Source organism: Triticum aestivum, chromosome 3A, assembly GCF_018294505.1.
Source record: "Triticum aestivum cultivar Chinese Spring chromosome 3A, IWGSC CS RefSeq v2.1, whole genome shotgun sequence".
Taxonomy (NCBI): Eukaryota; Viridiplantae; Streptophyta; class Magnoliopsida; order Poales; family Poaceae; genus Triticum; species Triticum aestivum.
The window spans coordinates 490968236-491040324 of record NC_057800.1 but is presented as its reverse complement, the minus strand read 5'-3'; positions in this window follow the sequence as shown (position 1 = coordinate 491040324).

Here is a 72089-nt window from a genome sequence, read left to right as displayed (position 1 = left end):
GTAACTTCCATCAGATGTGACACAACCGCCCTACCTGTCAACCCCGTTCATACACCATGGGTGGCAAAACACCCTCTCCTTGCCCAAAATAGTTACCGGCAAATATTTGGGAGATGCGAGATTACCGTCCTATCCCCAACCAACGAGACGTCTAAATTTGAAATGGGGGGTAAGTTCATAACTTTCCCATATTTCAGATAGGCGCATCCCAAAAACATGGTTCCCCGTACCTCTCCCTCCATTTTCCCATTCATACACCGTCCGCGCTAGAACACCCATTCCCACACCAGCCTCCGTCCGCCACCCCATCCATCACCGCCGTCCTCCACCACATCCATCGCCACCGTCCTCCACCATGCCGGAGCGCCTACCAAGACCGCGTCGTCCACTGCTAGAGATGGACGTTTCTCATCCACGGCGACGGACCAATAGCCTTGCATCGCGTCCTCTTGCTTCATCGGCGCCGTCGTCCTCTTTGTCGGGGCCGCTCACATGACCTTCTCTTCCACTGCAATGGGACTTATCCCCCGATGCACCTGTCTATCGTCGCAGATCTGCTTCAACGCCACCGACAACCATCGCACCCCCGATGCCTACACTGCGCCGCAAGAGAGGTGGTACTTCATATCTCCTCAACTTTTTGATCTCAACCAGAAAATAGATCTTAACTTGGTTACTCTACTTTCTTTTCAGCTCTTAGAATTTAGTTCTTAGTTCGAAGCAAACAATGGATGCTAAATATCATTTCTCCGGTTTGCAGCTTCAAATCTGCCATGGCACAGCCATAATATGGTTTAATTGATCATGCTTAGGGTTTAATTGATCATGTTGGTTCCGTGGTGGTTTCTTTAATAGAAATCAGAGGGGAAACCCTCTTTTGCTAAAAAAATATATGCTTAGAGTTTCCCCCTTTTATGATCACTATACGATCAGAATACATGCTTCGTGTCATAATAACACTGCTCCACCCATCAAGCTAAACAAGCTTAGTTGTTCAAATACGAATCTGATATTATTAAAACAGAGTTGTTTAATTGGTCAGCTAAATGTTCCTAAATTAGTTTTGAAAATGCATGTTCGCCGCTCGGGTGTGTATCTCTGTGTGTGGTCTGGTCAGCACGGTTGGGGAGGTGAACTTTGCATATGCAGGGGTTTATAGGGAGACACTCTCCGAGTTGAAACCGCAATGCATTCCATAGATAATCTGACTACTTTTTATGTTTTCATGAATCTCAGATTCTGAACAGCATCATAATGATTATGAGCTTGCGCGCATGAAAAGAATAAAGCAGAACAATGCCATGGCTGTCAAACTTGGCATTAAGGGACTGAAATCAAGTCTGGATGCAATGCAAACACTCTCCACCTACAGATTCATGCTCAGAATATGATCCTAACAGTGATTCTGAGCTAGAGGGAGACCTAAGTCAATGTAGCTCCCTAGTGGAGGAGTCAGAGGAAGATGCCCTATCTTATTCACCCATCAAGGTACTTGCTCTAACTTTCCAAGGTTACATTGCTCGCACATATCTTGCAACTGATGCTTTGCATTGCTTCTACTTTGTTGAACTTCCATTAGCTTAGTTTACACATCGTGTATGTGAATACGCCCTGCCTATCCATTTTCAGTACATATTCCATCTGTCATCATACCATATTTATCCATTCAAATGTTGTTCTTGTGTATCAAACATTCAAAAGGAAGAGGGCGATTGCTGATCATGGAGGAGCACAAGCAAAGTATTTGGAAAAGGTAGTGGCACCTGATAAATCAAATAGCCCATTAGGTGTAGTTGCAATATCACCTGACCCACAAAATACCCCAACTCTAGCAGACTCTAGCCCTACTACACTGGTCATTTCTGATGCCCCAACTCAGCAGACCCCAACTGCAGCAAACAGTATGATTATGCCAGTTGGCATAGCACCAGCTGTACGATGCAAAACCCCCATTCCAGTAAAGAGTACACCAAATCCAGTTGCCAAATCCCTTTTCGAACCAGAGAGAGCCCCAATTGCAGCAAATAGGACCCCTGTTCCATTTCTTCCCAGTTTAGAAGACGAAGCTTATGCTGTTGTCAGGAACTTTGTGCGCATCTTTCCTTCATGGAAAGATTATACCGCAGACACAGAACAATTTCCAGTCTTCCTCCGCAACTTACGCGTAAGTAATGTACTAATGTTATTCATGGTCATTACTGCATATGTTTCTGCTGACAGAAGACACAAGATTTCATTCTTTTAAATAGGTGAGGCGCAAACTGGATTGTGATGCCGAGCAAGGGTTGGTTGCGCTTTTCAAGCACTCATTGATGAAGTATCATTCCTACCCGAGGCAAGCGCACTTTGATGGCAAGCCTCTGAAAGAAATTTCTGTAAAGTCTCCGGTGCTACATTTATTCGACGGTGACTGGAATAATCTTGTTACACATTGGTCTCGGTTGCAGAGTAAGGTACTGTCTATGATATCACATCACAATTTGAACTACATTTCTGCATTTGCCTTAATGTCTCACTTGTACGAAAACTGTTAGCAGAAGAACATTCGTTCTCAAGGGACCACAGAATCTCGCAACTATACTACACACTGCATTGCTCTTGTGAGTACCTCTTGCCCTGTATGACCATACTTACTTTCATAGTTGTTTGATTATGTAGCATCACTGCACATGTTAGCCTCATAATCGTCCATTTGGTGGACATTATAAGATCCGTATGGACTCTTACATAAATTTAGAATCAACCCAATGCTTTTGAAGAGGTTTAGCTCTGCAGTCCTCTTGTAAGGACTGAACGTGGTCTATCACTATACTTACATTAACAACTACTCCCTCCGTCCCATAATATAAGAACATTTTGTACAGTACACCAGTGTTCAAAACACTCTTGTATTATGGGAAGAGGGATTGGTTCATTTTGTAGCATTCTGCATCTTATCTCCCTCGCCCACCATTTACTAAAAAAGATCAGATCTATATTTAATCTTACCAACAAGTAGAATACACAGACAATGCCAGTGCAGAAGTGTAGCCCATTGCTCTTGTCAGTACATTTTGTCCTGTAACGCTTGTACTTCCAGGGATTGGTAGTTGATTATGTAGCATCAATCCGCATCTTATCTTCATTATCCTCTATCCCTTCCAGTATTATCATATCTATAATTACTCTCTACAAAATGTAGAGTACAGGCAATGCTTGTGAAGAAGATTCTGTGCTGAAATTCTTGAGTTATCCTTCCCTTGCCATGGAGAAGGGCATTATAAAGCCAGTGTTAACTATTAATGTAAGTCAGTCCTTCTAAAGCCTTTATCCTCAACTACTGTTTAATTTGCTCATACTCCCTATCGTTTACTGCTGTTTAGTTTGTTGTTTCTACCCAAATGCATGTTCGTAAGAACCGTAAGTTCTAAGTTTTACTTGTAAAACCAAATTCCTTATTCATACCATGCACATTACTTAATACTCCCTATATGTATGCTTGTTTTTGTGGATCTATAATCTAGTGTGCGGTGAAGCAGCCCACGTTTGCACCTTGTCATCTCCTGTTTTATCTTACTGATGTGGCTGATGATATGAACAACATGCCATGCACATTATCCAAAATAGATACAATGATTTTCTTTGCCCTTCATCTATGCTTATTATGTTGACATGGTAATCTAGTAGTGTGGTGAAGCTCCCCGCATTATGAACAATGCCAAATTATGCTATTGATATTTTGAACATACTCTTTATTTTCTAATTTGAAATTGGATAGAATTGACAGAACAGTTATCATCTTTGTTTATACACGTGCAAAACATGTCATATCTCTGCTTTGTTTCAGGGTGATATGCTTGATGGCATGCACAAGTCTGCTGAAGGCTGTGAGACAAACCCAACATATATTGCAGCAAAGAAGGAAAAACATCTTGAAGATAGCGAGACAACCCCAAAGTCTTGTCTTGATGCAGTGTTCAAGTTACTTGAGACTAACAGTCAAACAAGCTCATAGAATTCATTGTCTGAATCAGCTCGACTTCTTCAGTCCCAAGTTCTAGCAGAAAGGCATTCTGCAACTCAACTTCGACTTGAAGTCCTATCTCTAAGAAAGATTGCGGAGAACACCAATGAGAACCTCATCGCTAAACAGCTACACCTGGAAGCTATGGCTGACATGCTAGGCCGGTCTCACAGCCTTGCTCAGCAGCTTGCGCAACAGTTCCCCCGCAAGGCTAACCTTTCTTGAACTGTCTTGGAAGTGGTCTCGGTTCAGTATTATTTTGTTACGCTACAATGGTGCCCAGTTTTTGTAATCTGCTTCTTCGTTGCGCTTTATGATCATTGGTGGCAAACTTTGATGCCCAGTGGATGTAATATACCTTAAATCCTTTATTGTGTAGTATAGGTTTATTCTTAGTTACTATGTCGTAATTTCTTTATTGTATAGAGTAGGTTTGTTCTTAATTCCTACTAGTTACGCAGCAGCCCGAAATGAACCCCGGCCCATGATTGTGCGAATCAAATCACGGGCTTTTAACAGGCCAAAATTGTATGGATCCTTGTTTGGCCCAATCAGATATCGGCTGCGAGCAGGCCGGATGCAAACCGGGTCGTAGTTAGGCCCAACTATATGACGGGCTTTTAACAGGCCGAAATTAATATAGGGCCGAAATGTTAAACAGGCCCTTAACAGGCCAAAACTAATATCAGGCTGAATTACTAAGTGGGCCTTTAGCAAGTGGGCCCAAAAGCATAGTGTCCAGTTGACGGGCCGAATCTGATATGGGCCATAATTGAGCCCAGAGCCTCTTAAAGGGCCAGACCTGATCTGGGCCGTAATTTGGCCCAGAACGTGGTAGGCTTTTAATGGGTCGGATCTCATATGGGCCACTATTAGGCCCGGAGCGTGGCAGGCCATTAATGGACCGGATCAAATATGGGCCGGTATTTGGCCCAAAACATGGCAGCCAGTTAATGGGCCGGCCTACTAGGGTCCTCAAAATCTTGTGGGCCTACAGCTGGGCCGGCCCATTAATGTCGGTGAAATCTCATGGGCCTTTAGCTGGGCCGGCCCATTATGACCCGCAAGAATCTTGTGGGCCTTTACCTGGGTCGGCCCATTATGGCACACAAAAATCTTGTGGGCCTTTACCTGGGCCGGCCCATTATGGCCCGCAAAATCTTGTGGGCCTTTAGCTGGGCCAGCCCATTATGGTCCGCAAAATCTCGTGGCCCTTTAGCTGGGCCGGCCCATTATGGTCCGCAAAGTCTTGTGGGCCTTTAGTTGGGCCGGCCCATTTAAACTTGTTGGGTCGCGCCACGTGTCGACGTATCATAGGCGCCTTCTGTCCAGTGAGTGGATGACATCTGTCCCGACGATGAGCCGACACGTGTTTCCTCTAGCCAATGATGATTTTACACGTGGAAAATCCCCATTGGTCGGGGCTGTTAACGGGTTATCAGATCCAAAACCCGACCCGATAGCTTAACAGCGTTCCGTTACGGTGGATGCCACGTGTTGGTCACCCTTGACGAAAGCACTTCTGTGACGCATGATTTATCGTCATGGAAGTGGACACTTCCGTGATGATAATTTTGGTAATGTCATGGAACACTTCTACGACAGCACAGGTATGACTATCTTGATTCTGTCATAAATTTGTCATGGATGTACATGCATGACAAAAAAGCGACCTACTGTGACAAACACGTATCATCACGGAAGTGTATTTTTTGTAGTGTTTGCTGAACATTTTCATTGTCGATTCTTTTGAAGCGGTTGAAGAGATTTCGAAGAACGTCAACTCGAGAGTCACGCTGTGTTGAGACTCCCTCATTGACCTTGGACAGCATGTCCCGGATAAGCTTGGTTGTCTCCAAAGCACTCACTCTGCCATACTATCCTTTGCTCAGATGGCCACATATGATATTCTTCGCTTGAGAATCAAGTTGCTTGAATCTCTTCACATCAGCAACATTGATGGTGGGAATGACAGAGGGAACACCATTCTCCACAACGTACCAGAGATCGTTATCAATTGCCTCAAGATGCATGCGCATCTTATTCTTCCAGTAGGGGTAGTCCGTCCAATCGAAGGTAGGACACCCAGCAGAAACCTTGATCATACCTGCGGTCGACATAACTAGAACTCCAGGTGGTTAAACCAAAATCACACAGAACAAGGGAGTACCTTGCTCTGATACCAATTGAAAGTTGATACGTCTCCACCATATCTATAATTTTTGATTGCTCCATGCTATATTATCTACTGTTTTGGACATTATTGGGCTTTATTATCCACTTTTATATTATTTTTGGGACTAACCTATTAACCGGAGGCCCAACCCAGAATTGCTGTTTTTTTGCCTGTTTTAGGGTTTCGAAGAAAAGGAATATCAAACGGAGTCCAAACGGAATGTAACCTTCGGGAACGTCTAATACAACTCAGGAGACTTGGACCCTACGTCAAGGCACGTAACAGGAGGCCATGAGGTAGGGGCACGCCCTACCCTACCAGGCGTGCCCCCCACCCTCGTGGGCCCCCTGTTGCTCCACCGACGTACTTCGTCCTCCTATATATACCTACATACCCCCAAACGATCAGATACGGAGCCAAAACCCTAATTCCATCGCCGCAACTTCCTGTATCCATGAGATCCCTTCTTGAGGCCTGTTCCGGAGCTCCGCTGGAGGGGCCATCGATCACGGAGGGCTTCTACACCAACACCATAGCTTCTCCGATGAAGTGTGAGTAGTTTACTTCAGACCTACGGGTCCATAGTTAGTAGCTAGATGGCTTCTTCTCTCTTTTTGGATCTCAATACAATGTTCTCCCCCTCTCTTGTGGAGATCTATTCGATGTAATCTTCTTTTTGCGGTGTGTTTGTTGAGATCGATGAATTGTGGGTTTATGATCAAGTCTATCTATGAATAATATTTGAGTCTTCTCTGAATTATTTTATGTATGATTGGTTATCTTTGCAAGTCTCTTCGAATTATCAGTTTGGTTTGGCCTACTAGATTGATCTTTCTTGCAGTGGGAGAAATGCTTAGCTTTGGGTTCAATCTTGCGGTGTCCTTTCCCGATGACAGTAAGGGCAGCAAGGCACGTATTGTATTGTTGCCATCGAGGATAACAAGATGGGGTTTTCTTCATATTTCATGAGTCTATCCCTCTACATCATGTCATCTTGCTTAAGGCGTTACTCTATTTTTTTACTTAATACTCTGCATGCTGGATAGGGGTTGATGAGTGGAGTAATAGTAGTAGATGCAGGCAGGAGTCGGTCTACTTGTCTCGGACGTGATGCCTATATACAAGATCATACCTAGATATTCTCATAACTATGCTCAATTCTATCAATTGCTCAACAGTAATTTGTTCACCCACCGTAGAATACTTATGCTCTCGAGAGAAGCCACTAGTGTGACCTATGGCCCCCGGGTCTATCTTTATCATATCAATCACCTACTACTTAGTTATTTACTTTGCTATTTACTTTGCCTTTATTTTACTTTGCATGTTTATCATAAAAATACCAAAAATATTATCTTATCATATCTATCAAATCTCACTCTCGTAAGTGGCCCTATAGGGATTGACAACCCCTATTTGCGTTGGTTGCGAGGATTTATTTGTTTTGTGCAGGTGTGAGGGACTTGCGCGTAGGCTCCTACTGGATTGATACCTTGGTTCTCAAAAACTGAGGGAAATACTTATGCTACTTTGCTGCATCATCCCTTCCTCTTCGGGGAAAACCAACGTAGTGCTAAAATAGGTAGCAAGAAGGATTTCTGGCGCCGTTGCCGGGGAGGTCTACGCAAAAGTCAACATACCAAGTATCCATCACATACCCTTATCTCCCACATTACATTATTTTCCATTTGCCTCTCGTTTTCCTCTCCCCCCACTTCACCCTTGCCATTTTATTTGCCCTCTCTCTCTCTATCCTCCCTCTATTTGCCTCTTTTTGTCCACTTGCTTTTTGCTTGGTTGTGTGTTAGTTTGGTTGCTTGTCATGATGGCTCAAGATAATACTAAATTGTGTGACTTCACCAATACCAACAACAATGATTTTATTAGCACTCCAATTGCTCCTCTTACCGATGCTGAATCTTGTGAAATTAATGCTGCTTTGTTGAATCTTGTTATGAAAGATCCATTCTCCGGCCTTCCTAGTGAAGATGTCGCTACCCATCTAAATAGCTTCGTTGATTTATGTGACATGCAAAAGAATAAAGATGTTGATAATGATATTGTTAAGTTGAAGTTTTTTCGCTTAGAGATCGTGCTAAAGCTTGGTTTTCGTCTTTGCCTAAAAATAGTATTGATTCATGGAACAAGTGCAAAGATGCTTTTATCTCTAAGTATTTTCCTCCCACTAAGATCATCTCTCTTAGAAACGATATTATGAACTTTAAGCAACTTGATCATGAACATGTTGCACAAGCTTGGGAGAGAATGAAATTAATGATACGTAATTGCCCTACTCATGGTTTAAATTTGTGGATGATTATACAAAAAATTTATGCCGGATTGAATGTTGCTTCTAGAAATCTTTTAGATTCAGCCGCGGGAGTCACTTTTATGGAAATCACTTCAGGAGAAGCTACTAAACTCCTAGATAATATTATGGTTAATTATTCTCAATGGCATACTGAAAGATCTACTAATAAAAAGGTGCATGCGATAGAAGAAATTAGTGTTTTGAGTGGAAAGATGGATGAACTTATGAAATTATTTGCTAATAAGAGTGTTTCTTCTTATCCTAATGATATGCCCTTGTCTACTTTGATTGAGAATTATAATGAATCTATGGATGTGAATTTTGTTGGTAGGAACAATTTTGGTAATAACGCGTGTAGAGGAAATTTCAATCCTAGGCCTTATCCTAGTAATCCCTCTAATAATTATGGTAATTCCTACAATAATTCTTATGGAAATTATAATAAGATGCCCTCTAATTTTTAATCTAATATTAAAGAATTTATTACCTCGCAAAAGAATTTTAATGCTATGATTGAAGAAAAATTGCTTAAGATTGATGATTTGGCTAGAAACGTTGATAAAATTGCTCTTGATGTTGATTCTTTGAAACTTAGATCTATTCCACATAAGAATGATATCAATGAGTCTCTCAAAGCCATGAGAATTTCCATTGATGAGTGCAAAGAAAGAACCGCTAGGATGCGTGCTAAGAAAGATGCCTTAAATCTTTGTTTTGCAATATGAATCTTGATAATGATGGGACTGAATATGATCCACCTTTACCTAGAAGGCGTTCCAAGAATTCTGAATCTTTTGATCTTGATGCTAAATTTGATAAAAGTGGGATTGAAGAAATTAAAACCCTAGATGTTGCTAAACCCACTATTATGGACATCAATGAATTTAACTATGAAAATTGCTCTTTGATTGATTGTATTTCCTTGTTGCAATCCGTGCTAAATTCTCCTCATGCTTATAGTCAAAATAAAGTGTTTACTAAACATATCATTGATGCCTTGATGCAATCTTATGAAGAAAAACTTGAATTGGAAGTTTCTATCCCTAGAAAATTTATGATGAGTGGGAACCAACTATTAAAATTAAAATTAAATATCATGAATGCTATGCTTTATGTGATTTGGGTGCTAGTGTTTCCACGATTCCAAAGACTTTGTGTGATTTGTTAGGTTTCCATGATTTTGATGATTGCTCTCTAAACTTGCACCTTGCGGATTCCACTATTAAGAAACCTATGGGAAGAATTAATGATGTTCTTATTGTTGCAAATAGGAATTATGTGCCCGTAGATTTTATCGTTCTTGACATAGATTGCAATCCTTCATGTCCTATTATTCTTGGTAGACCTTTCCTTAGAACGATTGGTGCAATTATTGATATGAAGGAAGGAAATATTAGATTCCAATTTCCATTAAGGAAAGGCATGGAACACTTTACTAGAAAGAAAATTAAATTACCTTATGAATCTATTATTAGAGCCACTTATGGATTGCCTACCAAAGATGGCAATACCTATATCTATTCTTGCGTGTTATGCCTAGCTAGGGGCGTTAAACGATAGCGCTTGTTGGGAGGCAACCCAATTTTATTTTCATTCCTTGCTTTTTGCTCCTGTTTAGTAATAAATAAATTATCTAGACTCTGTTTTGGTTGTGTTTTTTGTGTTTAATTAGTGTTTGTGCCAAGTAGAACCGTTGGGAAGACTTGGGGAAAGTCTTGTTGAACTTGCTGTAAAAAATAGAAACTTTTGCGCTCACGAGAACTGCTGTCATTTTTATTTGGAAAGTTCTATTTAGTTAATTCTTTTTGCATATGATTAATAGATAAATTCCTCACGTCCAGCAATTTATTTTAGAATTTTTGGGTTCCAGATCTTGCGCTAGCTACAGATTACTACAGACTGTTCTGTTTTTGACAGATTCTGTTTTTCGTGTGTTGTTTGCTTATTTTGATGAATCTATGGCTAGTAAATTAGTTTATAAACCATAGAGAAGTTGGAATACAGTATGTAAATCACCCATATAAATAAATAATGAGTTCATTACAGTACCTTGAAGTGGTCTTTTGTTTTCTTTCGCTAACGGAGCTCACGAAATTTTCTACTTTAAGTTTTGTGTTGTGAAGTTTTCAAGTTTTGAGTAAAGATTTGATGGATTATGGAACAAGGAGTGGCAAGAGCCTAAGCTTGGGGATTCCCATGGCACCCCCAAGATAATCTAAGGACACCTAAAAGCCAAAGCTTGGGGATGCCCCGGAAGGCATCCCCTCTTTCGTCTACTTCTATCGGTAACTTTACTTGGAGCAATATTTTTATTTACCACATGATATGTGTTTTGCTTGGAGCGTCTTGTATGATTTGAGTCTTTGCTTGTTAGTTTACCACAATCATCCTTGCTGTACACACCTTTTGAGAGAGCCATACATAATTTGGAATTTGTTAGAATACTCTATGTGCTTCGCTTATATCTTTTGAGTTATATAATTTTGCTCTAGTGCTTCACTTATATCTTTTAGAGCACGTTGGTGGATTTGTTTTATAGAAACTATTGATCTCTCATGCTTCACCTAGATTATTTTGAGAGTCTTAATAGCATGGTAATTTGCTTAAAATCCTAATATGCTTGGTATGCAAGATTAATAATAAAACTTTCTTATGAGTTTGTTGAATACTATGATAAGTTTGATACTTGATAATTGTTTTGAGATATGGAGATGGTGATATTAAAGTCATGCTAGTTGAGTAGTTGTGAATTTGAGAAATACTTGTGTTGAATCTTGTGATTCCCGTAGCATGCACGTATGGTGAACCATTATGTGATGAAGTCGGAGCATGATTTATTTATTGATTGTCTTCCTTATGAGTGGCGGTCGGGGACGAGCGATGGTCTTTTCCTACCAATCTATCCCCCTAGGAGCATTCGCGTAATACTTTGCTTTGATAACTTGTATATTTTTGCAATAAGTATATGAGTTCTTTATGACTAATGTTGAGTCCATGGATTATACGCACTCTCACCCTTCCACCTTTGCTAGCCTCTCTAATACCGCACACCTTTCGCCGGTATCATACACCTACCATATACCTTCCTCAAAACAGCCACCATACCTACCTATTATGGCATTTCCATAGCCATTCCGAGATATATTGCCATGCAACTTTCCACCGTTCCATTTATTATGACACACTCCATCATTGTCATCATTGCATATCCCGGTACACCGTCGGAGGCATTCACATAGAGTCATATTTTGTTCTAAGTATCGAGTTGTGATTGTTGAGTTGTAAGAAAAATAAAAGTGTGATGATCATCATTATTAGAGCATTGTCCCAGTGAGGAAAGGATGATGGAGACTATGATTCCCCCACAAGTCGGGATGAGACTTCGGACAAAAAATAAATAAAAGAGGCCAAAGAAGCCCAAATAAAAAAAGAGAAAGAAAAGAGGCCATAAAAAAGAGAAAAGGCCCAAATAAAAAAAATAAAAAATGAGAGAAAAATAGAGAAGGGACAATGTTACTATCCTTTTACCACACTTGTGCTTCAAAGTAGCACCATGATCTTCATAGTAGAGAGTCTCTCATGTTATCACTTTCATATACTAGTGGGAATCTTTCATTATAGAACTTGGCTTGTATATTCCAATGATGGGCTTCTTCAAATTGCCCTAGGTCTTCATGAGCAAGCAAGTTGGATGCACACCCACTTAGTTTCTTTTTGAGATTTCATATACTTATAGCTCTAGTGCATCCGTTGCATGGCAATCCCTACTCACTCACATTGATATCTATTGATGGGCATCTCCATAGCCCATTGATATGCCTAGTTGATGTGAGACTATCTTCTCCTTTTTGCCTTCTCCACAACCACCATTCTATTCCACCTATAGTGTTGTATCCATGGCTCACGCTCATGTATTGCATGAAAATTGAAAAAGTTTTGAGAATGTCAAAAGTATGAAACAATTGATTGGCTTGTCATCGGGGTTGTGCATGATTTAAATATTGGTGAAGATAGAGCATAGCTAGACTATATGATTTTGTAGGGATAACTTTCTTTAGCCATGTTATTTTGAGAAGACATAATTGCTTTGTTAGTATGCTTGAAGTATTATCATTTTTATCTCAATATGAACTTTTGTCTTGAATATTTTGGATCTGAATATTCATACCACAATTAAGAAGAATTACATTAAAATTATGCCAAGTAGCACTCCGCATCAAAAATTCTGTTTTTATCATTTACCTACTCGAGGACGAGCAGGAATTAAGCTTGGGGATGCTTGATATGTCTCCAACGTATCTATAATTTTTGATTGCTCCATGCTATATTATCTACTGTTTTGGACATTATTGGGCTTTATTATCCACTTTTATATTATTTTTGGGACTAACCTATTAACCGGAGGCCCAGCCCGGAATTGTTGTTTTTTGCCTGTTTTAGGATTTCGAAGAAAAGGAATATCAAACGGAGTCCAAACGGAATGTAACCTTCGGGAACATGATTTTCTCATCGAATACAACTCAGGAGACTTGGACCCTACATCAAGGCACGTAACAGGAGGCCACGAGGTAGTGGGCGTTCCCTACCCTACCAGGCGCGCCCCCACCCTCATGGGCCCCCTGTTGCTCCATCGACGTACTTCTTCCTCCTATATATACCCACGTACCCCCAACGATCAGATACGGAGCCAAAACCCTAATTCCACCGCCGCAACTTTCTGTATCCATGAGATCCCTTCTTGAGGCCTGTTCTGGAGCTCCGCTGGAGGGGGCATCGATCACGGAGGGCTTCTACATCAACACCATAGCCTCTCTGATGAAGTGTGAGTAGTTTACTTCAGACCTACGGGTCCATAGTTAGTAGCTAGATGGCTTCTTCTCTCTTTTTGGATCTCAATACAATGTTCTCCCCCTCTCTTGTGGAGATCTATTCGATGTAATCTTCTTTTTGTGGTGTGTTTGTTGAGACCAATGAATTGTGGGTTTATGATCAAGTCTATCTATGAATAATATTTGAGTCTTCTCTGAATTCTTTTATGTATGATTGGTTATATTTGCAAGTCTCTTTGAATTATCAGTTTGGTTTGGCCTACTAGATTGATCTTTCTTGCAATGGGAGAAATGCTTAGCTTTGGGTTCAATCTTGCGGTGTCCTTTCCCGATGACAGTAAGGGCAGCAAGGCACGTATTGTATTGTTGCCATTGAGGATAACAAGATGGGGTTTTCTTCATATTTCATGAGTCTATCCCTCTACATCATGTCATCTTGCTTAAGGTGTTACTCTATTTCTTTACTAATACTCTGCATGCTGGATAGTGGTCGATGAGTGGAGTAATAGTAGTAGATGCAGGCAGGAGTCAGTCTACTTGTCTCGGACGTGATGCCTATATACAAGATCATACCTAGATATTCTCATAACTATGCTCAATTCTATCAATTGCTCAACAGTAATTTGTTCACCCACCGTAGAATACTTATGCTCTCGAGAGAAGCCACTAGTGAAACCTATGGCCCCCGGGTCTATCTTTATCATATCAATCACCTACTACTTAGTTATTTACTTTGCTATTTACTTTGCCTTTATTTTACTTTGCATCTTTATCATAAAAATACCAAAAATATTATCTTATCATATCTATCATATCTCACTCTCGTAAGTGGCCCTATAGGGATTGACAACCCCTATTTGCGTTGGTTGCGAGGATTTATTTGTTTTGTGCAGGTGCGAGGGACTTGCGTGTAGCCTCCTACTGGATTGATACCTTGGTTCTCAAAAACTGAGGGAAATACTTACGCTACTTTGCTGCATCATCCCTTCCTCTTCGGGGAAAACCAACGCAGTGCTAAAAGAGGTAGCAAAAGTGCGTTATATCGACTAGAGGGGGGGTGAATAGGCGATTTTTATGAATTCTTCACTGAGGAATTTCAGGATGAGGAAATTCCTTAGCGGAGAACTACTTGCAGCGGAATAAGTACTCAGAATAAACATAACAGAACACAAGCATGGTCATCATGATGAAATGAAGACAAGCACAGAGTACGGAAAGCGTAAACACAGGATAACACAGGATAAGACAAACAGACTGAGGAAATTGAACTGAGGAAATTGAGAAAGTCTTCAGTCAAAGTCTTCAAACAGATATGAACAAGCACTCAACACATAAATGAGGAAATGGAAGGGTTGAGGAAATGGAACCAGGTAGCTTGGTAAAGACAATGATTTGGTAGACCAGTTCCAACTGCTGTGGCAGTTGTACGTCTGGTTAGGGGGCTAGGTATTTAAACCTGAGGACACACAGTCCCGGACACCCAGTTCTGAACACGCAGTTCAGAACACTCGGTCCTCACCGTATTCCCCTTGAGCTAAGGTCACACAGACCTCACCCAATCACTCGTGGTAAGTCTTCATGTGACTTCCAAACCTTCACAGACTCGGTCACTCGGCGATCCACAATTCCTCTTGGATGCCCTAGACCATGACGCCTAACCCTCCGGAAGAAGCATAGTCTTCAAAGGTAACAAGCGTCGGATCCACGCATGATCAATCTCTTCAATGATGCTTAATCACTTTGGGTTTGTAGGTTTTGGGTTTGGGTTTGGGTTTTCCTCACTTGATGATTTTCGCTCAAAGTCCTCGGAGGATGGGATGCTCTCAAATGACAAGTGTCAGTTTCTCTCGGAGCATCCGACCAGCTAGTGGTTGTAGGGGGGCGGCTATTTATAGCCTAGGGAGCATCCCGACATGATAAGACATAAATGCCCTTCAATGATATGACCATTAGGTGGATAGATATTTTGGGACAGCTGGCGCATAGCACATCAACGTTTGAAAATTTGAGTATCAAATTCCTCAGGGCTATCATGTTCCTCACCGTGTAGGCAATCCGCACTGGCGAATTCCTAACTCCTCAGTTAGAACAAATTCCTCAGAGACCAGAAGAACTTCGTCTCTGTCGCTGAAGAATATGACTGAACTGTATGAGATTTCCAATGGCTTCACTCGAAGGAATTGGTAGGTGTAGGATTTTGAGTTGAGCATCACATGGAAATTTTTCCTTAGTATTTCCTCGACCCCTTTTAATAGTACAGTGTTTCCTATGACTCAATAAAGAGAAAATGAAACTACGAAAACAAAAGTCTTCATGCTTCATGTTCCTCGAATGAATACCAAGTCTTCAGGATTGTACCAAATTCTTCACTTTCAAAGTCTTCAGAAAGTCTTCAGAAATCCAAAGTCTTCAGTCGAAGAACTTCATTTTTAGGGGTCGACTTTCTCTGTAAATATCAAACTCCTCATAGACTTATAGACCTGTGTACACTCACAAACGCATTAGTCCCTTAATCTATAAGTCTTCAATACACCAAAATCACTAAGGGGCACTAGATGCACTTACACATCATTAGGAGAATGATGTGATTGACTTGACCCATTCCGTTAGCTTAGCACTTGATCGTTTAGTTTGTTGCTATTGCCTTCTTCATGACTTATACATGTTTCTATGACTATGAGATTATGCAACTCCCGTTTACTGGAGGAACACTTTGTGTGCTACCAAACATCACAATGTAACTAGGTGATTATAAAGGTGCTCTACAGGTGTCTCCGAAGGTAATTGTTGGGTTGGCGTATTTCGAGATTAGGATTTGTCACTCCGATTGTCGGAGAGGTATCTCTGGGCCCACTCGGTAATGCACATCACTATAAGCCTTGCAAGCATTGTAACTAATGAGTTAGTTATAGGATGTTGTATTACGGAATGAGTAAAGTGACTTGCCAGTAACGAAATTTAAATAGGTATTGAGATATCGACGATCAAATCTCGGGCAAGTAACATACCGATGACAAAGGGGACAACGTATGTTGTTATGCGGTTTGACTGATAAAGATCTTCGTAGAATATGTGGGAGCCAATATGAGCATCCAGGTTCCGCTATTGGTTATTGGCCGGAGATGTGTCTCGGTCATGTCTACATAGTTCTCGAACCCGTAGGTTCCGCACGCTTAAAGTTTCGGTGACGATTGTATTATGAGTTTATGTGATTTGATGTACCGAAGGTAGTTCAGAGTCCCGGATGAGATCGGGGACATGACGAGGAGTCTCAAAATGGTCGAGACGTAAAGATCGATATATTGGACGACTATATTCGGACATCAGAAAGGTTCCGAGTGATTCGGATATTTTTGGAGTACCGTGGAGTTATGGGAATTCACTGGGAGAAGTATTGGGCCTTATTGGGCCATACGGGAATAGAGGAGAGAGGCCAAAAGGAAAGAGGCGCCCCCCCCCCTCTGGTCCGAATTGGACAAGGGGTGCAGCCCCCTTTTCCTTTTCCCTCTCCCCCTCTTTCCTTCTCTCCTACTCCGAAAAGGAAAGGGGAATCCTACTAGGACTTGGGAGTCCTAGTAGGACTCCACACACTTGGCGCGCCCCCTCTAGGGCCGGCCTCTCCCTCCCTCCTTTATATACGGGGGCAGGCGGCACCTCTAGACACACAAGTTGATCTGTTGATCTCTCCCAGCCGTGTGCGGTGCCCCCCTCCACCATAATCCACCTCGATCATATCGTAGCGGTGCTTAGGCGAAGCCCTGCGTCAGTAGCATCATCATCGTCGTCATCACGCCGTCGTGCTGACGGAACTCTCCCTCGAAGCTCTGCTCGATCGGAGTTCGTGGGACGTTATCGAGCTGAACGTGTGCTGAACTCGGAGGTGCCGTACGTTCGGTACTTGGATCGGTCGGATCTTGAAGACGTACGACTACATCAACCGCGTTGTGCTAATGCTTCCGCTTTCGGTCTACGAGGGTACGTGGACACACTCTCCCCTCTCGTTGCTATGCATCACCATGATCTTGCATGTGCGTAGGATTTTTTTTGAAATTACTATGTTTCCCAACAATGGCATCCGAGCCTGGTTTTATGTGTTGATGTTATATGCACGAGTAGAACACAAGTGAGTTGTGGGTGATACAAGTCATACTGCTTACCAGCATGTCATACTTTGGTTCGACGGTATTGTTGGATGAAGCGGCCCAGACCGACATTACGCATACGCTTACGCAAGACTAGTTCTACCGACGTGCTTTGCACACAGGTGGCTGGCGGGTGTCAGTTTCTCCAACTTTAGTTGAACTAAGTGTGGCTACGCCCGGTCCTTGAGAAGGTTAAAACAACACTAACTTGACGAACTATCATTGTCGTTTTGATGCGTATGTAAGAACGGTTCTTGCTCAGCCCGTAGCAGCCACGTAAAACTTGCAACAACAAAGTAGAGGACGTCTAACTTGTTTTTGCAGGGCATGTTGTGATATGATATGGTCAAGACGTGATGAGATATAAGTTGTTGTATGCGATTATCATGTTTTGTTGAAATTATCGGCAATTGGCAGAAGCCTTATGGTTGTCTCTTTATTGCATAAGATGCAAGTGCCAAATAATTGATTTACTTTATCGCTATGCCATAGCAATAGTTGCAAGAGCAATAGTTGGCAAGACGACCATATGACGACACATTGATATAGATCAAGATGATGGAGATCATGGTGTCATGCCGGTGACGATGGAGATCATGATGATGCTTTGGAGATAGAGATCAAAGGCACAAGATGATGATGGCCAAATCATGTCACATATTTTGATTGCATGTGATGTTTATCATTTATACATCTTACTTTGCTTAGTTATGACGGTAGCATTATAAGATGATCTCTCACTAAATTTCAAGGTATAAGTGTTCTCCCTGAGTATGCACTGTTGCGAAAGTTCCTCATGCTGAGACACCACATGATGATCGGGTGTGATAGGCTCTACGTTCAAATACAACGGGTGCAAAACAGTTGCACACGCGGAATACTCAGGTTAAACTTGACGAGCCTAGCATATGCAGATATGGCCTCAGAACACTGAGACCGAAAGGTCGAGCGTGAATCATATAGAAGATATGATCAACATAGTGATGTTCACCATTGAAAACTACTCCATCTCACGTGATGATCGGACATGGTTTAGTTGATTTGGATCACGTGATCACCTAGATGATTAGAGGGATGTCTATCTAAGTGGGAGTTCTTAAGTAATATGACTAATTGAACTTTAATTTATCATGAACTTAGTCCTGGTAGTATTAGCATATCTATGTTGTAGATCAATAGCTCGCGATGTTGCTCCCCGTTTATTGTGTTCCTAGAGAAAAACTATGTTGAAAATGTTAGTAGCAATAATGTGGATTGGAATCGTGATCTGAGGATTATCCTCATTGTTGCACAGAAGAATTATGTCCTTGATGCACCGCTAGATGATAGACCTATTGCAGGAGCAGATGCAGACGTTATGAACGTTTGGCTAGCTCAATATGATGATTACTTGATAGTTTAGTGCACCATGCTTAACGGCTTAGAATTGGGGCTTCAAAGACGTTTTGAACGCCATGGAGCATATAAGATGTTCCAAGAGTTGAAATTGGTATTTCATACTCATGCTCGTGTCGAGAGGTATGAGACCTCTAACAGTACTTTGCCTACAAGATGGAGGAGAATAGCTCAACCAGTGAGCATGTGCTCAGATTGTTTGAGTACTACAATTGCTTGAATCAAGTGGGAGTTAATCTTCTAGATAAGAGAGTAATTGACAAAGTTCTCTAGTCACTATCACCGAGTTACTAGAACTTAGTGATGAACTATAATATGCAAGGGATGACAAAAGTAATTCCCAAGCTCTTCGTGATGCTGAAATTGACGAAGGTAGAAATCAAGAAAAGCATCAAGTGTTGATGGTTGACAAAGACCACTAGTTTCAAGAAAAGGGCAAAGGGAAGAAGGGGAACTTCAAGAATAACGGCAAGCAAGTTGCTGCTCAAGTGAAGAAGCCCAAGTCTGGACCGAAGCCTGAGATTGAGTGCTTCTACTGCAAAGGGAATGGTCACTGGAAGCAGAACTGCCCCAAGTATTTGGCGGATAAGAAGGATGGCAAAGTGAACAATGCTATATTTTGATATACATGTTATTGATGTGTACTTTACTAGTGTTTATAGCAACCCCTCGGTATTTGATGCTAGTTCAGTTGCTAAGAGTAGTAACTTGAAACAGGAGTTGCAGAATGAACAGAGACTAGTTAAGGGTGAAGTGACGATGTGTGTTGGAAGTAGTTCCAAGAATGATATGATCATCATCGCACAATCCCTATACTTTTGGGATTAGTGTTGAACCTAAATAAATGTTATTTGGTGTTTGTGTTGAGCAAGAATATGATTTGACCATGTTTATTGCAATACGGTTATTCATTTAAGTTAGAGAATAATTGTTATTCTGTTTACATGAATAAAACCTTCTATGTTCATACACCCAACAAAATGGTTTGTTGGATCTCGATCGTAGTGATACACATATTCGTAATATTGAAGCCAAAAGATGCAAAGTTAATAATGATAGTGCAACTTATTTGTGGCACTGCCATTTAGGTCATATTGGTGTAAAGCGCATGAAGAAAATCCATGCTGGTGGGCTTTTGGAATCACTTGATTAATGAATCAGTAGATGCTTGCGAACCATGCCTCATGGGCAAAGATGACTAAGACTCCGTTCTCCAGAACAATAGAGCGAGCAACTGACTTATTGGATATAATACATACTGATGTATGAGGTCCGATGAGTGTTGAGGCTCGCGGCGGGTATCATTATTTTCTGACCTTCACAGATGATTTGAGCAGATATGGGTATGTCTACTTGAAGAAACATAAGTCTGAAACATTTGAAAAGATCAAAGAATTTCAGAGTGAAGTGGAAAATCATCATAACAAGAAAATAAAGTTTCTATGATCTGATCGTGGAGGAGAATATTTGAGTTGCGAGTTTGGTCTTCATTTGAAACAATGCGGAATAGTTTCGCAACTCACGCCACCCGGAACACCACAGCGTAATGGTGTGTCCGAACATCGTAACCGCACTTTATTAGATATGGTGTAATCTATGATGTCTCTTACCAATTTACCACTATCGTTTTGGGGTTATGCATTAGAGACAGCTGCATTCACGTTAAATAGGGCACCATCTAAATCCGTTGAGATGACACCATATGAACTGTGGTTTGGCAAGAAACCAAAGTTGTCGTTTCTTAAAGTTTGGGGTTGCGATGCTTATGTGAAAAAGTTTCATCCTGATAAGCTCAAACCCAAACCGGAAAAGTGCATCTTCATAGGATACCCAAAAGTTATTGTTGGGTACACCTTCTATCATAGATCCGAAGGCAAGATATTCGTTGCTAAAAATGGATCCTTTCTAGAGAAGGAGTTTCTCTCGAAAGAAGTGAGTGGGAGGAAAGTAGAACTTGATAAGGTAATTGTACCTTCTCCCGAATTGGAAAGTAGTTCATCACTGAAATTAGTTCCAGTGATGCTTACACCAATTAGTGAGGAAGTTAATGATGATGATCATGAAAGCTTCGGATCAAGTTACTACCGAACCTCGTAGGTCAACCAGAGTATGTTACGCACTAGAGTGGTATGGTAATCCTATTCTGGAGTTCATGTTACTTGACCATCACAAACCTACGAACTATGAGGAAGCGATGATGAGCCCAGATTCCGCGAAAAGGCTTGAGGCCATGAAATCTGAGATGGGATCCATGTATGAGGACAAAGTGTGGACTTTGGTTGACTTGCCCGATGATCGGCAAGCCATAGAAAATAAATGGATCTTCAAGAGGAAGACGGACACTAATAGTAGTGTTACTATCTACAATGCTAGACTTGTCGAAAAAAGTTTTTGACAAAGCTCAAGGTGTTGACTATGATGAGATTTTCTCACTCGTAGCAATGCTTAAGTCTGTCCGAATCATGTTAGCAAATTGCCGCATTTTATGAAATCTGGCAAATGGATAAAAAACTGCATTCTTTAAAGGATTTGTTAAAGAAAGAGTTGTATATGATGCAACCAGAAGGTTTTGTCAATCCTAAAGGTGCTAACAAAATATGCAAGCTCCAGCGATCCATCTATGGACTGGTACAAGCATCTTGGAGTTGGAATATACGCTTTGATAAGTTGATCAAAGCATATAGTTTTATACAGACTTGCGGTGAAGCCTGGATTTACAAGAAAGTGAGTGGGAGCACTACAGCATTTTTGATAAGTATATATGAATGACATATTGTTGATCGGAAATAATGTAGAATTATTCTGCAAAGCATAAAGGAGTATTTGAAAGGAGTTTTTCAAAGAAAGACCTCGGTGAAGCTGCTTACATATTGAGCATCAAGATCTATAGAGATAGATCAAGATGCTTGATAAGTTTTTTCAAATGAGTGCATACCTTGACAAGATTTTGAAGTAGTTCAAAATGGAACAGTCAAAGAAAGAGTTCTTGCCTGTGTTACAAGGTGTGAAATTGAGTAAGACTCAAAGCCCAACCATGGCAGAAGATAGAAAGAGAATGAAAGTCATTCACTATGCCTCAGCCATAGGTTCTATAAAGTATGACATGCTGTGTACCAGATCTATTGTATACCCTACGCTGTTTTTGGCAAGGGAGTACAATAGTGATCTAGGAGTAGATCACTGGACAGCGGTCAAAATTATCCTTAGTGGAATAAGGATATGTTTCTCGATTATGGAGGTGACAAAAGGTTCGTCGTAAAGAGTTACATCGATTCAAGCTTTGACACCGATCTGGATGACTCTAAGTCTCAATATAGATACATATTGAAAGTGGGAGCAATTAGCTAGAGTAGCTCCGTGCAGAGCATTGTTGACATAGAAATTTGCAAAATAGATACGGATCTGAATATGGCAGACATGTTGACTAAACTTCTCTCACAAGAAAAACATGATCACACCTTAGTACTCTTTGGGTGTTAATCACATAGCGATGTGAACTAGATTATTGACTCTAGTAAACCCTTTGGGTGTTGATCACATGACGATGTAAACTATGGGTGTTAATCACATGGTGATGTAAACTGTTGATGTTAAATCACATGGCGATGTGATCTAGATTATTGACTCTAGTGCAAGTGGGAGACTGAAGGAAATATGCCCTAGAGGCAATAATAAAGTTATTATTTATTTCCTTGTTTCATTATAAATGTTTATTATTCACGATAGAATTGTATTAACCAGAAACATAATACATGTGTGAATACATAGACAAACATAAGTGTCACTAGTATGCCTCTACTTGACTAGCTCGTTAATCAAAGATGGTTAAGTTTCCTAACAATATACTTGATTTGTCATTTGATTAACGGGATCACATCATTAGGAGAATGATGTGATTGACTTGACCCATTCAGTTAGCTTAGCACTTGATCGTTTAGTTTGTTGTTATTGCTTTCTTCATGACTTATACATGTTCCTATGACTATGAGATTATGCAACTCCCGTTTACTGGAGGAACACTTTGTGTGCTACCAAACGTCACAACATAACTGGGTGATTATAAAGGTGCTCTACAGGTGTCTCTGAAGGTACTTGTTGGGTTGGTGTATTTCGAGATTACACTCCGATTGTCAGAGAGGTATCTCTGGGCCCACTCGGTAATGCACATCACCATAAGCCTTGCAAGCATTGTAACTAATGAGTTAGTTACGGGATGATGTATTATGGAACGAGTAAAGTGACTTGCAAGTAACGAGATTAAACTAGGTATTGAGATACCAACGATCGAATCTCGGGCAAGTAACATACCGATGACAAAGGGAACAACGTATGTTGTTATGCGATTTGACCGATAAAGATCTTCGTAGAATATGTGGGAGCCAATATGAGCATCCAGGTTCCGCTATTGGTTATTGGCTGGAGACGTGTCTCGGTCATGTCTACATAGTTCTCGAACCCGTAGGGTCCGCACGCTTAAAGTTTCGGTGACGATTGTATTATGTGTTTATGTAATTTGATGTACCGAAGGTAGTTCGGAGTCCTGGATGAGATCGGGGACATGACGAGGAGTGTCAAAATGGTCGAGACGTAAATATCGATATATTGGACAACTATATTCGGACATCGGAAAGGTTCTGAGTGATTCGGGTATTTTCGGAGTACCGAGGAGTTACGGGAATTCACCGGGAGAAGTATTGGGCCTTATTGGGCCGTACGGGAATAGAGGAGAGAGGCCAAAAGGAAGGAGGCGCCCCCCCCCCTCTTGTCCGAATTGGACAAGGGGTGCAACCCCCTTTTCCTTTTCCCTCTCCCCCTCTTTCCTTCTCTCCTACTCCGTAAAGGAAAGGGGAATCCTACTAGGACTTGGGAGTCCTAGTAGGACTCCCCACACTTGGCGCGCCCCCTCTAGGGCCGGCCTCTCCCTTCCTCCTTTATATACGGGGGCAGGGGACACCTATAGACACACAAGTTGATCTGTTAATCTCGCCCAGCTGTGTGCGGTGCCCCCCTCCACCATAATCCACCTCGATCATATCATAGCGGTGTTTAGGCGAAGCCCTACGTCGGTAGCATCATCATCACCGTCATCACACCGTCATGCTGACGGAACTCTCCCTCGAAGCTCTGCTGGATTGGAGTTCGTGGGACGTCATCAAGCTGAACGTGTGTTGAACTCAGAGGTTCTGTACGTTCGGTACTTGGATCGGTCGGATCATGAAGACGTACGACTACATCAACCACGTTGTGCTAACGCTTCCGCTTTTGGTCTACGAGGGTACATGGACACACTCTCCCCTCTCGTTGCTATGCATCACCATGATCTTGCGTGTGCGTAGGAATTTTTTTTGAAATTAGTACGTTGCCCAACAGCTAGCACCTGGCCACGAGGGTCCAGGGCATGCCCTAGCCCCCTGGGCGCACCCCTTGCCTCGTGGGCCCATAGTGGCTCCCCTCCACTTATTCCAGCCACCACACACTCCTTCTTCCTTCAAAAAAAATCACCAACCAGCTCAAACCCAAGTCCAAGCTCATTTAGCTGCTGAGGGAGTCCTGGATTCGGGGGTCTCCGGACAGCCGGACTATATCCTTTGGTCGGACTGTTGGACTATGAAGATACAAGATTGAAGACTTCGTCCCGTGTCCGGATGGGACTCTACTTGGCGTGGAAGGCAAGCTAGGCAATACGGATATGTATATCTCCTCCTTTGTAATCGAACTTGTGTAACCCTAGCCCCCTCTGGTGTCTATATAAACCAGAGGGTTTAGTCCGTAGGACAACATACAATCATACCATAGGCTAGCTTTTAGGGTTTAGCCTCTCCGATCTTGTGGTAGATCAACTCTTATAATACTCATATCATCAAGAATAAATCAAGCAGGACGTAGGGTTTTACCTCCATCAAGAGGGCCCGAACCTGGGTAAAACATCGTGTCCCCTGCCTCCTGTTACCATCCGCCTTAGACGCACAGTTCGGGACCCCCTACCCGAGATCCGCCAGTTTTGACACCAACATTGGTGCTTTCATTGAGAGTTCCTCTGTGTCATCGTCGTTAGGCTTGATGGCTCCTACGATCATCGATAGCGATGCAGTCCAGGGTGAGACTTTTCTCCCCGGACAGATCTTTGTGTTCGGTTGCTTCGCACTGCGGGCCAACTCGCTTGGCCATCTGGAGCAGATCGAAAGTTACGCCCCTGGCCACCAGGTCAGGTTTGGAAGCTTAAACTACACGGCCGATATCCGCGGAGACTTGATCTTCGACGGATTCGAGCCCCTGCCTTGTGCGTCACACGGTCACGATGAGTATGATTTAGCTCCACCATCGGACAGTGTTCAGGAGATCGCACCAGCAGCCGCTCTGACCCTCAATTCAGAGCCAGTTGCGCCGTCCATGGACGGGTGGATGGACCCGGCCACGGAGGCCTTATCCTCAACGGCGATCGAGCCGAACATCGACCTTACCCTGCACGAGAGCCGTGTTGTCAAACTGCCGGATCCTTCTCCGGCCACGGACTCCGAACCGCCTGCGCCCGTTCCTAGCGAATCCGATTGGGCGCCAATCATGGAGTTTACCTCTGCGGATATTTTTCAGCACTCGCCCTTTGGTGACATACTGACTCATTAAGGTCTCTCTCCTTGTCAGGAGGATCCTAGCCGAACTATGTCCGGCAGGATTGGGATGTGGTTGACGAAGAAATTCGCTGCCCACCCACCACCCACTTAGTAGCCACTGTTGACGACTTAACCGACATGCTCGACTTCGACTCCGAAGACATCGACGGTATGGACGACGATGCGGGAGATGAAGAGGAACCACTGCCCACAGGGCACTGGACAGCCACCTCATCATACGATATATACATGGTGGACACACCCAAAGAAGGCAATGGCGACGAGACAGCGGAGGATGACCCCTCCAAGAAGCAACCCAAACGCCGACGTCAGTGGCGCCGCTCTAAGTCCCGCCAAAGCAAAAGTGGTGATACCGGCACAGGAGATAATAGCACTCCGGATAGTGCCGAAGATGGCAATAATCCCCTCCAGCACGATTTAGGGCAGGAGGATGGAGAGGCCAGCCCTCCTGAGAGAGCGGCACATGAGGAGGATAATAATTACATGCCTCCCTCCGAAGACGAGGCAAGCCTCGACGATGACGAATTCGTCATGCCAGAGGATCCCGTCGAACAAGAGCGCTTCAAGCGCCGGCTTATAGCCACGGCAAATAGCCTTAAGAAGAAGCAGCACCAGCTTCAAGCTGATCAAGATCTGCTAGCTGACAGATGGACTGAAGTCCTGGCGGCCGAGGAATATAAACTCGAACGCCCCTTCAAGAGTTACCCAAAATGCAGGTTGCTACCCCGACTGGAGGAAGAAGCGTATGACGCGGCCGACCGGCCACCTCGTGGTCGTGACAGAGAGGCATTCCAGCCAAAAGCTCAGCCTACACCCCGACGCCATTCAAATAAAAAGGCATGGGGAAATACGCCAGACCTGCGAGACGTATTGGAGGACAAAGCAAAACATGCAAGATCGATCTACGGATCACGAGGGCGCGCCACTATGCGAAACGATAATCGTCACGCCGGATACAGTAAAGGTAAATCCGGCCGGGCCGAGCACAGCGGGCAAGACTCATTGGAGCTGCGTCGCGATATAGCCCAGTACAGAGGCGCCGCACACCCCTTATGCTTCACAAAAGAAGTAATGGATCATCAAATCCCAGAGGGTTTCAAACCCGTAAATATAGAATCATACGACGGCACAACAGATCCTGCGGTATGGATCGAGGATTTCCTCCTGCATATCCACATGGCACGCGGTGATGATCTACACGCCATTAAATACCTCCCACTCAAACTCAAAGGACCAGCTCGGCATTGGCTCAATAGCTTGCCAGCAGAGTCCATTGGCTGTTGGGAAGATCTGGAAGCCGCATTCCTCGACAACTTTCAGGGCACTTATGTGCGACCACCAGATGCCGATGACCTGAGCCACATAATTCAGCAGCCAGAGGAATCGGCCAGGCAATTCTGGACACGGTTCCTAACAAAGAAAAATCAAATCGTCGACTGTCCGGATGCAGAGGCCCTAGCAGCTTTCAAGCACAACATCCGCGACGAGTGGCTAGCCCGGCACCTTGGTCAGGAAAAGCCGAAATCTATGGCAGCCCTCACGACACTCATGACCCGCTTTTGTGCGGGAGAAGACAGCTGGCTGGCTCGCAGTAATAACATATCAAAGAACCATGGTACTTCGGATACCAAGGACGGCAATAGCAGGTCACGTCGCAACAAACATAAGCGCCGCATTAACAGCGACAATACCGAGGATACGGCAGTCAATGCCGGATTCAAAGGCTCTAAACCCGGTCAGCGGAAAAAGCCATTCAAAAGAAGCACTCTGGGCCCGTCCAGTTTGGACCGTATACTCGATCGCTCGTGTCAAATACACGGCACCCCCGACAAGCCAGCCAACCACACCAACAGGGATTGTTGGGTGTTCAAGCAGGCCGGCAAGTTAATTGCCGAAAACAAAGATAAGGGGCCACATAGCAATGACAAGGAGGAGCCCCTGCAGCCAAATACCGGAGGACAGAAGAGGTTCCCCCCACAAGTGCGGACGGTGAACATGATATACGCAACCCACATCCCCAAGAGGGAGCGGAAGCGTGCGCTCAGGGACGTATATGCGTTGGAGCCAGTCGCCCCAAAGTTCAACCCATGGTCCTCCTGTCCGATCACCTTCAATCGCAGGGACCACCCCACTAGCATCCGTCATGGCAGATTCGCCGCACTGGTCCTAGACCCAATCATTGACGGATTTCACCTCAATCATGGATGGCGGCAGCAGCCTGAACCTGCTTTATCAGGACATAGTGCGCAAAATGGGTATAGACCCCTCAAGGATCAAACCCACAAAAACGACCTTTAAAGGCGTCATACCAGGTGTAGAGGCCCACTGCACAGGCTCAGTCACACTGGAAGTGGTCTTCGGATCCCCGGATAACTTCCGAAGCGAAGAGTTAATCTTCGATATAGTCCCGTTCTGCAGTGGCTATCATGCACTGCTTGGGCAAACCACATTTGCGAGATTCAATGCGGTACCGCATTATGCATACCTCAAGCTCAAGATGCCAGGACCTCGGGGGGTCATTACAGTTAATGGAAACACAGAGCACTCTCTCCGAATGGAGGAGCACACTGCGGCCCTCGCAGCGGAAGCGCAAAGCAGCCTCTTCAGGCAATCCACTAGTTCGGCATTGAAGGACCCGGACACCTTCAAGCGCGCCCGGAGTAATCGGCAACAGGACCGCATGGCACGTTCCGAGCTCGCATAGCAATGCGGCCCCCACCACGGTCCCAGCCAAATGGCGAAACCCATGCCATGCGTACATAATTACGCATTAAAAATACCATGGGCACAGGCGAGGAAGGGGGCACGACTACGACACGCCCCAAGACGCGGCTTAAACCGCACTAGGGGCTTCGCGCTTTGTTATTTTTCTCTCTTTCAGGACATTAATCTCTAGAAACCTTGTCCGGCAGCATGATTGCCGAACACATGATGCAGCAACCAAGGAGGCAGAAAGCTACATCACACCATGGAACTCCCAGGTGGATTACGATAACGAGTGAAATACTTGCTTTAATATTATTCCTCAGCTTGCCCTTGGAGGGGACATAGTCCTACTTTTTGCTTATCACACTACATGTATCATTCTGCTTTAACGCACATTTTTGAATAAACAATGCATTGCATTAAGGCTTTTATTGCATTCTTCTTATATATATATATATATATATATATATATATATATATATTCATTCATGACATCAAGCACCCGTACACTCTGGTACGGCCAATATGCTAGGGGCTTAAGCATACCCCATAATATGGCGTGAGAAGTCCGAACACTTTTAACAGTGCGGCACCACGAACTTATAGCATTATATGCATCAGCTCCGAATCATGTCTTGGGTCAATAGTTGGGTTTGCTCGGCTCCCATGTTTTGGTACCTTACGTTCCGCTATATCGACTAAGGTAGCACTGGGAGAACTACTGCGATTGTGCCCCGGTTCTGCTAGGCTAAGCACCTCAGTAGAGAAAGCTAAAACTGACTGTCATGATAAGGCGAGAGACTAGTCGCTGTTCGAGAGGTTTTTGAGTCCTTAAAGACTTATGCCGCTTAGAGCGAGGAGTCAGCCCTGCCCGGCTTAAGGCGTGTATCATGCTCCGAGTTCGGCCTTCCGAATACTAGGGGCTTCACCGAAATATAAAATTATAGAATTCTATGGTTAAGTGAGAGTGATAACACATTATAGTCCGATTGCCTTGTTCGTTGTGCTGAGCACCTCCCTCGAAGGACCCAACAATGGGAACAAGAGTGCTCAGGTTTATCCCGAACACCCCAGCACTCGTGGCGTGGGGGCAGAAGCCGACGACTAGCCATCTCTCAGATTTGATAAACAGCCGACCAGAAGGTAATATTTTAAATTCAAACAAGCGTTGCATAGCGCATATGAACAAGTTTTCATAAATACAGGATTACACAAGCGAATTTACTCGAATATTATATCTTACGTACACTCGTCCGCTACAAGACGAGCACCCTTCAGGACACCCTCATAGTACATATTGGGGTGGCGATGCTCCTTCCTTAATCAGCTTCACGGCATCCAGCTTGGCCCATTGCACCTTCACACGGCCGAAAGCCCGGCGTGCACCTTCAATGCAGACGGACCGCTTGATGACATCCACTCGTGGGCAAGCATCCACAAGCCGCCTCACCAAGCCGAAGTAGCTATTGGGAAGGGCGTCGCCAGGCCACATCCAGACTATAAAGCCCTTCATGGCATGTTCGGCCGCCTTGTGCAGCTCGACTAGTTGCTTCAGCTGGTCACTCAGAGGCATCGGGTGTTCGATCCCAGTATACTGAGACCAGAACAGCTTCTCCGTTGAGCTTCCCTCGTCGGCCTGGTAAAGCTGTGCGGCATCCGACACGCTGCGGGGCAAATCTGCGAATGCTCCTGGAGAGCTTCGGATTCGGGTAAGTAATAGGAAATTTACTTTCACATGCTTGCTTTGCATATAGAATGCCTTACCCACCGCTATCTTCTTCATCGCATCAATCTCTTGGAGGGCCGTTTGGGCTTCCGCCTTGGCATTATTTGCGCTCTCAAGGGCCGCGGCAAGCTCGGACTCTTCCATCTTCAAGTCAGGCTCCAACGCCTCGTGCTTCGTCACGAGAGCGTGGAGCTCTTGCTGCACCTCGCCCACCCGTGCCTCATGCCTTTCCCGCTCGGTGCGCTCCTTGGCCTCTTTGTTTTCGGCCTCGGATAGCGCTTGCTTCAGGGTCGCCACCTCGGTCGTGGCCCCTAGCAAATTTACGATGATCCTGTCATTTTGCAATCGCATTCTCTTTATACATATCCATAGACTAGGCATTACTTACCTTTGTTCTCCTCGAGCTGCCTCTTGGCAAGGATGAGCTCGTCCTTGGACCCTTTAAGGTCCTGCTTCAGTGCGGCGACCTCCGTAGTTAGTGCGGTAGAGGCCAGCAGCGAAGCCTGCATGTGCATATTGACATACTTATATTAGACTCCTGCAATATTGTTTGATCCTTCGTTCGGCTTTTCTTTGTGAACACCGAATAGAGCATCAGGGGCTACTGTCTATGCGGTAATATTTTTCCCCATATTTCAAAAACTTACCTCAAAGCCTGTTAGAAGGCCGGCACAGGCTTCAGTCAGTCCGCTCTTGGCGGACTAAACCTTCTCGACCACCGCACTCATAATAGTGCGGTGCGCTTCGTCGATGGAAGCGCTGTGAAGCGCTCCCAGCAGATTGTCCGGTGCCTCTGGATGGACAGAGGTCACCGGCACAGGCGTCTTGCCCCTTTTGGAAGGAGGCCGCCTGCCCGAGTCTGGAACCACTGGGGGTTCCGGCGCGGTGTTCGGCTGAGGGCCGAACTCGGAGCCCTCGGGAGCCTTGCTCCCTCTGCTCCCGGAGTCCGGAAGGTCGCCTTGAGGCGCCTCCGGGACTGTCTCCCCTCGACCCGGTGCCTCTTGAGACAATACCTCGGCGTTGTCCGTAGGGCAAGGGGAGGTGGCGGTCGGAAGTGGATCGCTATCCATATCCGATGAGCCCAGGGAGCCGTCCGACGATACGTCGATACGGGCTCGTGGCGGTCTGCATAGTCATAATTCAGCGTTAGGAGAGGCAGTGCGACAAAGGTATGCTATGAGTTACTCTGGCATCCGAATACTTACGACTTTGCCAGGGGCTTGTCCCTGAGCAGCCACACGTCTTCGCCTTCGGCGGCGGTGGTGGAGTAGTCCGGAAGGAGAGTCCTTGCCTTCTTGGACCCTTCGGCCCCCCCGGTTGGGGCGGCCTTCCTTTTCTTGTCTCCACCGACTGGAGGGGGAGCATCTTCATCTTCCTCCTCGTCTTCGGGGGAGGAGTGCATCGCGGAGTTATCGGACGATGAGTCCGATAACACCTGGCGTCGGGAACTCTTTCGGGTTCCCTTGGCCTTCTTGGTCTTCTCTGGCACCTTGTAAGGAGCCGGAGTCAGCATCTCCGTCAGGAGAGCGTCCGCAGTGTCTTCGAGCAGAGGGGCCGGATAGTTAATCTGCCCCGACGTCTCCACCCAGTCCTGTCAAAGGCATGGAGCTCAGACCCGCACATGGTTAAGCTAGGGGAAATAAATATCCTACCCGATGTATAGAACTCACCGAATGCGCTTGGCGCTTGGCGCTTAGCCCGCGGTCCTCGGTGAGGGAGGGAGGGACCTCGGCGCCCTTGAACAGCACCTTCCAGATGTCCTTGTGCATCGTGTCAAAAAGCTCGCTCAGAGTCTGGTGCTGGGCCGGGTCGAACTCCCACAAGTTGAAGTCCCGTTGTTGGCACGGGAGGATCCGGCGGATGAGCATGACCTGGACTATGTTGACAAGCTTGAGCTTCTTTCCAGCCATATTCCAGATACATTTCTGGAGTCTGTCCAGCTCTACCGACGAACCCCAGGATAGGCCCTTCTCTTTCCAAGAGGTGAGTCGCGTGGGGATTCCGGATTGAAACTTGGGGGAAGCCACCCATTTGGCGTCGCGCAGCTCGGTGATGTAGAACCACGCCGATTGCCACCCCTTTATGGTCTCCACAAAGGAGCCTTCAAGCCATATAACATTGGGCATCTTGCCCACCATGGCTCTGCCGCATTCTGCTTGTTAGCCTCCCACCACCTTCGGCTTGATATTGAAGGTCTTTAACCACAGGCCGAAGTGGGGCCGGATGCGGAGGAAAGCCTCACACACGATGATGAACGCCAAAATGTTGAGGATGAAGTTCGGAGCCAGATCATGAAAGTCCAGCCCGTAGTAGAACATGAGACCACGGACGAATGGATGGAGGGGAAACCCCAGTCCGCGGAGGAAGTGGTGGAGGAAGACTACCCTCTCGTGAGGTTCAGGGGTAGGAATGATCTGCCCCGCGGCGGGCAGCCGATGCGCGATGTTCGCGGCTAAGTATCCGGCTCCATGCAGCTTCTTGATGTGTCCCTTTGTAACGGAGGAAGCCATCCATTTGCCTCCCGCTCTGGACATGATTGGAGAAGGTTGAGGGGAAGGATGTGGACTTGGGCGTTGGACCTCGACTGCACAAGAATGGATGAGCAAGGAGGAAGAAGGCGAGGGTAGAAAAGGTGAGACCTTGTCCCTTTATAAGGGCGGACTAAACTATGCACCTCCACTAGCCTGGTAAAACTCGCTTATCCACCAAGCGCCGTAATTGATGGCGCGGTTGGGTTACCCACGTCCGTATTGATGAGAATCCCGTAATAAGGGGAAAACGATCTCTGCTTTGACAAGACGTGTCAAAAACTGCCTCGCGTTATGTGCGGGGCTAGTTAAAGAAAAACGGTTCGAATAATCACCGATCCATGGCATGATGTCATGTTGCCTAAACGTGTCAGCAGATTAGATTTGTGGAAATATTATTCTCTCTATGGTGGTATGTGGAACTTATTTTGCAGGGTCGGACACTATCCTTTATTTGAACTCTTCTGTGGTATATCCGAAGGAGGAACCCGCCTTGCAATGCCGAAGACAACACTGCGTGCCGGACTCGTCGTCATTGAAGCCTGGTTCAGGGGCTACTGAGGGAGTCCTGGATTAGGGGGTCTCTGGACAGCCAGACTATATCCTTTGGCCGGACTGTTGGACTATGAAGATATAAGATTGAATACTTCGTCCCGTGTCCGGATGGGACTCTACTTGGCGTGGAAGGCAAGCTAGGCAATACGGATATGTATATCTCCTCCTTTGTAACCGACCTTGTGTAACCCTAGGCCCCTCCGGTGTCTATATAAACCGGAGGGTTTAGTCCGTAGGACAACATACAATCATACCATAGGCTAGCTTTTAGGGTTTAGCCTCGTCTCGTGGTAGATCAACTCTTGTAATACTCATGTCATCAAGAATAAATCAAGCAGGACGTAGGGTTTTACCTCCATCAAGAGGGCCCGAACCTGGGTAAAACATCGTGTCCCCTGCCTCCTGTTACCATCTGCCTTAGACGCACAGTTCGGGACCCCCTACCCGAGATCCGCCGGTTTTGACACCGACAGCTGCCATTTTCGATCTCCTTGCTCAAAACTCCATTCAAAAAACTGCTTTGGGGGATTGTTCCTTGGTATGTGACTCCTCCAATGGTCCGATTAGTTTTTCTTCTAGTGCTTTATTCATTGCATATTTTTGCTGCTTAGGTGACCCTGTTCTTGAGCTTGCATGTCAAATTTATATGGTCAAAAGTAGTTTTAATGCATGATATATCCTCTATGCACTTGTGGGAGTAGTTGCTATCAATTTTGGTTATTTTGATTCACTTTTATTTTGAAGTTACTAAAAATTTCAGAAATTTTTCAGAGGAAGAAATATGTTTAGGAAAATGTACCAAGGTGGTCCTTCAAGGAAGCAAGGACCCAGGCTCGCAATACGCGATGCCGATGATGAACCACCGAGGGAAGCTCAGGTGCGGGCTTGTGAATGGCCGTCATAGGACTTTATGGATCGAGCAGGAATCAAGGAAGAATTTAACGCGTATGTGCATAATGCCGATCTTGAGAGCTTCGAGGCAGATAAGTGTCGCCAATACCACTATCTCACTGATTCCTTTGTGAGGAGGTTTGAATTTTCATCATCACGCAATTCTCAAACTGTCCTATTTGATCTTTATGAAAATTCTTATACTATGGACTTAGAGGATTTTAATACTGCTTGCAAACTTCCACAATGGGGCAGCACAAGTGAGCCTCGCAAATCTGAGTTTAGAGATTTTCTTGCTAGTATAACTGTGGGGGAATCTAGAGATATAACACAAGCTACAATAGGGAGCATTTATTTTCCTGCTATACATTATTTTGCTCTCTTCATAGGTAGGTGCATAAATGGTAAGGATGAAGCATGTCACATGTGTGTCCCTGACCTCAGTGTTCTCAGGAGTGTTGTATTATGAGATAAACATTATAATTTGGGAGCCATTGTTGCACGTAGGTTGCATAATAATAGATTTAATGGAGATTTCTTTGGTGGAATTTATGCAACCCGTCTAGCTAATTTTCTTGATATACCCATACGTGGGTATGATATTGAGTTGCCTCATGTTTATTTAGATTATGAGGCTATGGTTCGTTATCAGTTTGTTGAGAGGAACGATCAGTTTCTCCGGTACCAACTAATATTTGACAGAAGACGCACCTATCATGTTGCTCTCCCTACTCCTACTTTCTTTGACTTTCAGGCAAAAGGAAGATATGTTATAACCAGGGAGGAGGCGACCGAGTACGAGAGGAGGGCGGAGACAGCTCATCGGCAAGCTGCAACTCATCACGCAATTGCCGCTGCATCTTAGTATGACCCCAGCTACAACTTTGGATATCCGCGAGGCCAGCCGTCGCCATAGACCAACTTAGGCCAAAAGCCTAAGCTTGGGGGAGTACGTATTTCTCACCGACATTACAATCAAGTTCACACACTCATGCTAGTTGTCGGTGCTCATACTTTTTCACTGTAATATCCATGCTAGTTTATTTTCCTTTTTATGCTTTCTTCTTGTGTGTTTGATAAACCTTAAGAAAAGAAAAAAAAGAAATAGTTGTAGCTTTTAGTTAGTTTACTTTTCATGTTGTAGTAGTAATAATTAAAAAGAAAAACCAAAAAGATTTCTCGTTCTTCTTTTGCTTGTTGGGAGCTTTCCCGTATAAATAGTTTTATTTCTTTCTTGTTCTTTGAGGGTCGAGAGGAGAAGACCATAATGAAAATGTTGAGTGGCTCTTATATGCATTATTGTTGATCTAACAAAGAGCCCATATTACCTTGTCTTCTCTCTTGAATTGAATGCTTGCAGATTCCAGCTTAGTCCAATGCACGTGCACTATTATTATTATCCACACTATTCGATCGTGTGATACGTCCATTTTGCATCATGCTTTTATATCGATATTTATTGCATTATGGGCTGTTATTACACATTATGTCACAGTACTTATGCCTATTCTCTCTTATTTTACAAGGTTTACCTAAAGAGGGAGAATGACGGCAACTGGGATTCTGGGCTGGAAAAGGAGCAAATATTAGAGACCTATTCTGCACAGCTCCAAAAGTCCTGAAACTTCACGGAAGACGTTTTCAGAATATATATAAAATACTGAGCGCAAGAAGTTCACCAGGGGGGCCACACCCTGCCCACGAGGGTGGGGGTGCGCCCTACCCCCCTGGGCGCGCCCCCTACCTCGTGGGCCCCCTGGTGGCCCTCCGATGGCCATCTTCTTCTATATGGAGTCTTTCGATGAGGAAAAAATCATAAGCCATCTCCTCAGACGAGACTCCGCCGCCACGAGGCGGAACCTTGGCGGATCCAATCTAGGGCTCCGGCAGAGCTGTTCTGCCGGGGAAACTTCCCTCCGGGAGGGGGAAATCATCGCCATCGTCATCACCAACGCTCCTCTCATCGGGAGAGGGCAATCTCCATCAACATCTTCACCAGCACCATCTCCTCTCAAAACCCTAGTTCATCTCTTGTATCCAATTCTTGTCTCCAAGTCCGGGATTGGTACTAGTAGGTTGCTAGTAGTGTTAATTACTCCTTGTAGTTGATGCTAGTTGGTTTATTTGGTGGAAGATCATATGTTCAGATCCTATATGAATATTAATACCCCTCTGATTATGGACATAATTATGCTTTGTGAGTAGTTACGTTTGTTCCTGAGGACATGGGAGAAGTTTTGCTATTAGTAGTCATGTGAATTTGGTATTCGTTCGATATTTTGATGAGATGTATGTTGTCTCTCCTCTAGTGGTGTTATGTGAACGTCGACTACATAACACTTCACCATTATTTGGGCCTAGAGGAAGGCATTGGGAAGTAATAAGTAGATGATGGGTTGCTAGAGTGACAGAAGCTTAAACCCTAGTTTATGTGTTGCTTCGTAAGGGGCTGATTTGGATCCATATGTTTCATGATATGGTTAGGTTCACCTTAATACTTTTGTTATAGTTGTGGATGCTTGCAATAGAGGTTAATCATAAGTGGGATGCTTGTCCAAGTAAGGACAGTACCCAAGCACCGGTCCACCCACATACCAAATTATTAAAGTACCGAACGTGAATCATATGAACGTGATGAAAACTAGCTTGACGATATTCCCATGTGTCCTCGGGAGCGCTTTTCTCTATATAAGAGTTTGTCCAGGCTTGTCTTTGCTAAAAAAAAGGATTGGGCCACCTTGTTGTACTTAATTTACTTTTGTTACTTGTTGCTCGTTACAAATTATCCTATCACAAAACTATCTGTTACCACTTATTTCAGTACTTGCAGAGAATACCTTGCTGGAAACCGCTTATCATTTCCTTCTTCTCCTCGTTGGGTTTGACACTCTTACTTATCGAAAGGACTATGATGGATCCCCTATACTTGTGGGTCATCATCGTGCAAGTGAAAGGCAATAATGATGATTATATGATGAACTTATTGAGATGAGAAAAGCTGGTATGAACTCGACCTCTCTTGTTTTTGTAAATATGATTAGTTCATCTTTCCTGATTCAGCCTATTATGAATAAACATGTTTGCAATGACAATTAGAGATTATAGTTGCTTATGCCATGCTTAATTAGCTAGGATCTTATAATGGTTTACCTTGCGTGCCAACATGCTATTAAAATGGTTGTGATGTGGTATGATAGGGTGGTATCCTCTTTTAAACAATTCGAGTGGCTTGACTTGGCACATGTTCACGCATGTAGTTGAAACAAAATCAACATAGCCTCTACGATATTTATGTTCATGGTGCATTATATCCTACTCATGCTTGCATTCGGTGTTGATTAATTTTAATGCATGTTCATGACTGTTGTCGCTCCCTAGCTGGTCGCTTCCTAGTCTTTTTCTAGCCTTCACTTGTACTAAGCGGGAGTACTGCTTGTGCATCCAACTCCATAAACCCCAAAGCTATTCCATATGAGTCCACCATACCGACCTATATACGGTATCTACCTGCCGTTCCAAGTAAATTTGTATGTGCCAAACTCTAAACCTTCAAATGAACTTCTGTTTTGTATGCTCGAATACCTCATGTATCAACTAGGGATGTCCGTATCTTCCATGTTATGCGGGTTATTCTCAAGAGGAGTGGACTCGGCTCCTCACTCACGAGAAAATGGCTGGTCATCGGGATGCCTAGTCCCATGCTTTATGCAAATCAAATCAAAATAATTGCAAACAAAACTCCCCTGGGACTATTGTTAGTTGGAGGCACTCGTTGTTTCGAGCAAGACATGGATTGATTCTTGTTGGTGGAGGGGGAGTATAAACTTTACCATTCTGTTTGGGAACCGCCTATAATGTGTGTAGCATGGAAGATATCGCCATCTCTCGGTTGTTATGTTGACAATGAAAGTATGCCGCTCAAAATATTATTTATCTCTATTTCAAAAACCGAGCTCTGGCACCTCTACAAATCCCTGCTTCCCCCTGCGAAGGGCCTATCTATTTACTTTTATGTTGAGTCATCACCCTCTTATTAAAAAGCACCAGCTGGAGAGCATCGATGTCATTTGCATTCATTACTGTTAGTTTATATTGAGTATGACTCGACTGGATCTCTTTTACCATGAATTACAATGTCTAGTCAGTCCTTGATCTTTAAAGGTGCTCTGCATTTATGCTTTGTGGTCTCAGAAAGGGCTAGCGAGATACCATCTTGTCATATCATATCATGATTATTTTGAGAAAGTGTTGTCATCTGAGATTTATTATTATTGCTCGCTAGTTGATTATGCCATTGATATGAGTAAACATGAGACCTAAATGGTATTGTGAATATGGTCAGTTCATAATCTTTGCTTAAAACCTGAATGCTAGCTTTACATATTTACAACAACAAGAGCAAACAGAGTTTGTAAAAGTTTTCTTTATCACTTTCAGTTTATCAACTGAATTGCTGGAGGACAAGCAAAGGTTTAAGCTTGGGGAGTTGATACGTCTCCGTCGTATCTACTTTTCCAAACACTTTTGCCCTTGTTTTGGACTCTAACTTGCATGACTTGAATGGAACTAACCCGGACTGACATTGTTTTCAGCAGAATTGCCATGGTGTTATTTTTGTGCAGAAATAAAAGTTCTCGGAATGACCTGAAAATCAACGGAGAATTATTTTGGAATATATAAAAAATACTGGAAAAAAAGATCCACGCCAGGGGGCCCACACCCTGTCCACGAGGGTGGGGGCGCGCCCCTGCCTTGTGGGCCCCCTGGAGCTCCACGAACCTCAACTCCAACTCCATATATTCGTGTTCGGGGAGAAAAAAATCGGAGAGAAGGATTCGTTGCGTTTTACGATACGGAGCCACCGCCAAGCCCTAAACTCTCTGGGAGGGCTGATCTGGAGTCCGTTCGGGGCTCCAGAGAGGGGAATCCGCCGCCATCGTCATCATCAACAATCCTCCATCACCAATTTCATGATGCTCACCGCCGTGCGTGAGTAATTTCATCGTAGGCTTGCTGGACGGTGATGGGTTTGATGAGATTTATCATGTAATCGAGTTAGTTTTGTTAGGGTTTGATCCCTAGTATCCACTATGTTCTGAGATTGATGTTGCTATGACTTTGCTATGCTTAATGCTTGTCACTAGGCCCCGAGTGCCATGATTTCAGATCTGAACCTATTATGTTTTCATGAATATATGTGAGTTCTTGATCCTATCTTGCAAGTCTATAGTCACCTACTATGTGTTATGATCCGGCAACCCCGAAGTGACAATAGTCGGGACCACTCCCGGTGATGACCGTAGTTTGAGGAGTTCATGTATTCACTATGTGTTAATGCTTTGGTCCGGTACTCTATTAAAAGGAGGCCTTAATATCCCTTAGTTTCCAATAGGACCCCGCTGCCACGGGAGGGTAGGACAAAAGATGTCATGCAAGTTCTTTTCCATAAGCATGTATGACTATATTCGGCATGCCTACATTACATTGATGAATTGGAGCTAGTTCTGTGTCACTCTATGTTATGACTGTTACATGATGAACCGCATCCGGCATAATTCTCCATCACCGATCCAATGCCTACTAGTTTTCCATATATTGTTCTTCGCTTATTTACTTTTCCGTTGCTATTGTTACAATCACTACAAAACACCAAAAATATTACTTTTGCTACCGTTACTTTTGCTACCGTTACCACTACTATCATATTACTTTGCTACTAAATACTTTGCTGCAGATATTAAGTTATCCAGGTGTGGTTGAATTGACAACTCAGTTGCTAATACTTGAGAATATTTTTTGGCTCCCCTTGTGTCGAATCAATAAATTTGGGTTGAATACTCTACCCATGAAATCTGTTGCAATCCCCTATACTTGTGGGTTATCATGGGTCGCACCCTGGTGGGTAGTGGAGGCTGTCGGCCTCAGTTTGCGTTGATTACACCTCCCAAAAATCACATATATTCCAAAATAATTCTCCATAAATTTTTATCGCGTTTGGACTTCGTTTGATATGGATATTCTGCAAAACAAAAAACATGCAACAAACAGGAACTGGCATTGGGCACTGGATCAATATGTTAGTCTAGTAAATAATATAAATTGTTGGCAAAAGTATGTGAAAGTTGTATAATATTGGCATGAAACAATCAAAATTATAGATATGATGGAGACGTATCATCGAGTAGCTGACCATCCCGCGTACTCTAAAAAACGACATAACATTTGAAAATAAGCTCAATGGCATTTGACCGAACATTTGCTGGGCATGGTGTCCGCTATGGAGATCGTCGACGGAGCATTGGTGCAGAGACGTGCTATACAAACGGTTTTTACCCCCTTTTCGTGACCGAGTTTTAAACCGTCGCCTAGTGAGTGTGTGTGATAGGGGGTCCTTCCCACACGACCCAGAAATTGTCGAGGATAGCCCCTCTGGCCACACAGGTGGGGGAAAAATAAGCTCGTGTGCGATCGGGCGAGGCATCGAAGCCCAATCGTTTCCGTTCGTATGTACATCCCACACAGTGAATCCCAGGAAAAAGTTTCCGTTCGTATGTATATCACACACTTTTTTTGTGGAAACGTTTGTGCAAGGTGGCCCAACACAAACAGTTCTTTGCCGAAAGTCCTGTGTGATTGTTAGTTGATCCAACACGCCTACTTTCTAAAATCCGTGTGGGTTGTTTGAGTTCATCGCCCATGGTGTTGTCCAAGTAACCGTCTACAATAGAAAACCCCAATAAGCAGGGTAATTAGCATATTATTGATAATCCATGTAGTAATCAAATTGACATTTCTTATAAAACACACCAAATATTTCACATCCGTATAACAACAACTAGGATTTCATAATCGAATTACATCAAATAGCTTTAGCACTCAATTACACCAAAGAGGGATATAGCTAGCTACGCCATTACACAACAACATTGATTTTCACATGCAACATAGAAAACCTTTAGAAAAGTAGCATCATACATGGTAAATAGACAGATGAACCTCATCTGGGAAACTGCAGAAGCGGAAGGCGAATATTGAACCTTTAGTGATGTTGAACGTCCTTGCAACTTTAGGCCAGTGACTATGGATAATTGCCCGCCCAACCTTTGTACTCTTTAGGAAGACTTCAATATTGTACCGTGGGTGTTGAATGAATACCTTCCTCGTCTCTTGACCATGCAGGTGGTTTGAGAGGTAATCATCGGTGAACTGCTTTGAAAGTACTGAAAACAAAAATATGCATAAATCGTTGTTATAAATTTTGAAATGGTGCAAGGGGTAAAAACAAGGTAAAAGAGTTAGTACCATCCTATATTTGATTGATGTCTTCTTCATTGTGCAAACAAAGATCTTGCTATTATTCGTCGCAAGTTTCTTCATCCTAACAATCTTTCTGAGTTTCTTGACTTGACTGATATTCATGGATATCTCATTTCCCCATATGCAAAATGGGTCGAACAATGGGTCTAAGCCTCTAACAGCAGGACCTACATGTGCAAGACCAAATTGTAAGAAATCTAAATATTAGAATAATTCCTGCAACTGCACAATAATGTGTTATTAGATAAAGGACCATGCATGAGCACACCTTGATGGTAAACCGCAGTGTCTCCCACTGTTTCCCTGCAACACATATAAGGAAGATCTTGATCAGGTTAACTGAGAGTTGCCATACTATCTGTAGAATATGTATTGAGTATAGGCAAATTCAATTTATTTCTCACATGCATGACAATACAAAATTGTACCCACAACAAATGAAAATCAAATTGCAGAAGTGAACCAAACAGTTAAATGGATAGCAGACCAAATGAACCAAAACAATTAACTGAGCACGACATTGCATAATAGAAACATGTACTAGAAGATAAGACAGTTAACGAAACAAAGAATGCTTGAGAACATGACTATGAAATGTAACAATTGTTGGACCAAATTGTTAACTGAACATTACATTTCAAAATATCATATTGCATATTAACATTACAAGGCACTGGCGGTGGCCTCGAGAAAATAGCACAAACTATATTTTAAAGTAGACAACTGCGTGGCGGTGTCGATGATGGCCTCGAAGACAAGGTGATCCTCCAAGATATGGCGGTCGACATGCATGGCAGCCATAGCGACCTCATCCGCGTGTGCGGCTGGGATTTTCTTCTCCGCTGCAAGATGCCACTGAGCTCCATGTTATACTGCATGCAAAATGGATGTGGCGGTGCTTAATTGGAGGACGGGGCAAGTGATTTCGGCGGAAGGTGTCACGCCGTCGGTCAGGGCATGTGGGACGCGGAAGGAGGAGGATGGTGTGGGTGGGGTCTGGATTACCTGACCATATCGACGAGGCCGCGCAACAAGAAGAATGGTCGGCGGCTAGGAGGTCGCGTAGCAAGAAGAAGGGTCGGCGGTGAGGAGGCGGTGCTGCAAGAAGAAGGGTCGCCAGCGAGGAGGCTGAGCCGCTAGTAAGTAGCAGTGAAGGTTTGAACTTGGAAAGCAAGGAGGAACATTGGAGATGTGGCTTTTGGTGGGAGGGAGGGGGCGGAGAGATAGATATTTTTCCGCGGTGGCAGAAAAATTTCGGTCGGTGCCGCGAGAAACTAGCGCGCAAGTGTGGTTCAAGCATGGGCGGTGGACTATAGACAACGAAGCTTCCTGCGTAAGCCAGACAAGACGGTGCGCCAAGATATTTTATATCGCATCCCACACGATTCTTGCTAGTAAATTGTTTGTGGTATACCTGATTTTGTCATTATGTTTTGAAAGACAAAATGGTGTTACAGAGGGAAAAGATGGTGTTTGAATTGCTAGAACATTTATCTATAGTGAACATGCATCTACATGAGTGTCGTGTTAAAATTTGGAATTATTCTGGGTTCATTTGGAATTTTTATGCATTAATTGAGTTTCTAGGCATTTAATGTGCATAATTCAAATTTCAACTACAGGCATAGGCTCCAATGCACCAAAGTTTGTTGAGAAATCACATGTGTATCTTTGGGTGAATTTATAGGTCCCATGCAAGAATGGGAATGAAATTCAAACATCTGGGTGTCATGGCTCGGCCAGAACCATTGAGAAACTTGGTTTTTAAGTTCATGCAAATCCCAAACTTGCCTAAAAATCATGAAAGTTGGCATGGTGTCAATTCATGGCACCAGCATGTCGTCGTAAAAAAATTGGCCGAATTGAAACAAGTTTTGGCATAAGCTTCTTGCAAATTGTAGCTTCTCTGAAGAAGGCGTGTGGTTTTGAGAGGGAACGCGTCACCTTTGTTTACGAAACGACATACGCTGCCCTCCTCCTTGATTTTTTACAAAGAAAACATAGAACTATATGTGTGTCGTGTTTAAATTTGGACTTATTCCAGATTCGTTTGCCCCCTTTTATGAATTAATTGAGTTTTGGGCATTTAATGTGAATAATTCAAATTTTAACTACACATGCTCCAGTGCACCAAGGTTGGTTGAAAAATCACATGTGTGTCCTTGGGTGAATTTCTAGGTCCCATGCAAGAAATGAGAATGAAATTCAAATATCTATGCGTCGTGGCTCAGCCGATAACATTGAGAAACTTGGTTTTTTAAATTCCTGTAAATTCAAAACTCGCCTGAAAATCATGAAACTTGGCATGGTGTCATTTCTGTTGGGGAACGTAGTAATTTCAAAAATTTCCTACGCACAGGCAAAATCATGGTGATGTATAGCAACGAGAGCGGAGAGTGTTGTCTACGTACCCTCATAGACCGTAAGTGGAAGCGTTATGACAACGCGGTTGATGTAGTCCTACGTCTTCACGATCGACCAATCCTAGTACCAAAAGTACGGCACCTCCATGATCTGCACACATTCAGCTCGGTGACGTCCCACGAACTCACGATCCAGCAAAGTGTCGAGGGAGAGCTTCATCAGCACGACGGCGTGATGACGATGATGATGATGCTACCAGAACAGGGCTTCGCCTAAGCACCACTACAATATGATCGAGGTGGATTATGGTGGAGGGGGGCACCGCACATGGTTGGAAACAATCAACTTGTGTGTCCTAGGGTGCCCCCTGCCCCTGTATATAAAGGAGCAAGGGGGAAGGCCGGCCGGCCCTAGTGGTGCTCCAAGGGAGGAGGAATCCTCCTCCTAGTAGGAGTAGGATTCCTCCTTTCCTAATCCTACTAGCAGGAGAAGGGGAAGGAAGGAAGGGAGGGGAAGAGGAGAAGGAAAGGGGGGCGCGCCCCCTCCCTGGTCCAATTCGGACTCCCTATAGGGAGGAGGCACGGCTGCCCCTTGTGGGCTGCCTTCCCTCTTCCCTATGGCCCATGAAGGCCCAACTTTCGGGGGGGAGGGGGGAGTGGTTCCGGTAACCCTCCAGCACTCTGATTTTCTCCGCAATCACCCGGAACACTTTCGGTGTCCGAATATAGCCGTCCAATATATCAATCTTTATGTCTCAACCATTTCGAGACTCCTCGTCATGTCCGTGATCATATCCGGGACTCCGAACTACCTTCGGTACATCAAAACACATAAACTCATAGTACCGATCATCACCGAACGTTAAGCGTGCGGACCCTACGGGTTCGAGAACTATGTGGACATGACCGAGACACGTCTCAGGTCAATAACATGATAATTTTTTATTATTCATGCTAGAATTTTATTAACCGGAAACTGGATACATGTGTGGATACATAGACAAAACACTGTGTCCCTAGTAAGCCTCTACTAGACTAGCTCGTTAATCAAAGATGGTTAAGTATCCTAACCATAGACATGTGTTGTCATTTGATCAACGGGATCACATCATTAGGAGAATGATGTGATGGACAAGACCCATCCGTTAGCTTAGCATATTGATCGTTCAGTTTTATTGCTATTGCTTTCTTCATGTCATATACATATTCCTTCGACTATGAGATTATGCAACTCCCAAATACCGGAGGGATGCCTAATGTGCTATCAAACGTCACAACGTAACTGGATGATTATAAAGATGCTCTACAGGTATCTCCGAAGGTGTTTGTTGGGTTGGCATAGATCAAGATTAGGATTTGTCACTCCGAGTATCGGAGAGGTATCTCTGGGCCCTCAGTAATACACATCATAAGAAGCCTTGCAAGCAATGTGACTAATGAGTTAGTTGCGGGATGATGTATTACGAAACGAGTAAATAGACTTGCCGGTAACTAGATTGAACTAGGTATGATGATACTGACGATCGAATCTCGGGCAAGTAACATACCGATGACAAAGGGAATAACGTATGTTGTCATTACGGTATGACCGATAAAGATCTTCGTAGAATATGTGGGAAACAATACGAGCATATAGGTTCCGTTGTTGGTTATGGACCGGAGAGGTGTCTCGGTCATGTCTACATAGTTCTCGAACCCGTAGGGTCCGCACGCTTAATGTTCGATGACGATTTTGTATTATATGAGTTATGTGATTTGGTGACTGAATGTTGCTCGGAGTCCCAGATGAGATCATGGACATGACGAGGAGTCTTGAAATGGTCGAGAGGTAAAGATTCATATATAGGATGACGATATTCGGACACCGGAAGTGTTCTGGGGGTACCGGGTACATATTGGGTCACCAGAAGGGGTTCCGGGCACCTCCCCCGGCAACTATATGGGCCTAATGGGCCAAGAGGGGGACAGACCAGCCCCTACGGGGCTGGTGCGCCCCCATATAGGCAAAAATAGGAGGAGAAGGAAACAGGGGAAGAGAGGAGGAAGGGGAGGGATTCGGCCTCCCCCTCCTTCCCTCCTACCTCCTCCTTCCTTCCCCCTCCTAAACTTATGGAAGGGGAAGGCCGAATTGAGGAGGCACCCAAGTAGGATTCCTCCTACTTGGGGCGCCCCCTTGGCTGCCTCTCCTCCCCTCCAACCTATATATATGGGGGTCACCCCTAGAACACACACCAACAATTGTTAGCCGTGTGCGGCGTCCCCCTCCACAGTTTACGCCTCTGGTCATATTCATGTAGTGCTTAGGCGAAGCCCTGCGCGGATCACTGCACCATCACCGTCACCACACCATTGTGCTGAACATTCCCTCAATACTTTGCTGGATCAAGAGTTCGAGGAACGTCATCGAGCTGAATGTGTGCAGAACTCGGAGGTGCCGTATGTTCGGTGCTTGATCGGTCAGAACGAGAAGAAGTTCGACTACATCAATCACGTTGTCAAACACTTCCGCTTTTGGTCTATGAGGGTACGTGGACACACTCTCCCCCTCTCGTTGCTATGCATCTCCTAGATAGATATTGCGTGAGATTAGGAATTTTTTGAAATTGCATGCTACGTTTCTAACAACCAGGGGGCCCACAAGGACAGGGGGCGCGCCCAGGGGGTAGGGTGAAGGAAATATGCCCTAGAGGAAATAATAAAGTTATTATTTATTTCCTTATTTCATGATAAATGTTTATTATTCATGCTAGAATTGTATTAACCGGAAACATAATACACGTGTGAATACATAGACAAACAGAGTGTCACTAGTATGCCTCTACTTGACTAGCTCATTGAATCAAAGATGGTTAAGTTTCCTAGCCATAGACATGAGTTGTCATTTGATTAACGGGATCACATCATTAGGAGAATGATGTGATTGACATGACCCATTCCATTAGCTTAGCACCCGATCGTTTAGTATGTTGCTATTGCTTTCTTCATGACTTATACATGTTCCTATGACTATGAGATTATGCAAGTCCCATTTACCGGAGGTACACTTTGTGTGCTACCAAACGTCACAATGTAACTGGGTGATTATAAAGGTGCTCTACAGGTGTCTCCAAAGGCACTTGTTGGGTTGGCATATTTCGAGATTAGGATTTGTCACTCCAATTGTCAGAGAGGTATCTCTGGGCCCTCTCGGTAATGCACATCACTTAAAGCCTTGCAAGCATTGCAACTAATGAGTTAGTTGCGGGATGATGTATTACGGAATGAGTAAACAGACTTGCCGGTAACGAGATTGAACTAGGTATTGAGATACCGACGATCGAATCTCGGGCAAGTAACATACCGATGACAAAGGGAACAACGTATGTTGTTATGCGGTTTGACCGATAAAGATCTTCGTAGAATATGTGGGAGCCAATATGAGCATCCAGGTTCCGCTATTGGTTATTGGCCGGAGACGTGTCTCGGTCATGTCTACATAGTTCTCGAACCCATAGGGTCCGCACGCTTAAAGTTTCAGTGACGATTGTATTATGAGTTTATGTGATTTGATGTACCGAAGGTAGTTCGCAGTCCCAGATGAGATCGGGGACATTACGAGGAGTCTCGAAATGGTCGATACGTAAAGATCGATATATTGGACGACTATATTCGGACATCGGAAAGGCTCCGAGTGATTCGGGTATTTTCGGGGGTATCGGGGAGTTACGGGAATATGAGGAAGAAGTAATGGGCCTCATGGGCCAAGTGGTGGAAGAGAGGAGGCTGGGCGCGCGGCCCCCCTAGCCCAAACCGAATTGGACTAGGGGGCCGGCCCCCTTTCCTCCTTTTCCTCCCTCTCCTTCCTTCTCCTTCTCCTCCTTCCTTTCCTCCTCCTAGTAGGAGTAGGAAAGGGGAGTCCTACTCCTACTAGGAGGACTCCTCCTCCTGGCGCGCCCATAGAGGGCCGGCCGGCCTCCCCCCTTACTCCTTTATATACGGGGGCAGGGGGGCACCTCTAGACACACAAGTTGATCTATTGATCTCTCCCAGCCGTGTGCGGTGCCCCCCTCCACCATATTCCACCTCGGTCATATCGTAGCGGTGCTTAGGCGAAGCCCTGTGTCGGTAGCAACATCATCACTGTCATCATGCCGTCATGCTGACGGAACTCTCCCATGAAGCTCTGCTGGATCGGAGTTCACGGGACGTCATCGAGATGAACGTGTGCTGAACTCGGAGGTGTCATGTGTTCGGTACTTGGATCAGTCGGATCGTGAAGACGTACGACTACATCAACTGTGTTATGCTAATGCTTCCGCTTTCTGTCTATGAGGGTACATGGACAACACTCTCCCCTCTCGTTGCTATGCATCACCATGATCTTGCGTGTGTGTAGGAAATTTTTGAAATTACTACGTTCCCCAACAGTGGTATCAGAGTCTGGTTTTATGCATAGATGTCATATGGACGAGTAGAACACAAGTGAGTTGTGGGCGATATAAGTCATACTGCTTACCAGCATGTCACACTTTGGTTCGGCGTATTGTTGGATGAAGCGGCCCGGACCGACATTACGCATACGCTTACGCGAGACTGGTTTTACCGCCGTGCTATGCACACAGGTGACTAGCGGGTGTCAGTTTCTCCAACTTTAGTTGAACTGAGTGTGGCTGCGCCCGGTCCTTGCGAAGGTTAAAATAGCACCAACTTGACAAACTATCGTTGTGGTTTTGATGCGTAGGTAAGAATGGTTCTTGCTAAGCCCAGTAGCAGCCACGTAAAACTTGCAACAACAAAGTAGAGGACGTCTAACTTGTTTTTGTAGGGCATGTTGTGATGTGATATTGTCGGGGGTTAGGTGCGACATATGCCAAAGGATGGATTATCATGGTGGGGGCGAGTAGAACATCGCCGGTGCCTGGAAACGGGATGAGGCGAAGACAGGCACGCCGGCGAATCCCCAGCTTCAGGGCTCTCCTGGGAGATAATACCCCTATTGCTGCTCTGCGGGGTCTCCGCATGATCACTATGGCAAAGTGTTTACAAGATTGCTCCTTGAGTTGTTTCCTAGAGGTAGGAGAGGGCAAGGCTAGCTCTCTCCCTTCTATATGATCTGGTCTAGAGCTAATGGGTTCCAACCCTTTGCATGGGTGCCCTGGGGGGTTTATATAGGCCTACCCCCCAGGGGTACAATGGTAATCCGGCTGGACGCGGGCCCAGCCATCAGCGCCTCAGGCCTCCGTCTTCCCCGCCGACCGCTGGGGGCCGCCGACTAGCGGGCCCCGCTGACTAGCGGGCCCCGCCGACTGGCCTGGTACGGAACCGACAGGCCGCGTCCGTCATGGGCGGGTCTTGCCGGCTACTGATTACTGTAGCCGTGCTTCTGATGACGCGGGCTTGATCATGGGGTCGTGGCAACAGCCCCGCCACCTGGCGGGCGATCACTATTGCCACTCTCCATCGCATCTTGATTAATGGTGCGTGGGCCCTGGGGGAGGGCTCGGCCGACTCCCCGGGGCCGACTCCCGACGGGTCCGACTGGTGGTCCTCTTGCCTTCTCCTGGGGTCTCACTGACTGGTGGGACCCGCTGCCTCTGGGCCATACAGACAAGCCGTCATGGGTACAGGATTCGATCCTGTGGTGCTGATGTCAGGGCCGGTATGGCAACAGTGCCACGCCGCACGGAGATCTTCCGGGGTACGGCGTGCTGTGGCCATGCCCGCCCTTGGTAAGGGGCGGGGGTGGGCTTCACTGTAGCCACTCCCCTACCCCGTCCCTCTTGATGAGGTCATGGGGTTTGTTGGAGTCGCAGGCGACTCCCCAAAGCCAGCTTCTCTGGAAGTCGTCAGTCAGGAGTCGGCTTATCCCTGCAGTTGTCCCTGGGACTCGGTCGTGAGTGGTCAGTCAGCCGTCTTGCCGTCGACTCCTTAGAAGGCGGCCCTTCGTCTTGGGGTCTTGAGGGGCGCAGCCTGCCCCTATGTCTTGAAAGGTTCTGGGCCTCGGGTTAGCCTACCCGTGACCCATTACTCCGACAGTAGTCCCCGAAGCTGGTGAGGCGCCACGGACAATCGGCCGAGAAGCCTCAGCAGTTTCTCTTTCCGGGTGCTCAACATATGGCTCTTGGTTGACTTCCGCCGGGCCGGCTAGGAGTCGGACTCGCCCAACTCTGACTCGCACAACATTTCGAACCTCGCGGCGGGATCCAAGTAGAGTGCTTGCTAAGCCTCCGGGCCGCCGCCCGTTCTAGGCCCGTCATGCGATGACACGTGGCTGGGCCATTTTTCCAGCCTACGCGTGCGATGGGACAGGCCCATAGGCGGGGCCCGCCACTACCGCGCCTTGGCGCCCGAGCGGATCCGCCACAGCCCCGGTGGATGGTTGGGATTCCCGTGGAGTTACTGCGCGCAGTAACTTTGTCGTGGAACGTGGGGGTCGTGGGGCCGTGGGCGCAGTAAATCCCACGACCGCCCCCTCGGCTTCGCAGCCCACGAGGCTATAAGTAGGGGAAAGAGGGGGGCACGCGCGCCCCTCCTTCCAACTACTCCTCGCTCTCCTCCTTCTCACTGCTCCTCGCTCTCCTCCTTCTTCTTCTTCTTCGCTCCGCCGCGCGCCCAAGCTCCGACGAACGCCGCGGCGATCAGCTCGCGATGAGCTCTTCCTCTGCCGCCGCGCCTCCCCCGGTGTGCTCCGGCACCTGGGACGGCTCCGAAGTTCATGATGACCACATCGAGTTCCTCCGCCGGACTCGTCGGCTCCCCGGTGAGGATTACGTGCGGGTGCATCTTGCACCGAAGGGGGAGATTTCCCCCGCGCCGCAGGAGGGCGAGCGGGTCATCTTCCGCTCGCACTACTTGCGCGGGTTGGGGCTGCCGGCGAGCAGTTTCTTCCGATCCTTCCTGGAGTTCTACGGCCTCCAGCCGCACCACCTCACCCCCAACACGGTGGTGCTGCTGTCCGCCTTCGTGGCCTTGTGCGAAGGCTTCCTCGGAGTCCTCCCCACCCTCGAGCTCTGGGGGAGTTCTTCTTCTCCAAGCTCGGCACCCAGGCTGCAGGCGTGCCGGCTCAATGCGGCGCTTTATCGCCGTGCGAAGGTCGGGCACCGACAACCTCTTCCCCTCCATCTCGCTGATAAAGTCGGTGAAGATGTGGCAGAGATCGTACTTCTACGTCAGGAGCGTCTCCACGAGGGGCGACTGGGTCAACCTGCCGGCTTTCGAAGCCGGCCCGCCGGCTGGGAGACTGCCCAACTGGTCGTACCGGGCCAAGTCGCTGACGCCTGCGGGAGCCGGCGCCATCGCGCGACTCCGAGTGCTGATGCAGTCGGAGGGCTTGACTGGTCCAGACCTGCTGGCCGCCTTCGTGGCGCACCGAGTTCTCCCGCTCCAAGGCCGCCCCCATATGATATGCCAAATGAGCGGGCACCGCGACCCGAGTCGGATGTGCACCAAGGACATGCCTCACGAGGAGGTGGCCTTCATGGTGAACTACCTCTCGGACAGCAAGCTCCTGGAGGATTGGCGGTTCGGCAAGGAGCCGTACTCCCGCGCCAACCCCCCGCCTGTGGTGAGTTACCTTTCCTTTCTTTCTTTGGATTGTCTTCTTTCTTGCCGAGTTTGTTTTGACCAGTCGGCTTTGGTCAGAATCCCCTCCTCCACCCGCCAGCCGGCACCTCGGGGCCGGCCCGCGAGTTCCTCGCCGACCGGGCGGAGAGCGACGTCGACGACCCCGATCTGGGGGCGGCGGCTCTGGAGGACGACGCCGAGGGAGGAGGAGGAGCAGCAGGCGACTTCAGGCCTTCGGCCACTTTCGCCGACTGGCCTGACGACGACGCCGAGGGAGAAGTCGCCCCCCGCCATCGGCCAGGAGCCAGCCAGCCTGGCGCGGGCTCTTCTGCCGCGCCGGGTGCTCCAGGCGGCGGGAAGAAGCGCAGGGCCGTGCCGACCTTGTTCGGCAGTCGGCCGAAGAAGCCCAAGGGTTCGGCTGCGGCGACCCGGCGGGACGAGGCGGCTGCGAAGGCCATCCGCTTCCGTAAGGAAGTGAAGAAGCCGCCATTGGTCTCCGCGTGAGTATTCTGTCTCAATGCTTTATTCTTTCTTTGTGGCTTTGCCTGAGTCTTTTGCTTGCTTCCCTTGCTTCAGGGCTCCCCTCACTCTTGAGAGGGTCACCGCCGCCTCCGTCATGGGGTCAGCGGAGACGTCCGCCACCACTCGGCGGATTGACCCCGCTGCTGACCTCCGGGAGGCGACAGAGCGGAATGCGCAGGAGAAGCGCAACGAAGAAGAGGCCGTTCGCCTGGAGAAGGCGGAGGCCTCCGCCAAGAAAAACTGGCGGAGGCCGAAGCCGCCGCCGCGACGAAGCGGCAGGCTGAGGAGGCCGCACGCCGCCAATCGGCGGTGTTCGTCACCCCGCTAAACTCTGCGCCGCCGCCTCCGGAGTTCACGGGGCAGACTGGGGAAGCCGGCGGCGAGAACCCCGTCGTGGAGAGGGAAGGCGGCGACCCCTCTACGCCGGACGTGATCGTTCCGCCGCCGCCTCCGCCGCCGTCTGAGAGTGCGCAAGGCAAGCAGCCAGCGGACCCTCCGGTGCCGCCGACCGAAGACGAGGCCGTGGCGAGGTTACTCCTCCAAGTCGGCTCGCCGACGCGCCGCCGTCTGGAGAAGGCGACTTCGGCACCCCGCCCCCTGGAGGCCGGCACCGCCAGCTCGGCGATCCCAGACGCCGAAGCGACGAGCGCCGCGCCCATTGGGTGGGTGCGAGGAGGCGGCACAGGGCCGCTGAACCAGGCGCTTCTGGACGTCCAGGCGAAGCTTCGTGCTGAGGGCGACGCTCTCCAGAATTGCACCAAGGCGTACCTGGCGTCGCGGGCAGCCGTCCGGGTATGTTTTTTCCTTTGGTCCTTGTTTCCTTGTTCCTCTCTGTGGGGGCGCGCCAGCGCTCCCACTGGGTGTAGTCCCCGAGTTTCGGGCTGGCTGCTGAGCAGGCGGCCCGGAACTCCAATTGATGAACTCTGGGTATTAACTTTTTGTCTGAAATGCTTGACGCAGGATTACCACAACCTCCGCGTCACTGCCTTCAACCGTAACGTTGAAGAGCTGGGCAAGCGGACCGCCGATTTGTCGGAGAGCCGGAGTAAGTCCTTTTTCTTCTCTGCGGGGGCATGCTGGCGCACCCGCGGGCTGTAGTCCCCGAGATTCAGGCCGACTGCTGAGTAGTAGGGCCGGATCTCCCCGGCGATCTTCTTTATTGATGACTTAACGCCTTCTTTCTTCCTTCTTTTCAGGAGCCAACGCTGCTCTTCAACAGCAGCTGAGCGAAGCCAACTCCGCATTGCGCGCCAAAGGGGAGGAGTGCAGCAAGCTCGCCACGGAGCGCGATCTGCTGGCCACTCAATTGGCAGAGCAGAAGGAGCTGCTTGTGAAGACGCAGAGGGAGGCGGAAGAGACGGAGACCGCCCTCCTGGCCGAGTTCGCGAGCGAGCGCTCCTCCTGGTCTGACAAGGAGGCGATGCTGGCCTCCGGCTTCCATGAGATTGAAGACATCGTTGATGGTGAGTTTCTTTACTTTCTTTCTTCGAGCTGCCGATTATAAGTCGTGCCGACTCCTGGTTTTTGACTTGCTTCTTCGTTTCTTCCATCTTGGCAGACTTCTTTCCTGGGCACTCGCAGGCCGCCATCCAAGCCATCGAGGCTGATCGTGAAGGTCGGAGGGCGGAGGGCGCAGAGATCGCCGCCGACGCCCCCCGAACCCTTGACGAGCACATCCTGAGCATCGAGGCTCGCCTTCGGCCGACTCACCGGATGCTGCGCCGGCTTCAGCGTGTCGGTGCCCAGGCGATTGCCGCCCTGTGGCCGGACATGCAGGCTCCGCGCACCCCCAGCCTGACGGCCGACTGGCTAGAGGTCGCGGCTGGTCGTCTTGAGGCCTGGAAGGGTTCTTCGGCCCGAGCTGGAGCGCGCCGGGCCTTGGAGTTCGTCAAGGCGTGGTATCCGGGGCTGGATCTAGACCGGCTGGCCACACTTCGGTCGGAGGCCCAGCCGGAGCTGGCAGCTGCGGAAGACGCCCTCGTCAAGCGTGCTGCGGCGATCGCCGAGTACACCGACACCAGCATCTTCGTCCCTGAGCGGTCTGAAGACGGCGAGGAGGTACCGCCGGAGTGGTTTGGGATGAACCCAGACTACGGCGAGGACTCGGCGGAGGTGATTGGCTCCAGCGTCGAGGAGGAAGGCGAGGCGGAGGACGGAGGCGAGACGGAGGCACCAGAAGACGGAGCAGACGGCCAGCCTCAGCTCGACCGCGCCTCCAGCAACGAGCCGCGTGCGACCGACCCGACTGCCGCCGGAGGCGATCAAGCCGAGACTAGCTAGCCGGCCGCCCCGACGCCTGACGCTGCCGCCTCCTCCGACCCTCCGAATCCGTCTGTTGCTTCCTAAGCTGCCGCTTTACCTTTATTTTATCTGCTTCAGTAGTCTTTGAAGAACTTGTTAATTCGCACAATTCCACCCGCGGGGTGTATTTTGAACTTCTGCTCGAAGATTCGGCCAAGGGCCTATGCTATGTAAATATATTTATCCGAGTTCTATCTTTTCTTGCTCATGGCTCTTTTGGCTTTTTTCCTTTGCCGCTTTCTCTTAGTTGCCTGCCTTGCCAATCGGACAGCCGCTCTGCGGACTGCCGCTAGATGAAATGCTTGGCTACTTTGGGAAGGCAAGTACTTAGCCGTTTTTAAGAGTTTTTGAGCAAGTTGAATAGAAGGCGGCAATCCGACTATTCGAGAGTCAGTTTGTGAAAAAAGGCTGGAAGCCGTCTTGAGCTATGTTTTATGCTTTGAGTCCTTAGCCATTTTTTCATGCGAATGCCCATTCTACCTTACTTCTGCCCACCGTACAGTCGCTTCTGCGAGCTGCGGCTTCTGACAGGAGACGGTTTAGGCGTTTACACACTACTTGTCCGACTGCAGGAAGCATTTCATAGTGCAAGGCGGCAAGTCCCCGGGCCGACTTGTCGAGCCCGGTGCCAAACGGCATAAAAAAGAGTAACATACTTGTAGGCATAATTTTTATCATACAGACAAAAGAGGGCAGTCCCCGAGCTCGTCTCGGGGGGCCCGAAGTCTTGGTACTTTAATACAAAAGGTAGCATGGTACATACTGCATCAACTGTAAAATCTTCGGAGGAGATTTGCATTCCATGGCCGCTCTGTCTCCTTGCCGGAGTCATCCCTCTTGCGTGCTCGGGGCTTCTGAGCGTCAATCAGGTAGTAGGAGTCGTTGCCCAGTACTTTGCTGATGATGAAAGGGCCTTCCCAAGGCGCCGACAGCTTGTGCTGGCCGGCTGTTCGCTGGATCAGCCGGAGCACAAGGTCGCCTTCTTGGAAAGATCTTGGCTTGACCTTCCTGTTGTGGTATCGGCGCAGGCTCTGCTGGTAGATGCTGGACCGGCTGAGTGCCAACAGCCGGCCCTCTTCCAGCAGATCGACGCCGTCTTGTCGTGCTTCTTCTGCTTCCTCCTCGGTGTACATGGTGACTCGTGGGGAGTCGAACTCTATGTCCGTTGGGATGACGGCTTCGGCACCGTAGACGAGGAAGAAAGGCGTGAAGCCGGTTGACTTGTTTGGAGTCGTGCGCAGACTCCAGAGGACGGCTGGTAGCTCGTCGAGCCAGCAGCCAGCCGAGCGCTCCAGAGGCTCGATCAGCCGGGGTTTGATGCCGGACAGGATGAGGCCGTTTGCTCGCTCCACCTGGCCGTTTGACTGTGGGTGGGCGACGGACGCTAGGTCCAGTCGGATGCCCTGTGTTGCGCAAAAACGGGCCAAGGCGCCTTTGGCAAAATTTGTGCCGTTGTCGGTGATGATGCTGTGTGGTATGCCGTACCGAATTGTGATATCGGAGATGAAAGTTACGGCAGTCGGACCGTTCAGCTTCTTGATTGGCTTTGCTTCTATCCACTTGGTGAACTTGTCCACTGCGACGAGTAAGTGAGTTAGGCCACCTCGTGCTGTCTTGAATGGTCCCACCATGTCTAGACCCCAAACTGCGAAAGGCCAGGCAATGGGGATGGTCTTGAGTGCAGAAGCCGGCTGGTGCGGCTTGGAGCTGAACTTCTGGCACCCTTTGCATTTTTGGACCAATTCCTTGGCTTCTTCTAAGGCAGTCGGCCAGAAGAAACCGTGTCGAAAGGCTTTTGCGACGAGCGCTCTTGAAGCCGCATGGTGGCCGCACTCGCCTTGATGGATGTCTTTGAGAATTGCTTGGCCTTGCTCTGGCTCTACGCAGCGCTGGTAGACACCAGTGACGCTGCGCCTGACCAGCTCTCTGTTGACTATGGTGTAGGCTGCCGCCCGGCGTTGTACTTGCCGAGCTGAGGTCTCATCAGTTGGCAGCTCTTTGCTCACCAGGAATTTGAGGATGGGCTGGGCCCATGAGGGTGCTGCTATTCTTCGACTGCCAGAACTGCGACTTGGACGAGGGCGGTTGGGCTGGGAGGCGGCGGGTTGGAGTCAACAACCGCTTGCTGGGTTAATGAAGTCCCCAGGCCGGCTGGCGCGGCCCTTGGGTCGAGTTCTGGAATCTTCGAGTCCGTTGCCGCAGTCCCCGGGCCGGGCTTGACTGTGGCGGCTTTGGAGCTATTTGCCAAAATCCCCGTACCGACTGCCGGGGCTCTGGAGTCGGATCCGACGTCTTCGGGAGGAGCCGGCACAAAAATGGAGTCTGATTCTGGTGAAGGCTTGACAGACGGCTTGAGGAGGCGTTGAAGGGCGACGCCGGATGGTATTGCTTGGCGGGTAGAGCCGATTCGTGCCAAGGCGTCTGCTTGGTCGTTGTCGTTTCTTGGCACATGGAGGAACTCGCACCCTTCGAAATACCCGCTGAGTTGCTGCACGAGGAAACGGTAACTCGCCATGTTTGCATCTTTCGCGTCCCAGTCGCCAGATGACTGCTGGACCACTAAGTCCGAGTCGCCATAACACAAGATCCGGCGGATGCCAAGTTCTTTGGCAAGCCGGAGCCCGTGAATGAGCGCCTCGTACTCGGCGACGTTGTTGGAGGCGGCAAAATGGATTTGCAGTGCGTATTTGAGCTTGTCGCCTTTAGGAGAGGTGAGGACGACGCCGGCTCCCAAGCCGGTGCGCATCTTGGAGCCGTCGAAATGCATCCGCCAATGGGTGGAGTCAGGCGCTGGAGGTAGGTACTGGGTCTCGGCCCAGTCGACGAGGAAGTCGGCCAGTGCTTGTGACTTGATAGCGGTGCGGGGCTGGTAGTGGATGGTGTAGGGAGCCAGCTCTATGGCCCACTTGGCCACTCGGCCAGAAGCATCTCGGCTACCAATGATCTCGGCAAGCGGGGCCGTGCAGACCACCGTGATTGGATGCTCTTGAAAGTAAGGCTTCAATTTCTTGGCAGTAAAGTGTACGCCATAGCACATCTTCTGGTAGTGGGGGTAGTTCTGCTTGGAGGTCGACAGTACTTCGCTCAGGTAATATACCGGTCTCTGGATAGGTAGTGCCTTGCCTTCCTCCTTGCGTTCCACTACAATGACCGTGCTGACCACCCGGCTGGTGGCGGCGATGTACAGGAGCATAGGTTCCTTGGGAGTCGGAGCCGCCAGGACGGGTGGAGTAGTCAGCATCTTCTTCAACTGGAGAAAAGCTTCGTCTGCCTTATGGTTCCACTCGAAAAAAGTGGTCTTCTTCATGAGTTGGTATAAGGGGAGAGCTTTCTCGCCCAGCCGACTGATGAATCGGCTGATGGACGCCAAGCAGCCGGTGAACCTTTGCACATCCAGCAGTCGGCTGGGTACCTCCATTCTCTCAATGGCCTTGATCTTTACTGGGTTGCATTCTATGCCGCGTTCAGAGACCAGGAAGCCAAGGAGCTGGCCGGCTGGTACTCCGAAGACACACTTCTCGGGATTGAGCTTGATCTGGAATCGGCGTAGGTTCTCAAAGGTCTCCTTGAGGTCTTCCAGCAGCGTTCCACGCTTTTCCGTCTTCACCACCACGTCGTCTACGTAGACGTGGGCGTTCCTGCCGAGCTGCTTGAGGAGGCACTTCTGCATGCAACGCTGAAAGGTGGCGCCGGCATTCCTTAAGCCGAACGTCATGGTGAGGTAGCAGAAGGCTCCAAACGGTGTGATGAAGGCGGTCTTCAGTCTGTCAGCCGGGTTCAGCTTGATCTGGTGATATCCTGAGTATGCATCCAAAAAACTCAACAGCTCGCATCCGGCTGTGGAGTCTATCACCTGATCGATTCTTGGTAGAGCAAATGGGTCCTTGGGGCAGGCCTTGTTGAGGCTCGTGTAGTCAATACACATTCGCCACTGCTTGTTCTTCTTCAGTACCAGGACCGGATTTGCTAGCCATTCTGGAAAGAACACTTCCATAATGAAGCCGGCTGCTAGGAGTCGGGCTATCTCTTCTCCGACAACTCTTCTCTTCTCTTCTGATAGGCGGCGCAGGGGCTGCCTGACCGGCTTTGCATCAGATCGGACATGTAACTTGTGCTCGGCGAATTCCGTCGGTACACCTGGCATGTCTTTGGGGGACCATCCGAAGATGTCCCGATTCTCACGGAGGAAATCGACGAGCTTGCCTTCCTATTTGCTGTCGAGGTTTGCACCTATGACGGTGTACCTCTCGGGGTGCTCCGGATCCAAGGGTATCTTCTTTATCTCTTTGGCCGGCTTGAACGAACCCTCAGCCTCCGACTCCTTCGGGTTAGGCGATACCTCAGGCTGCTTGCCGGCCATCGCCACAACTCGCTCAAGAAGCCACTTCTCGGCCACGATTACCAGGGACTCAGCCAGCTGACTGCTCTCAGCCGCACAGGCAGACGACTTTCGGTAGTCGCTGGCTACAGTCAGAATTCCCCTGGAACTGGGCATCTTCATCTTGAGGTAGGCGTAGTGGGGGACCGCCATGAACTTGGCCAAGGCGGGTCGGCCGAGTAGCGCATGGTATGGGCTCTCGAGGTCCACCACCTCAAACCAAACAAACTCTCGGCAGAAGTGATCTTTGTCTCCAAAGAGGACGTCCATCAGGATCTTGCCGATTGGTGAGCAGGAAAGCCCAGGAACAATGCCGTGGAACACAGTCCAGCTGTTCTGAAGTTGTTTTTGCTTGATTCCTAACTTCTCCATGGTGTCCTTGTACAGGACATTGATGCTGCTGCCTCCGTCTATCAGAACCCGCGAGAAACACGCGGCTCGTCTATCCATAGCAAAGGTGGCATCCAAGACCAAGGCATAGGAGCCCGGACTTGGCATCACCTCTGGGTGGTCAGCCCTGCTCCAGCTGATGGGCTTCTCAGACCAGTGCATGAACTCTGGCGTCTCTGATGCTACCGCATTCACCTCTTGTCGCTGCAGCCGCCTGCTGCGTCGATCATCATCCATACTTGTAAACACCATGTAGGCTCCATGTTCTTCAGGGTATTCGTCATGTACTGCGCCGACTGGCCTGGCAGCCGGCTGCTGGGGCGGAGGCGGCTGCCAAGCAGGCAGGGGAGGCAGGAGGCCGTCTCCCTTGGCGATCCTGGTGAGCCAGTGGCACTTCCGGGTGGTGTGGTTCGACAGCTTCGCGCCGCTATGGAACTTGCAAGGTCCATCCAGGGTCTGCTCGTAGGAGAAGGCCGGCAACCAGTTTGTCTTGCCGCCTTTCTGTCGCTTGGGCGGAGGCTACCCGTCTGGCTGCTGGGCTTCGACGGTCGCGACCTGCCAGCTGCTGGAAGCCGGTAGCGGGGCCTTGCGCTTGTGGTCGCCTTGCTGTTGTCGCCGATTGGCGTCTCCCTCCGGAGTCCTTGGAGCTTGAGGAGCCACTTTTCCAGTTGTGCTGATTTGAATCTCTGCCTTCATGGAGGAGTCGGCCGTGGCGTACTTGTCCGCTATGATCAGCAGCTCGTCGAGGGTTTATGGCTCATCGCAGAGGAGCTTGTGCTTGAGGAGGGTGCCTTCTCTGCACCCGGCCGTGAAGTACTCGATGGCCTGTACCTCGTGCACGCCCTCGCAGGAGTTCCGAAGCTCTGCCCAATGCGTGAGGTAATCGCGAGTCGACTTGTCGGGGCCTTGCACGCAGAAGGAGAGCCGACGAGGCTTGGGAGGATGCTTGTACATGCTGGTGAAGTTGCGGACGAATGCCTCGGTGAAGTCTACCCAGCTGTTGATGCTGCGGGGCTTCGGGTTGTTCAGCCATGTCCGGGTCGTGCCCTGGAGCATGAGCGGAACGTACTTTACGGCGACACGCTTGTTGCCGTTTGCTATGCTGACAGTCGTGGAGTAGTCGACTAGCCAGTCTTCCGGCTTCATGGAGCCGGTATACTTGGGCGTGTCTCTTGGGAGCGTGAACCCTCTGGGAAAGGGCTCGTCCCGAATGCGGGGCCCGAAACAAGGCGGACCCAGCTCGTCTTCCTCTTCCAGCGCTAGGGATCGGTTAAGTCGGTCGATCCGGTGGCGGGCGTCATTCTCTCCAACTCCCTCTCGGCAGCCAAGGCGGTCGCCAAGAGTCGGATGGTCAACAGGCGGCGGGGAGACTCGCCTCTCCTTGCGAGGAGGGGGAGACAGACAGTCGTCCCGTCGTTCCACTGCTCTTGGGCGGCCGTCTCGGTCACGCTCTATGGTAATGCGAGTCCGACTGTGGCTGACAGCCGGATCTTTGTCTCTTCTTCCTCGGGCACCGCCAGTCGGCGTTCGAGACGTCGCGCCTTGATCTCGGCGAAGGTCGTCGTTTTGCCGCTGCGGCGCCTCCGTGCGGCAGCCGGCCTCATTCTGCGCGGCAGCCGCGTCGAGGAGCCGCTGGACTCGCTCCATCATGAGGCGGCGTTCTTCGCCCTCGAAATTGTCTAGCTCGTCCGCCGCTGCCTGGGCGGCTCGGATGTTCTCTGCTGGGGTAGCGTACACAGGGCGGCTTGCCCCAAACAGGTTGGCGATGGCTACGCCGCACTGCTGGACCGCGCCAAGGCGGCTGGGCCCCGCCGGGGCCGGCGAGCCGCCGACGGTGCAATCCATCTCCCGCTGGTAGGCTTCTGACAAGCGTCTCATGCTGGCCAGCTTCTTCGCGCCTTCAACGAGCTGAAGGTGGCGCGCCTCCAACGTCTCTGCATCAGCGTCTTCCGGAATGGGCGCAGTTAGGTCTTGTAGCGCCGCGCCGAGTGAGTCGTGCCCTCCTCCGTCGGGGAGCTCGTCATGACTGATGACGAGTACCTCGGTGACGGTGCTTCCGTTGCTCTCCGCGTGAGGGAGAGGTTCATCGTAGACCACCACATTGGTGGGGAACGCGTCGAGTGACGCGGTGTCGGAGTCGACCAGCATCAGGTCAGTGGAGCCTACAGACTCCAAGTCTACGGCAGGCTCGCCGGAAACGTGGAGTCGATCGAGGAGGCCCGCGAGGAGGCCCTCGGAGCCGCCCGTGCCAGCGTTGGATGCAGGTTCGTCGGAGAGGCGAACCTCGCCAACAAGTCCGGCTAGGCAGCTGGCTGCGCAGGCGATCTCAACGCTGCGCAGCGCGTTGGCACAAACCTCGTCTGGCGTGCTTGGCTGGCTGCGCTCGCCAGGGAGGAAAAGGGTTCCCGTCCAAAACAGGTCTCCGGACGGCGGTGCACCATGCCCCACGGTGGGCGCCAAATGTCGGGGGTTAGGTGCGACATATGCCAAAGGATGGCTTATCATGGTGGGGGCGAGTAGAACGTCGCCGGTGCCTGGAAACGGGATGAGGTGAAGACATGCACGCCAGCGAATCTTACCCAGCTTCAGGGCTCTCTGGGGAGATAATACCCCTACTACTGCTCTGCGGGGTCTCTGCATGATCACTATGGCAAAGTGTTTACACGATTGCTCCTTGAGCTGTTTCCTGGAGGTAGGAGAGGGCAAGGCTAGCTCTCTTCCTTCTATATGATCTGGTCTAGAGCTAATGGGTTCCAACCCTTTGCATGGGGGGGTTTATATAGGCCTACCCCCCAGGGGTACAATGGTAATCCGACTAGACGCGGGCCCAGCCGTCAGCGCCTCTGGCCTCCGTCTTCCCCGCCGACCGCTGGGGCCCGCCGACTAGCGGGCCCCGCCGACTGGCCTGGTACGGAGCCGACAGGCCGCGTCCGTCGTGGGCGGGTCTTGCCGGCTGCTGATTACTGTAGCCGTGCTTCTGATGACGCAGGCTTGATCATGGGGTCATGGCAACAACCCCGCCGCCTGGCGGGCGATCACTATTGCCACTCTCCATCACATCTTGATTAATGGTGCGTGGGCCCCGGGGGAGGGCTCGGCCGACTCCCCGGGGCCGACTCCCGACGGGTCCGACTGGTGGTCCTCTTGCCGTCTCCTGGGGTCTCACTGACTGGTGGGACCCGCTGCCTCTGGGCCGTACAGACAAGCCATCGTGGGTACAGGATTCGATCCTGTGATGCTGATGTCAGGGCCGGTATGGCAACAGTGCCATGCCGCATGGAGATCTTCCAGGGTACGGCATGCTGTGGCCATGCCCGCCCTTGGTAAGGGGCGGGGGTGGGCTTCACTGTAGCCACTCCCCTGCCCCGTCCCTCTTGATGAGGTCATGGGGTTTGTTGGAGTCGCAGGCCGACTCCCCAAAGCCGGCTTCTCTGGAAGTCGCCAGTCAGGAGTCGGCTTATCCCTCCAGTCGTCCCTGGGACTCGGCTGTGAGTGGTCAGTCGGTCATCTTGCCGTCGGCTCCTTAGAAGGCGGCTCTTCGTCTTGGGGTCTTGAGGGGCGCAGCCTGCCCCGATGTCTTGAAAGGTTCTAAGCCTCGGGTTAGCCTACCCGTGGCCCATTACTCCGATAGATATGGTCAAGACGTGATGAGATATAAGTTGTTGTATGAGATGATCATGTTTTGTTGAAGTTATCGGCAATTGGCAGAAGCCTTATGGTTGTCTCTTTATTGCATAAGATGCAAGTGCCAAATAATTGCTTTACTTTATCGCTATACGATAGCAATAGTTGCAAGAGCAATAGTTGGCGAGACGACCATGTGATGACACGTTGATATAGATCAAGTTGATGGAGATCATGGTGTCATGCCGGTGACGATGGAGATCATGACGATGCTTTGGAGCTAGAGATCAAAGGCACAAGATGATGATGGCCATATCATGTCACATATTTTGATTGCATGAGATGTTTATCTTTTATACATCTTACTTTGCTTAGTTATGACGGTAGCATTATAAGATGATCTCTCACTAAATTTCAAGATAAAAGTGTTCTCCCTGAGTATGCACCGTTGCCAAAGTTCGTCGTGCCCAGACACCACGTGATGATCGGGTGTGCTAAGCTCTACGTCCATCTACAACGGGTGCAAGCCAGTTTTGCACACGCAGAATACTCAGGTTAAACTTGACGAGCCTAGCATATGCAGATATGGCCTCGGAACACTGAGACCGAAAGGTCGAGTGTGAATCATATAGTAGATATGATCAACATAGTGATGTTCACCACTGAAAACTACTCCATTTCACGTGATGATCGGTTATGGTTTAGTTGATTTGGATCACGTGGTCACTTAGAAGATTAGAGGGATGTCTTTCTAAGTGGGAGTTCTTAAGTAATATGATTAATTGAACTTTAATTTATCCTGAACTTAGTCCTGATAGTATTTGCATATCTATGTTGTAGATCAATAGCTCGCGTTATTGCTTCCCTATGTTTTATATGTGTTCCTAGAGAAAACTAAGTTGAAAGATGATAGTAGCAATGATGCGGACTGGGTCCGTGATCTGAGGTTTATCCTCATTGCTGCACAGAAGAATTATGTCCTTGATGCACCGCTAGGTGACTGACCTATTGCAGGAGCATATGCAGACGTTATGAACGTTTGGCTAGCTCAATATGATGACTACTTGATAGTTTAGTGCACCATGCTTAACAGCTTAGAATCGGGATTTCAAAGACGTTTTGAATGTCATGGACCATATGAGATGTTCCAGGACTTGAAATTAATATTTCAAGCAAATACCCGAGTTGAGAGATATGAAGTCTCAACAAGTTCTATAGCTAAAAGATGGAGGAGAATAGCTCAAGCAGTGAGCATGTGCTCAGATTGTCTGGGTACTACAATCGCTTGAATCAAGTGGGAGTTAATCTTCCAGATAAAATAGTGATTGACAGAATTCTCTAGTCACCATCACCAAGTTAGTAGAACTTAGTGATGAACTATAATATGCAAGGGATGACGAAAACAATTCCCAAGCTCTTCGCGATGCAAAAATCGGCGAAGGTAGAAATCAAGAAAAACATCAAGTGTTGATGGTTGAAAAGACCACTAGTTTCAAGAGAAAGGGCAAAGGGAAGAAGGGGAACTTCAAGAAGAATGGTAAACAAGTTGTTGCTCAAGTGAAGAAACCCAAGTCTGGACCTAAGCCTGAGACTAAGTGCTTCTACTGCAAAGGGACTGGTCACTAGAAGCGGAACTACCCCAAGTATTTGGTGGATAAGAAGGATGGCAAAGTGAACAAAGCTATATTTGATATACGTGTTATTGATGTGTACTTTACTAGTGTTTATAGCAACCCCTCGGTATTTGATATTGGTTCAGTTGCTAAGAGTAGTAACTTGAAATGGGAGTCGCAAAATAAACAAAGACTAGTTAAGGGTGAAGTGACGATGTGTGTTGGAAGTGGTTCCAAGATTGATATGATCATCATCGCACACTCCCTATACTTTCGGGATTAGTGTTGAACCTAAATAAATGTTATTTGGTGTTTGCGTTGAGCATAAATATGATTGGATCATGTTTATTGCAATACGGTTATTCATGTATGTTAGAGAATAATTGTTGTTCTATTTACATGAATAAAACCTTCTATGGTCATACACCCAATGAAAATGGTTTGTTGGATCTCGATCGTGGTGATACACATTTTCATAATATTGAAGCCAAAAGATGCAAAGTTAATAATGATAGTGCAACTTATTTGTGGCACTGTCGTTTAGGTCATATTGGTATAAAGCGCATGAAAAAAATCCATGATGATGGGATTTTGGAATCACTTGATTATGAATCAGTTGATGCTTGCGAACCATGCGTCATGGGCAAGATGACTAAGAATCCGTTCTCCGGAACAATGGAGCGAGCAACAGATTTGTTGGAAATCATACATACTGATGTATGTAGTCCGATGAATATTGAGGCTCGCGACAGGTATCATTATTTTCTAATCTTTACAGATAATTTGAGCAGATATGAGTATATCTACTTGATGAAACACAAGTCTGAAATATTTAAAAAGTTCAAAGAATTTCAGAGTGAAGTAGAGAATCATCGTAACAAAAATAAAAGTTTCTACGATATGATCGCAGAAGTAAAATATTTGAGTTACGAGTTTGGCCTTCAGTTAAAACAATGTGAAATAGTTTCACTACTCACGCCACCTAGAACACCATAGTGTAATGGTGTGTCCAAACGTCGTAACCGTGCTTTATTAGATATGGTCCGATCTATGATGTCTCTTACCGATTACCACTATCGTTTTGGGGTTATGCATTAGAGACAGCTACATTCACGTTAAATAGGGCACCATCTTAATCCGTTGAGACGACACCGTATGAACTGTGGTTTGGCGAGAAACCTAAGCTGTCGTTTCTTAAAGTTTGGGACTGCGATGCTTATGTGAAAAAGTTCCAACATGATAAGCTCGAACCCAAATCGGAGAAGTAAATCTTCATAGGATACCCAAAAGAAAATGTTGGGTACACCTTCTATCACAGATCCGAAGGCAAGATATTCATTGCTGAGAATGGATCCTTTCTAGAGAAGGAGTTTCTCTCGAAAGAAGTGAGTGGGAGGAAAGTAGAACTTGATGAGGTAACTGTACCTGCTCCCTTATTGGAAAGTAGTTCATCACAGAAATCTGTTCCTATGACTACTACACCAATTAGTGAGGAAGCTAATGATGATGATCATGTAACTTCAGATCAAGTTACTACCAAACCTCGTAGGTAAACCAGAGTGAGATTCGCACTAGAGTGGTACGGTAATCCTGTTCTGGAGGTCATGTTACTTGACCATGATGAACCTAAACTATGAGGAAGCGATGATGAGCCCAGATTCCGTGAAATGGCTTGAGGCCATGAAATCTGAGATTAGGTCCATGTATGAGAGCAAAGTATGGACTTTGATTGACTTGCCCAATGATCGGCGAGCCATTGAGATTAAATGGATCTTCAAGAGGAAGACGGACGTTGATAGTAGTGTTACCATCTACAAAGCTAGAATTGTCGCAAAAAGGTTTTCGACAAGTTCAAGGTGTTGACTACGATGAGAGTTTCTCACTCGTATCTATGCTTAAGTCTGTCTGAATCATGTTAGCAATTGCCGTATTTTATGAAATCTGGCAAATGGATAAACAAAACTGCATTCCTTAATGGATTTATTAAAGAAGAATTGTATATGATGCAACCAGAAGGTTTTGTCAATCCTAAAGGTGCTAACAAAATATGCAAGCTCCAGTGATCCATCTATGGACTGGTGCAAGCATCTCGGAGTTCGAATATACGCTTTGATAAGTTGATCAAAGCATATAGTTTTATACAGAATTGAGGCGAAGCCTGTATTTACAAGAAAGTGAGTGGGAGCACTACAACATTTCTGATAAGTATATGTGTATGACATATTGTTGATCGGAGATAATGTAGAATTATTCTGCAAAGCATAAAGGAATGTTTGAAAGGAGTTTTTCAAAGAAAGACCTCGGTGAAGCTGCTTACATATTGAGCATCAAGATCTATAGAGATAGATCAAGACGCTTGATAAGTTTTTCAATGAGTACATACCTTGACAAGATTTTGAAGTAGTTCAAAATGGAACAGTCAAAGAAGGAGTTCTTGCCTGTGTTACAAAGGTGTGAAGTTGAGTAAGACTCAAAACCCGACCACGGCAGAAGATAGAGAGAGAATGAAAGTCATTCCCTATGCCTCAGCCATAGGTTCTATAAAGTATGCCATGCTGTGTACCAGACCTATTGTATACCCTGCCCTGAGTTTGGCAAGGGAGTACAGTAGTGATCTAGGAGTAGATCAATGGACATTGGTCAAAATTATCCTTAGTGGAATAAGGATATGTTTCTCGGTTATGGAGGTGACAAAAGGTTCGTCGTAAAAGGTTACGACGATGCAAGTTTTGACACTGATCCAGATGACTCAAAGTCTCAATCTGGATACATATTGAAAGTGGGAGCAATTAGCTAGAGTAGCTTAGTGTAGAGCATTGTTGACATAGAAATTTGCAAAATACTTACGGATCTGAATGTGGCAGACCCGTTGACTAAACTTCTCTCACAAGCAAAACATGATCACACCTTAGTACTCTTTGGGTGCTAAACACATAGCGATGTGAACTAGATTATTGAATCTAGTAAACCCTTTGGGTGTTGGTCACATGACGATGTGAACTATGGGTGTTAATCACATGGTGATGTGAACTATTGATGTTAAATCACATGGCGATGTGAACTAGATTATTGACTCTAGTGCAAGTGGGAGACTGAAGGAAATATGCCCTAGAGGCAATAATAAAGTTATTATTTATTTCCTTATTTCATGATAAATGTTTATTATTCATGCTATAATTGTATTAACCAGAAACATAATACATGTGTGAATACATAGACAAACAGAGTGTCACTAGTATGCCTCTACTTGACTAGCTCGTTGAATCAAGTTGGTTAAGTCTCCTAGCCATAGACATGAGTTGTCATTTGATTAATGGGGTCACATCATTAGAGAATGATGTGATTGACTTGACCCATTCCGTTAGCATAGCACTTGATCGCTTAGTTTGTTGCTATTGCTTTCTTCATGACATATACATGTTCCTATGACTATGAGATTATGCAACTCCCATTTACCGGAGCAACACTTTGTGTTCTACCAAACATCACAACATAATTGGGTGATTATAAAGGTGCTCTACAAGTGTCTCCAAAGGCACTTGTTGGGTTGGCGTATTTCGAGATTAGGATTTGTCACTCCGATTGTTGGAGAGGTATCTCTGGGCCCTCTCGGTAATGCACATCACTTAAAGCCTTGCAAGCATTGCAAATAATGAGTTAGTTGCGGGATGATGTATTACGGAATGAGTAAAGAGACTTGCCGGTAATGAGATTGAACTAGGTATTGAGATACTGACGATCGAATCTCGGGCAAGTAACATACCGATGACAAAGGGAATAACGTATGTTGTTATGCGGTTTGACCGATAAAGATTTTCGCAGAATATGTGTGAGCCAATATCAACATCCAGGTTCCGCTATTGGTTATTGGCCAGAGACGTGTCTCGGTCATGTCTACATAGTTCTCGAACCCGTAGGGTCCGCACGCTTAAAGTTTCGGTGACGATTGTATTATGAGTTTATGTGATTTGATGTACCGAAGGTAGTTCGGAGTCCCGGATGAGATCGGGGACATGACGAGGAGTCTCGAAATGGTCGAGACGTAAAGATCGATATATTGGATGACTATATTCGGACATCAGAAAAGTTCCGAGTGATTCGGGTATTTTCGGGGGTACCGGGGAGGTACGGAAATACGAGGAAGAAGTAATGGGCCTCATGGGCCAAGTGGTGGAAGAGAGGAGGCAGGGCGCGCGGCCCCCCTAGCCCAAACCGAATTGGACTAGGGGGCCGGCCCCCCTTTCCTCCTTTTCCTCCCTCTCCTTCCTTCTCCTTCTCCTCCTTCCTTTCCTCCTCCTAGTAGGAGTAGGAAAGGGGAGTCCTACTCCTACTAGGAGGAGGACTCCTCCTCCTGGCGCGCCCATAGAGGGCCGGCCGGCCTCCCCCTTGCTCCTTTATATACGGGGGCAGGGGGCACCTCTAGACACACAAGTTGATCTGTTGGTCTCTCCCAGCCGTGTGTGATGCCCCCCTCCACCATATTCCACCTCGGTCATATCATAGCGGTGCTTAGGCAAAGCCCTGCATCGGTAGCAACATCATCACCGTCATCATGCTGTTGTGCTGACGGAACTCTCCCGTGAAGCTCTGCTGGATCGGAGTTCGTGGGACGTCATCGAGCTGAACGTGTGCTGAACTCGGAGGTGCCGTGTGTTCGGTACTTGGATCGGTCGGATCGTGAAGACGTACGACTACATCAACCGCGTTGTGCTAACGCTTCCGCTTTCGGTCTACGAGGATACGTGGACAACACTCTCCCCTCTCGTTGCTATGCATCACCATGATCTTGCATGTGCGTAGGAAAATTTTGAAATTACTACGTTCCCCAACATTGGGCACTCCCTCCACCCTTGCTGCTGGCTGGTGGCCCCCCTCTGGTACTTTCTTCGCCCAATACTTTTTATATATTCCAAAAATATTCCCCGTGAAGTTTCAGGACTTTTGGAGTTGTGCAAAATAGGTCTCTAATATTTGCTCATTTTCCAGTCCAGAATTCCAGTTGCCGACATTCTCCCTTCATGTAAACCTTATAAAATAAGAGAGAAAATGCATAGGTATTGTGATATAATGTGTAATAACAACCCATGATGCAATAAATATCAATATAAAAGCATGATGCAAAATTGACGTATCACCCATGTTCTCAAATTTTAGACTTTCGGTGGTATTTTCGCCCTCATTCTCCAGGTTCATGTTGTGCATGATCACACAACATGTCAACACCTCCCACAAGGTCTCCGGATCCCCTTGTTTAGTAGATCCAGAAACAATTGCAAAACGTGCTTGGAAGACTCCAAATGCCCTTTCCAAAGTGAGCTCTTTTCGACCAACTAGCTCAAAGATGGTCTTGACGAAGGTCGCCCACCGAATACTATCAACCAGATAGTAGTCCTTGTTGTACTCATCAACTCATGCACATTGACAGTATTATTGAATGGAGGAGCTTGTCCTTCAGCCAACCTAGCAAACAATGGAGGCCGATGCAACACATTGATGCCAAATCCAAAGGTCATGTGATGCAACTGCTTCAAAATGATGGTGGGATTCTTAACATGGCCATGATATTGCCATTGTAGAGATTTTGGCAGTTATTCCATCTCCAATACATGCACTCAAGAGATCCAAGCATACCTTGCCACCCACTTGCTTCAGACATTGCCATAAGCATGTCTGTGTATGCCTTGAATAAAAAAAACTAGGGGCACTGTCGGTGTCAAAACCGGCGGATCTCGGGTAGGGGGTCCCGAACTGTGCGTCTAAGGCGGATGGTAACAGGAGGCAAGGGACACGATGTTTTACCCAGGTTCGGGCCCTCTTGATGGAGGTAAAACCCTACGTCCTGCTTGATTAATATTGATGATATGGGTAGTACAAGAGTAGATCTACCACGAGATCAGAGAGGCTAAACCCTAGAAGCTAGCCTATGGTATGATTGTATGTTGTAGTTGTTGCGTCCTACGGACTAAAACCCTCCGGTTTATATAGACACCGGAGAGGGTTAGGGTTACACAAGGTCGGTTACAAAGGAGGGGATATCCATATCCGTACTGCCTAGCTAGCCTTCCACGCCAAGTAGAGTCCCATCCGGACACGGGACGAAGTCTTCAATCTTGTATCTTCATAGCCCAACAGTCCGGCCAAAGGAAATAGTCCGGCTGTCCAGAGACCCCCTAATCCAGGACTCCCTCAGTAGCCCCTGAACCAGGCTTCAATGACGATGAGTCCGGCGCGCAGTGTTGTCTTCGGCATTGCAAGGCGGGTTCCTCCTCTGAATACATCACGAAAGAGTTTGAATACAAGGATAGTGTCCGACCCTGCAAAATAAGTTCCACATACCACCATAGAGAGAGAATAATGGCAACATGGCATTATGTCATGGCCCGGTGATTATTCGAACCATTTCCTTTAACTCGCCCCGCACATAACGCGAGGCAGTTTTTTGACACGTCTTGTCAAAGCAGAGATCGTGTCCCCTTATTACAGGATTCTCATCAATACGGGCATGGGTAACCCAACCGCACCATCGATTACGGTGCTTGGGGGATAAGCGAGTTTCACCAGGCTAGTGGGGGGCGCATAGTTCCGTCCGCCCATATAAAGGGATAAAGATTCACATTCTCATCCATGCCTTCTTCCTCCTTTGCTCATCCATTTTCGCACACTTGAGCTCTAGTGCCCAAGTCCGCACTTCCCACCTCAACCTTCCCCCACCATGTCCGGAGCGGGAGGCAGGTGGATGGTCTCCTCCGCCACGGAGGGAGACATCAAGAAGCTGAGGAGAGCCGGATACCTGCCCGACGACATCACGCACCGGCTTCCAGATGAGGGGCAGCTCATCCCCACCCCCAGGCCCCATGAGAGGGTAGTGTTCCTTACCCATTTCCTCCGTGGACTGGGATTACCTCTCCACCCATTCGTCCGGGGGCTCATGTTCTACTACGGCATGGATTTCCACGATCTGGCCCCGAACTTCATCCTCAACATCTCGGCGTTTATCGTCGTGTGCGAAGCCTTCCTCCGCATCAAGCCCCACTTCGGATTATGGCTGAAGACCTTCAATGTCAAGCCGAAGGTTGTGGGCGGCCGCCAGGCGGAGTGCGGAGGCGCCATGGTGGGCAAGATGCCCAACGTTACATGGCTCGAGGGCTCCTTTGTGGAAACCATAAAGGGGTGGCAATCGGGGTGGTTCTACATCACCGAGCCGCGTGACCCTGCATGGGCAGCGGCCCCCGAGTTCCGATCTGGCATCCCCACGCGGCTCACCTCCTGGAAAGAGAAGGGCCTGTCCTGGGGTAGTTCGGGAGAGCTGACCGGACTCCAAACATGTATTCAAAACATGGTGAACAAGAAGCTCAAACTCGTCAACGTAGTCCAGGTCATGCTCCATCGCCGGATCCTCCCGTGCCAACAACGGGACTGCAACTTGTGGGAGTTCGACCCGGCGCAGCACCGAACTCTGAACAGGCTCTTCGACACAACTCATGAAGATGCCTGGAGGGTGCTGTTCAAAAGCGCCGAGGTCCCCCCTCCCATTACCGAGGATCGCGGATTCAGCGCGAAGCGCCAAGCCAGTGCGGTAAGCTGCTTTACCTTTCACAGGATACTTATTTCTTATAGATTGACTCCATGCGGGATCTAAACTCCCATACCTTTGACAGGACTGCCAGGAAACAGCCGGACAGATTGACTGTTTGGCACCTTTGCCCGAAGGCCCAGCAGACGCGCTTCTGGCAAAGATGCTGACTCCGGCTCCTTATACAGTGCTGGAGAAGACCAAGAAGGCCAAGGGAACCCGAAAGAGTTCCCGACACCAGGCGTCATCGGACTCACCGTCCGAGGACTCTACGGCGCAATCCTCCCCCGAAGATGAGGAGGCAGAAGAGGATGCTCCCCCTCCAGACGGGGGAGACAAGAAAAGGAAGGCCGCCCCAACTGGGGAGGCCGAAGGGTCCAAGAAGGGGAGAACTCTCCTTCCGGACTACTCTACCACCGCCGCCGACGGTGAAGACGAGTGGCTGCCCAGGGCCAAGCCCCTGGGGAAATCGTAAGTATTCGGATACCAGAGTAAGTCATAGTATTCCTTTGCCGCACTACCTCACCTAACGCCGAAATATGATTATGCAGGCCGCCCCGAGCCCATATCAA